Genomic DNA, 72,089 nt, shown 5'->3' with positions numbered 1-72,089 from the left:
GTTGCACAAATACTTCTACCTCTTGGTCACTAAAATCTTCCTCAACCTCTTTTGAATCTTCTTCATCCTCAATCAAGTCAAAAATTGGAGGTCGTGTGAAGTCCACATCAACATCTCCTTCCAAATCTAACAAGAGAGGCTCGTGAAAGTCATCGAAGGAATTACCCAAGTTGGACAAAAAATCTTGAATGATGGAATCCTCTTGAATGAATGTGGTGAATAAATCATGATGAAAAGTGTTGGATGTTAGTATGCTTGTGTTTTCTCTCTGGTTGTAAGGGTGATAGGGCACAAATACCCTCTAATGGTGACAGGGTACAGATACCCTCTAATGGTGACAGAGCACGGATTCCCTCTAATGGTAAGAAGGCACAACAGAGAGACTATACCCAGGTTAGCTATCGGACACGTCGGGTTGGCTTGATAACTGACGGATGAGACTCATCAGCCACTAGGACAGGCATGCATCATATGCATTTATATGTTTATTTCGTGTGATTTGTTTGGAATGCCTAATTGACTGCATAAATACTTGCTACTTGTTTAACTACTGTATCTGCTTCCTATTTGTGATTTCCTTGCTTGATATAATTGTGTTTGCAATATCAAATTACCGGTGGCGGTTGGGAGGTTCGGAGGAGTTGGAAAGGGGAGTTTAAGTTAAACTGAAGATTCTTAGTTAGTTGTCTATTTTCATTTCTCATGGTTTGGTTATGTTTATAAGCTTTAATTATATATATATATATATCAGAAGTTCTAAGATTGCTTACCATGTTGAGAACCTCTGGTTCACACCCCATGCGAATTTTGTTGTTTTCAGATGCAGGACGTGAGGCTCATCGCTGAGGCATGCTGGAAGCTTCTGATTAGTGAAGATCCTTAGCTCTCAGAATTTTATTTTGGTTATATGTATTTGCATAGATACTTATATTCTCCACTGTTTATATATATATATATATATATATATATATATATATATATATATATATATATATATATATATATATATATATACTGTATTAACTCCTCTTAGAGGTTATTTTGGAGAAACAGGTTCTGTAACTTGTCTTTTGGGTTTCTTTTGTTTTATATATGTATGTATACTTATGTGCTCAGACCTGTTATCTTCACGAATCGAGTCTTGAGTATTGTTTTCTGTATTTTGGCACTCTTCTGTATCTATATTTGTGTCAGCTTATCTTTATCTTTTTTTTTTTGCTTTCGTTGTCGCGTCTGGGAGTGTTGCGTTTTTCAATTTAACGATGTGTTTAACCCCTTTTTCTTCAAAGGCTCCTAGTTAAAACTCTTTTTTATTCTTATTATATAAATAATTTTACTTTTAGAGGTTGTAATACCTCACCACCCATGTCTTATGACTTAAGCATAAGTCTCTGTGTGGTAGTGTATTACAGGAACTGTATGGGTTTCCACCAAGGCAGAAGGCTTAAGCAATGAGCTCTACATGCAGGTACTTCCAACTCTAGAGATTGGTGAAGGTTTGAAAACCTTGAATACCAAATAGTCCTCATGTATCCTCAGAACTAACTCACCTCTCTCAACATCTATCAGAGCACTCCCCGTGGCTAGGAATGGTCTTCCTAAGATGAGGGAGTCATTTGCATCTTCTCCCATATCAAGTATCACAAAATCTACAGGGAGGTAGAGCTCTCCAACCTTGACCAAGATATTTTTCACTAGCCCGTGTGCTTGCTTCAGAGATTTTTCAACCCTCTCCAATGCTATCTTTGTAGGCTGTGCTTCTTCAATTTGCAGTTTTTTCATCATAGACAAGAGCATCAGATTAATACTTGAGCCAAGATCACAAAGGGCTTTTTCAAAAGTAATATTCCAAATAGTACAAGAAATCTGAAAGCTCCCTGAATCTAACATCTTCTTAGGCAGCTTGCTATGAATGCGTGCACTGGACTTCTTAGTCAGCACCACTATTTCATCTCCCTTCAAGGCCTTCTTTTCAAAGAGTAAGTCTTTCTGGTTGAAGCATAGGGAGGCATTTTCTCAAGAGTCTCAACAAAAGGAATATTGACTTGTAGCTTTTTAAAAACTTCCAAGAACTGAGAGAACTTCTCATCATTGGTCTCCTTTTGGAGTTCCTGAGGGTGTGATACATCAGGCTCTAGGATAGGTGCCCTAGGTGGGGCCTGTAACAATAACCTCATCATGTCTTAAAGCTTCTTTCTCCTCTGACCCCTTAGCAACTTGCACCTCCTTCTTTAGTATGGATTCAATGTCCATTGTGAGCGCCTTACACTCTTCTATTGGGTTTACCTCTGTCTCACCAGGAAGAGTTTTAGGAGGTCTCTCAGGTATCCTCTTACTCAACTGACCCATATGTACTTCCATGTTCTAAATGGAAGCTCTAGTCTCCTGCATAAAGCTCTGAGTGCTCTTGGAAAGTTCTTCAACTAAAGAGGCCAAGTTAGGAGTATTCTGAGGCTGAGTGGATGCCTGCTGTGGCTGAAAGGCTTGAAATTTGTTGCTGTTGTAATTATTGAACTTATTCTGATTAAAACCTCCCTGAGAGATGTTGTTAAAGTTCTGTTGAGGCTTCTGGGGTTTCTCTCTCCACCGAAAATTAGGGTGATTCCTCCATCCCTTATTGAATGTGTTCCAATAAGGATCATTATTAGGATTTTTAGAGGAATTTCCCATATAATTAACTTGCTCAGGAGTGTGTCGAGCATAACTATAATTCTCCTCTTGGTTGAAGCCTTCACTCATTTCATAAGGTGCCTCTTGAGTACTAATAGCTGAGACTTGCATCCTACTCAAGTGCTGAGAAATCATGTTGATTTATTGTGACATGATCTTGTTTTGAGCTAATATGGCATCCAGGGTGTCTACCTCTATAACTCCTTTCTTTACAAGATTTATAGGATTCCTCTTAGAAGAGCATAGATACTAGTTATTAGCAACCATCTCAATAAGCTCATTAGCCTCTTCATGCATATTCTTCATGTGCAAAGAACCACCTGCAAAATTATTTAGAGACATTTTTGCCATTTCAGAGAGGCCATCATAGAAATCTGTAACTTGGTCTAGTCTAAAAACATATCTGGGGGACACTTCCTGATCATCTACTTGTATCTTTTCTAGGTTTTATAGAGAGACTCACCATCTCAATGCCCAAAAGTCTGGGTATCTACCCTCAGCTTAGTCAACCTCTGAGGTGGAAAGAATTTGGTCAGAAATCCATTAATTACCTTGTCCAAGAAGTCCAAGCTCTCCTTGGGTTGAGTATCCAGCCACTGCTTTGCTCTGTCTCTCACAGCAAATGGGAAGAGTATGAGCTTGTAGACATAAGGATTTACTCCATTAGTCTTTAGAGTGATCTGCAGGAAATCATAAATAACGAATTCGGGTCTTCCTGTGGGAATCTATGAAACTGGCAATTTTGTTGCACCAGAGTGATCAATTGTGGCTTTAGCTCAAAATTGTTGGCACCTATGGGAGGTACTGAGATACTGCGCCTATAAAAGTCAGGAGTAGGAGCAGTTCAGGAGCTCAGAGTCCTCCTTGCTTGCTCATTACCATTAAAATTTCCCCCATTATTGAGATTGTTGGGATCAATGGCTTCCTTCTCAAATGTGTCCCTCAGATTCTCACCGGCTCTGTAAGCTCTAGCTTGTTGTAAATGTCGCTTCAGTGTCCTTTCAGGTTCAGGATCAAAATCAAGAAGTCGTTCTTTATCCTTGTTCCTGCTCATAAACAAACAGAAAATAAAGAAAAGTGGGAAACTCTATTTCAGAGTATAGAGAATTCTCAGTGAGATATCCTATATAAAAAGAAATAAAATAAAGCAAGCAATTAAGCTAAGGATTTCAAAAATTAGTAAGAAAAGGTAAACCAAAATTTTTGAAAATTAAACAATGAAAATTACTAGAGTTTTCAAAAATAGTGAACAAGAAAAATCACTAAAGGGACACCAAACTTAAAATTAGAAAGTAAGAGAAACAAATAAAACCTAATTCGAAAGTTGAAAGAGAAATAGAATAAAAATAAACAAACAAATTAAGAAAAATACCTAATCTAAGTAATCAGACAACTGGTATTTGTCAATCACCATCAGTCCCTGTCAACGGCGCCGAAAATATGGTGTGGATTTTTAGAATATCGACAACTAATCCGGCAAGTACACCAGGTCGTCGAAGTAATACCTTAGGTAAGTGAGGGTCGATCCCACGAGGACTGACGAACTGAACAACAATGGTCAACTGATTGGCTTAGTCAGGTGAACAGAAAAAGTTGATTTTTTGGATTTTAAAAAGCATTAAACAATAAAGCAAGACTAAAGAAAGAAAATAATGAGTTTGGTGTAGAAATCAATGAGAGAAATAGTTAAGGTATCGGAGATGTTTACTTTTTCGGATCAAATTTTCTTACCTACTATTTTAATCATGCAAGATTCATTTCATGACAAACTGTAATTAACTAAACCCTAATCTCTTAGTGATTTAGTATCCTCTAATCTTCATCAATCGCCAATCTCTTGGTCACTTGATTTCGATTAGAGGGTTAAGTTCAAATCTAGTTTATGGCCACGAAAACCCTAATTACCAAAAGCTAAATAGATTATATGTCACATATCCAGATTAGTTCAAGTAATTAGCAATTTAGGAGGAATTTAATTTCAAGCTGTGTACGGGTGAGAGACCTCTCCCAAGGGTCACAAGAACGCATCTAGAATAAGGGTCATACTCTCGTTCCACTCAAATTTATAAAATTAAGAACGAAAGTAATCCAAGAAATTAAAATCAGTACATTAATTAAAATAGAAGACTAATGATCTTAATCCATAGAAATAAACAGAACTCCTAACATTAATCAAGGCGATTTAGTGGCTCATGACTTACAAAGAAAATAAGCATTCTGAAAAGTATGAAAGTGCGGAAGTGAGAAGATCCCTTCAAAGGTGAATCTTTTTCCTTCTATATCTAACCTAATTTGATTTGAAAATAAAATAAAATAAGAACTCCTATAACTAAAAGGTACTGTTTGCAAATAAAAATTACAAAAATAAAAGATAAGATAACTAATAAAAGCTAAATCTACTAGAGAAGTCCAAAAGTGTGGGTTTCAATTCGGACCGCCTGGAACTAAACGCTAGTTGGTCGTTTAGCACCCATAGAAGGCAGAGGCATTGCTGTTTTGTGGGGCTTGCTGGCACTAAATGCCAGTTGGGCGTTTAGCATCCAGAATGACAGATCCCAATCTTCTCCTTTTTGCACAAAACTATGCCAACTTGTTCCGAATTTACCTGAAATAATAGAAACATCAGAAAAACTCAAAGTAGCATCCAAAGAGAATTTTAAAAGTAAAATATAATAAAACTTACTAAATTTTAACTAAAAACAACTAAAATACAAAGAAAAAAGGGTACAAGATGCTCACGCATCATGCACTGTTTTGATGATGGCTTTTCAAACACTTAAAACGGCTTTGTTTTATAGCTGACGTGCATTCCTAACGTGCCACGTTAGTTTTCGTTAACGGCGTTAGCAAGAGAGATGATGGAAAGACTAACGTGATTAGCTGAAAATCTTTCAGGAATACATTATTTGATTAAAAAAAATCTTTCAAAAACTAAATTGGAGATTGCGTTAACTTTTAGGGACCATTTTGATTATTTACTCATAAAAAAATATTTAAAAATAGGTCTGAAAATATATAAAATTTTTACACATTAATAATATTTCATTAAAATTAAATTAACATTTATTTTTTTTGTTATGCACGTGACATATACAATATTCACGTTTAATTTATAAATGAAAATTCAAAATTATCATGATAAGTCAATATAACTCAACCCAGCCTCTTTTGAATGTATTTGAAAACGCCTGTAAAATAACTTTTTGCTTTTTGTGTTCCTTTTCTAGCAAAAGTTGTTTTTCTTTCATTAAAATAAAATATTTTGTTTGAAAAAATTATGAAAATTGATTTAATAAAATTTTAAAAGCGAAAATATAAGTATAATAAATATTTTGATAGTGTTTATTAAAATATCTCTTTTTAAAATACTTTATTTAACATTTTAAATTTTAAATTTACTTACCATATAGAGACTTAATTTAATTTTTATCTCTCAATTTTTGTTTCGTAGTTTTAGTCTTTTAATTTTAGCCTCCCTTCTAAATTGAAGTTAATTTACAATTATAATCAGAAGTTAATAATTATTTGTGAATTACTATATATGATTTTATCAGATTATTACTTTCCATGACGATCAAATAATAAATTATATATATAAATAATTATTGCATAACTTTATCTTAATCTACTTATAAAAGTGTGGGAAAAATCATGCATATATATTCCTAATAAAAAAATTTATTTTAAGAAATCACATTCTTAGCTATATCCTTCATGGAAAATGAATTCTCACAAAATTTATTACTTTATAAACACAGAGCTTTAGTTTTCCTCTTGTATGTACCTTATATAAATAAATAAATATATGCTTGGGGTAGATAGCAGCATAATTTGTCATGTTTGATAGGACAGTTGTGTATATAATTTATTATGGTTCAAGACTTCAACCCAAGAATTCGAACAACGATTATTGGTATAGTAGCTTCTACAAAGATCAGAGAGAGAAAATAGATAGAGAATAGATAGGAAGAAAAGTATATATTTGAAAGGAATAATTCCACCCTTTTTTGTATATATGCATTAACAAAAATACACATATCTTAAGTCTCAAATGGTGACTTTAAAATAACAATATATAATACCATATATAGAACAAGTCCACCATCAGCAAAAATCATCACATATGGCCACAACAAGTCAAACCTCATGACTTGACCTTATAAGCTTCAATTCATCAAAAATCATACCAAAATAAATAATAATAAAATAATAATAACAATCTTCATCCATTCCACGACTCTCGATAATAATATAAAAGAAGCTAAGGTTCCTCTCGACTTCGTTGAAAAATTGTGCCACAAACCTTATTAACCGTTTTTGTCTTCTAATAATATCCCTTACTAGCTTCATCATCTTCCTTAGAGAGAAAGAAAAAACACACACACACAAAACACAAAAAGAATAAATAAGAGAACATTATTATTGTTATAATTATTGTTATTATAATTTTTATATATGGGGGTTAATGAAGATTTGATGATGAAGGATGATTCATATGCATCATCAGCGATGGAGGAAGAGGATGATGTTCCACTTCCGGGGTTTAGATTCCACCCAACAGATGAAGAACTTGTGAGTTTCTATCTAAAGAGGAAGCTTGACAAGAAACCAATCAGCATCGAACTCATCAAACAGATTGATATCTACAAGTATGATCCTTGGGATCTTCCAAGTATGTATTTATTCTTTTCTTTTTTAATTAGCTAGTATTCCTCTTTAAATTCAAGAATATCATTTTCTCCCCTTAAGATCTAATTATTATTACGAGTAACTAATAGCAGGGTTTCATCTAAACACAATTACTGAATCCGCAATATTAATAAAACAATAATGTAAAATTATTTTATTTAAACTGATTTTTATTACTCAGTTAATTATAATATAATATATTATTTCTTAGCCTACCTTGGCTTAATTAACTAATTAGTAGCTAGTGATCAAAAGTCTATATTAGGAAGTGAAAATTATTAAATGATAGCACTAAATGCATAAACCCAGTTTGATTATTAAGATATAATTAGTAGAATTATGAGGTATAGCCACAATATTTTACAGGAAATGAACTGTAAATAGAGTATGATTTATCAACCTTTTGATTTAGGAATAAAGAGAATCGCACTTAGCATGCATGGTGAATATATCATATAGAATTTCTTTCCCTCTCTAATGATTATTAATCCATTATTATATATAAACTAATAGACATAGAATAAATATAGAAAAAAACAAACATTTTCCTTTCCATTGTTAGTAACTACTTTACATATGTATGTTGCTAACACTATTGAATTTGGTTAATTAGAAGCGAGTGGAAGTGGAGGAGAGAAGGAAGGTTACTTCTTTTGCAAGAGAGGGAGGAAGTATAGGAACAGCATAAGGCCTAACAGAGTCACCAGTTCCGGCTTCTGGAAAGCAACCGGGATAGACAAGCCGGTGTACTCCCATGGCGGCGAAGGAAGCGACTGCATTGGACTCAAGAAGACGCTTGTCTACTACCGCGGCAGCGCCGGTAAAGGTACCAAGACTGATTGGATGATGCACGAGTTTCGCCTCCCTTCTGCCACCACCGAAAACAAAACAAGCCTACTTGCCAACAACAAGAATAATAATAATATCAACAATGCCGATGTTGCCCAAGAAGCTGTAAGTAACTTAATTAGATAAATGGCTTTAAATTATTATAGTTGTGATTCAATCTGTGATTGCAATTCGCAGGCTCAATTATTGTTATGATCATTATGATTATTACATTAAACTCCATGTGAATATTTCCGTCGCAATTATATGATTAGGTATTCAGTAATGGATAGTCATGTACACTTAATGTTGATATATAAATACTATATGTAATTTAGATTAAGAAAAACATTTTCCGTTTTTTGATACGAAAAAAAAAAAAACATTTTCCTTCCATCATAGGTTTAATTTTATATATACCATTATTCTTTTATACGCATGCTCTCACTTAACCTTATTAGCAATATACTCGTAGTCTTCTATGTATATATATAACTTCTTTCATGAAAAGAAAACCTTCGTAATATATTTCCCTCTTACCATGTAATATAGCAAACCCAAAGAATACAATAATAATAATAATATTTCAATTCTTGACAACTTACTTTCATAGTTAATAGTAGTATTTGATTTCTGAGTTAACTAATAATAAGCTTGTGATGGATGCAGGAAATCTGGACATTGTGTAGAATATTCAAGCGAAATGTGTCACAAAGGAAGCACACAGCAGACTTGAGATCACATTTAGTAACAGCTAATAGTAACAAGCACAAAACCACTAGAACCCATGTTGTTCAATCCAATAATAACAATATTAATCAACATCAAGAATCTTACATCAACTTTGGTGCAACAATCATTGGCCATCACCATTACCATCATCAAAATGAACAGAAGCCAGTGACTAACTACACAGCATGCAATAACAACACTGATCAAATCCAAAGGAACAATAGCAATCATCATCATCATCATCAGTTGAACTATCACCCTTCTTCAGCGGTGGCTACTACTGTGCCACAGCAACAACAACAACAATATCATCATCATCATCAGCTAATGACGGCTCCAGCTTCTAACACGTGGATTAATCCTTCTGCGATGAACGATTTGTTTGCATTTGATGATAACTGGGATGAGCTTGGATCCGTTCTCAAATTTGCTGTTGATACCCCTAGCTTGTAAATTCATATATATATATTAGTGTGTTTGTGTAAGAGAATATATGTTAATTAATATCGAAAACGGAGCTTTTAGCTTGTTAGCGGACTTTTATATATGGGAGATTCTACGGTGTTTTTTAAATTTTTGTCTAACTTGTCTAGATAAGACTCATTTGTAGTGATGAAAGAAAAATTAAAAATAGAGCTCACTCGTTTTTAGGACTGTCCGTTCGGGCTTTCTATTATTAAGCCGTTTATATGCGTTCCTGAGCCGTCGTGACTTAGGATGTTTGATGCGTGAACATCTTTTTTATCTTTTTTTTTAGTGAATTTGCATTTAAATTATTGAGTTTAATCAAGAATTAATTATCTTTTACTCACTATAAATGCTACTTTGATTAAATTATTATATGTTTCCAAAAGAACTTTCGGTATTGGGTTGTCGTGATGGATGCCAAGGGCTCGGCCTCGATCCATTAGGTGTAATAGTCTATGCCGACTATAAAATACCGGAGTTGTCCGGATTGCCGTGGGAAATGGACCTACGAGGTCGACGCCCCATGTTCCGAATGGCTGATCCGCCGTTATAGCATTAAGCTGGTGTGGGGCGGCTTGGTGGAAGTCGGCATGTATTTGGCATTTGTTGCATTTCTTTACCAGCTGCATTGAGTCCTTCATAACCGAGGGCTAGAAGTATCCAGCTACGATAACCTTTTGGGCTAAGGTTTTGCCTCCGACATAATGACCGCAACAGCCTTCATGGATTTCGTGGAGTATGTACACTGTGTCCCCGGGCTCGACACATTTGAATAGGGGTTACGAGAATCCTCGTTTGTATAGTTGTCCTGTTACAACGGTGTAGTTGGCGACTGACCTTTTTATCCGATTTGCTTCCCTATGGTCCTCGGGTAGTACTCCGTTAAGGAGGTATTGCAAGATAGGGGAGGTCCATGATTCTTGGTTGGAGGCCGGTAGGACGGTGTCGATTGTGGTTGATATAGATGGCGTTCTGACAACTTCTTGAATTAGCGACCAGTTACCTTGTCTTGGTTTGGTGCTAGCCAGTTTCGATAGAAGGTCTACCCTTGCATTTTGTTCCTGGGGACGTGTTATATAGTGACTCGATCGAATTCATCCTTTAGCTTGTTTACTTTGGTGAGGTACTATAGGAGCAAGGGGTCTCGTTTTTGGTAGTCTCCGTTGACTTGGGAGCAAACCACGTGTAAGTCGCTGCATACTTCTAAGATTTTTGCCACCAACCTCCTTGGGTAGAGTCAGGCCGGCCAGGAGAGTTTCATACTCTGCTTGGTTGTAAGTGATTGAGAACTCGTACCAGACGGACTGTTCGATTACGATTCCATTTTGGCTTTCGAGTATCACTCCGGCTCCTCCAATGGTGGTGTTGGATGAGCCGTCTATGTGTAGCCTCCATGTTTCGAAGGTGGGACTTTCCGGAGTCATCTCAGCGATGAAGTCTGCCATGGCCTACTAATGAGAGGCCTAGAGCGGGTTCGGAATTTATCTCAAAATAAGATTGGATTGCCGTTATAAGTATAGTTCCAAACCCAACAATTGACCAATATCAAATTAAAATCTAAAGATGTCACAATTCAAAGGAAATATAAACCGAGAGTATTTAGTCTCCCGGGTTGTTCTCCCTATGAACTAGTGCCAATGAGCACACACAATTTTGGTTGTGAGAAGCAAAGGAGTGTTTTCAATGAAGAAGTAAGCAATAAAGGAATTAAAGAACATAACAAAATTGCAATTAATAAACTAATAAAAGAACTAAAGAACTACGTATGTAATATGAACAAGTAAAGCTTTAAAGTGATGGAAAGGTGATTCAAAACATAAAAGAAACCTTGTCTTGGGATGAGTTATGGAATCCCTTCCTTGCCATAACCACAACTATGATAATTATGATGGATTAATCTCACTAAGTTAACCCTTAACATCGAATGATAAGTCAAGTGAGCTGATAAACCCCATTTGTAGGGTTTATCTTGTATTGATTTTTGGGGATTTTATCACCTTTTACCCATATTTATTCAATGAAATAGCATGGTTTTGTATATTCTCCTTTAATTGTGCTTAAGAGTGAAAACATGCTTTTTAGGTCTTAAAATAGCTAAATGTAATTTACCTTGATTCTATTAGATGCCTTGATATGTTCGTTAAGTGATTTCAGATTTAGGAGGCAAAGATTGGATTAAGGGAATGAAGAAAAAGCATGTAAAGTTGGAGAACTCATGAAGAAATGATGGAACAAAAAAGCTGTCAAGCCTGACCTCTTCGCACTTAATTGACCATAATTTGAGCTATAGAGATCCAAATGATGCGGTTCCAGTTGGGTTGGAAAGCTAACATTTGGGGCTTCAAAATGATATAAGATTTGCCATAGTTGCATCGCACATAGGGGCGCGCACAAGCACAGTACGCGGACGCGCTGATGGTGGCACATGACCCACTTAATGCAACACGTGGCCAGCGATTTTAGAAGTCTTGTGGGCCCAATCCAACTCATTTCTGATGCTATTTAAGCCAAGAATTGAAGAGGAATCAACATACTTTTGATCATTAGTCATAGTTTAGTTTTAGAAGTAGTTAGAACTAGTTTTTAGAGAGAGAAGCTCTCACTTCTCTCTAGAATTAGGATTAGGAATTAGGGTTAGATTAGGATCTTAAAGTTCTAGGTTTAATTCAAGTCTCCTTTTACTTCTACCTCCAATTGGTGATTGCTACACTTTGGTTCTTCTCTCTATCCCTATTCTTTTGTTGTAATTTCTCTTATTTTGTTTCTAGGTTTTGTAATTGAGATACTCTTGTTCTCTTTATTTTCTTTCAATAATGCAATTTGAGGTAATTCATGATAATTGTGATTTCCTTGATTGTTGTTGTTAATTCTTTACATTCAATTGTAGTTAGAATTCATTCTTGTTGTGATTGACTATACTTTTCTTTTGTGCCTTCCAAGTGTTTGATTAAATGCTTGGAAGAATGTTAGACTAGAATTTTATGTTCTTGGCTTGAGAAGGGTAACTTAGGATTTCTTGAGTCACTAGTGTCCAATTGATTGATAGTTGATAGCCATTAACTCTAGCCTTCATTAATCCAATTAGTGGAAAGCTAGGACTTATGGACTAGGATTGATATAACTCACTTGACTTTCCTTTGTTAATTGATTTAAGGATGACTATGTGGGATTAATCCTTGCAACTACCATACTTGTGGCTAGTGATAATGATGAAGTCCCTTGACAACCAAACCTTGCCAAGACTATTTTGTTAATAAAGTTTTCCTACCATTTACTATTCACATTTCTCATCCAAAACCCTAAAATAAACAAGTCCATAACCAATAACAAGAACACTACCCTGCAAGTCCTTTGAGAGACGACCCGAGGTTTAAATACTTCGGTTTATAGATTTTAGGGGTTTGTACTTGTGACAAACAAATTTTTGTATGAAAGGATTATTGTTGGTTTAGAGACTATACTTCGACGAGATTTCATTTGTAAAATTCTAAACCGTCAAAAACCCAATCATCAAAATGGCGCCGTTGCTGGGGATTTGCAATGGTGTTGTGTTATTGGTTAGTGTATATATGTGAATAGTGTGAATATGTTTGCTTTTGTTAGTTCTTGCTAGTTTTAGGATTGAATTTTCTTATTTCTTATTTGATTTTATTTTCCTTTTCTCTTGCTATTATGAATTCTCCCTTTGGCTATGAGTTTGGTTTTAATTGTGTTGTAGGAAATGTAGACTTTAATGGCAACATGTATCATGGATGGAACCAACAAAGATGGGAGGAGCCTAAAGGAATTGATCACTCCTATTGGCAACAACCTCTGGATACTTATAGGTATAATTCACATCCTAATGCATGTCAACTCAATGGCTATGGTGACTCTTTTTGTAACAATCAACCACCACCGCATGCCTATGAACCACCCCTCAACATGATTTTGAACTACCTTACTCACAAGCCCCATATCACCAAAACCCTCCATATGACCCCAATCCTTATCCACCATACCAACCACCTTATGAGCCATATGAACCATACATAGAACCACCATCATTCCAACACAATTACTCTCAAGAACCACCTCAATGCATACCATCTCCATACCCTTACCAAGAAGAACCACCTTCCTACTATAAACCCTCTCTCCAAAATAATGAACCCTCTTATCCACCCCAAGCCCCAATAGATGACTCTTTCACATTGCTACTTCAAGAACAAGCGGATATGCAAAGGAACACCCTAGAGTTTGTGACTAACTTGACCAAGGTAGTGTCTACCTTAGCCTACCAATGCTTGAACACTCAAGGTGCTTCCATAGCCACATATGGAGAATCAATTGAAGATCATAGCATGAAGGAGAGATTGGAAACTCCGGTGGGGGATGAAGGATGCCATTTTGTATTGGAGCAACTAGAGGAAGCCATGATTGTTGAAGAAAAGGAAGAAGTGGTTGAAGATTTAGGAGATGTTGAAAGTCCAAGGGAATGTAGCATCATGGAGCACTCTTCCAAGAAGCTTGATATTGATGTTGAGGAGGGTGCGCAACCTCCAAGGCATATCATCGTTGGAGACTTGGAAGAGGCTTATCAAGAGATGGATTCAATCATGGATGAATTTCTCTCTACAATAGAATCCTCTCCCATTGGACATGGAGTTGAAATTATAGAAGAGTGTGCACAACCTCCCATACCCTTGGTAAATAACAAAGAAGAGAGTGAATCAAAAGAGAGCTACCAAGAGAAAAAAGTTGGCATGGTGTATATCGAAATTGAAGAATATGAAGAGGTTGACCAAGAAATGGATTTATTCATCAATGAATTTCTATCCAAAATTGAATCACCTCCCATTAGGCAAGAAATCAAAGTTCTTGAAGACAACACCAAGCCATGTGATAAAAGGGGAAAGGTTGAAATCGAGGAAGCTCGCAAAGAGGTGGAATTACACCAAGAAGAGCACAAGGAAGTAGACCTTGCATTGTCTAAGTGTGGGGAGGTCCCCCTTCCCGAGTCACCATCCAACACAACATTCAAGTGGGTAAAATTCTTATCCATAAGCTTTACTTTCTCGCTTGAATATGGTTTGATTGAAACAGATGGACAACTTAGAGCTCTTTGTGGAATTAAAAGCAAGAATGAGTTGTATAGTGGTTGCAAGTTAGGAATTAGGCTCATTAAGGTCAAAGCTTCAAGGTATAGGAACGATGATTGGAAGAATGCCACTTTACAAGGGTCTCGACGGAAGGCTTGGTATGTTAAAGAGAATTCTATATGTCAACCACCCGGAAAGAAAGAGTATGAAGACCAAATCGAAGACGGGTGCTGGTGGGCGAAATTGTGATCATCAATGGCGCCATCAACATGGTACGCTCATTGCAATCTCAACTCTGTATCACAACTTCGCACAACTAACCAGCAAGTGTACTGGGTCGTCCAAGTAATAAACCTTACGCGAGTAAGGGTCGATCCCACAGAGATTGTTGGTATGAAGCAAGCTATGGTCACCTTGTAAATCTTAGTCAGGCAGACTCGAATGGGTATAGATGATGAATAAAACATAAAGATAAAGATAGAGATACTTATGCAATTCATTGGTGAGAACTTCAGATAAGCGAATGGAGATGCTTTGTCCCTTCCGTCTCTTTGCTTTCCTACTGTCTTCATCCAATCCTTCTTACTCCTTTCCATGGCAAGCTTATGCAAGGGTTTCACCGTTGTCAGTAGCTACCTCCCATCCTCTCAGTGGAAATGTTCAACGCACCCTGTCACGGCACGGCTATCCAGCTGTCGGTTCTCGATCATGTCGGAATAGAATCCAGTGATTCTTTTGCGTCTGTCACTAATGCCCCACAATCGCGAGTTTGAAGCACGTCACAGTCATTCAATCATTGAATCCTACTCAGAATACCACAGACAAGGTTAGACCTTCCGGATTCTCTTGAATGCCGCCATCAGTTCTAGCCTATACCACGAAGACTCTGATCTCACGGAATGGCTGGCTCGGTTGTCAGACGAGCGCTCGGTTGTCAGGCGATCAACCATGCATCGTGTATCAGGAATCCAAGAGATATTCACCCAATCTAAGGTAGAACGGAGGTGGTTGTCAGTCACACGTTCATAGGTGAGAATGATGATGAGTGTCACGGATCATCACATTCATCAAGTTGAAGAACAAGTGATATCTTGGAACAAGAACAAGCGGAATTGAATAGAAGAACAATAGTAATTGCATTAATACTCGAGGTACAGCAGAGCTCCACACCTTAATCTATGGTGTGTAGAAACTCCACCGTTGAAAATACATAAGAACAAGGTCTAGGCATGGCCGTGAGGCCAGCCGCATGATCTAAGATCTAAAGTGATCAAAAGATGTAAAATACAATAGTAAAAGGTCCTATTTATAGGGAACTAGTAGCTTAAGAATTACAAAGATGAGTAAAAGACATAAAAATTCACTTCCGGGCCCACTTGGTGTGTGCTTGGGCTGAGCAATGAAGCATTTTTGTGTAGAGACTCTTCTTGGAGTTAAACGCCAGCTTTTGTGCCAGTTTGGGCGTTTAACTCCCACTTTGGTGCCAGTTCCGGCGTTTAACGCTGGGAATTTTGAAGATGACTTTGAACGCCGGTTTGGGCCATCAAATCTTGGGCAAAGTATAGACTATCATATATTGCTGGAAAGCCCAGGATGTCTACTTTCCAACGCCGTTGAGAGCGCGCCAATTGGGCTTCTGTAGCTCCAGAAAAGCCACTTCGAGTGCAGGGAGGTCAGAGTCCAACAGCATCTGCAGTCCTTTTCAGTCTCTGAATCAGATTTTTGCTCAGGTCCCTCAATTTCAGCCAGAAAATACCTGAAATCACAGAAAAACACACAAACTCATAGTAAAGTCTAGAAAAGTGAATTTTAACTAAAAACTAATAAAAATATACTAAAAACTAACTGAATCCTACTAGAAACATACTAAAAACAATGCCAAAAAGCGTATAAATTATTCGCTCATCACAACACCAAACTTAAATTGTTGCTTGTCCCCAAGCAACTGAAAATCAAATAAGATAAAAAGAAGAGTATATACTATAGACTCCAAATTATCAATGAAACTTAGCTCCAATTAGATGAGCGGAACTAGTAGCTTTTTGCCTCTGAACAGTTTTGGCATCTCACTTTATCCTTTGAAATTCAGAATGATTGGCTTCTCTAGGAACTCAGAGTCCAGATAGTGTTATTGATTCTCCTAGTTAAGTATGATGATTTCTTGAACACAGGTACTTTATGAGTCTTGGCCGTGGCCCAAAGCACTCTGTCTTCCAGTATTACCACCGGATACATACATGCCACAGACACATAATTGGGTGAACCTTTTCAGATTGTGACTCAGCTTTGCTAGAGTCCCCAATTAGAGGTGTCCAGTGTTCTTAAGCACACTCTTTTTGCCTTGGATCACAACTTTATTTTTTTCTTTCTCTCTCTTTTTTTTGTTTCTTTTCTTTCTTTCTCTTTCTCTCTTTTTTTTCAATTTTTTTTTGTATTCACTGCTTTTTCTTGCTTCAAGAATCATTTTTATGATTTTTCAGATCCTCAGTAACATGTCTCCTTTTTCATCATTCTTTCAAGAGCCAACAATTTTAACATTCATGAACAATAAATTCAAAAGACATATGCACTGTTCAAGCATACATTCAGAAAACAAAAAGTATTGTCACCACATCAAAATAATTAAGCTAGTTTTAAAGATGAATTCGAAATCCTGTACTTCTTGTTCTTTTGTTATAAAAACATTTTTCTTTTAAGAGAGGTGGTGGATTCATAGGACATTCATAACTTTAAGGCATAGACACTAAGACACTAATGATCATAAGACACAAACATGGACAAACATAAGCATAAATTTTCGAAAAACAGGAAAATAAAGAACAAGGAGATTAAAGAACGGGTCCACCTTAGTGATGGCGGCTTGTTCTTCCTCTTGAAGGTCTTATGGAGTGCTTGAGCTCCTCAATGTCCCTTCCTTGCCTTTGTTGCTCCTCTCTCATGATTCTTTGATCTTCTCTAATTTCATGGAGGAGGATGGAATGTTCTTGGTGCTCCACCCTTAGTTGTCCCATGTTGGAACTCAATTCTCCTAGGGAGGTATTTAGTTGCTTCCAATAGTTTTGTGGAGGAAAGTGCATCCCTTGAGGCACTTCAGGGATTTCATGATGAGTGGGGTCTCTTGTTTGCTCCATCCTTTTCTTAGTGATGGGCTTGTCCTCATCAATGAGGATGTCTCCTTCTATGTCAACTCCTACTGAATAACAGAGGTGACAAATGAGATGAGGAAAGGCTAACCTTGCTAAGGTAGAGGACTTGTCCGCCACCTTATAGAGTTCTTAGGCTATAACCTCATGAACTTCTACTTCTTCTCCAATCATGATGCTATGGATCATGATGGCCCGGTCTAGAGTAACTTCAGACCGGTTGCTAGTGGGAATGATTGAGCGTTGGATAAACTCCAACCATCCCCTAGCCACGGGCTTGAGGTCATGCCTTCTCAATTGAACCGGCTTCCCTCTTGAATCTCTCTTCCATTGGGCGCCCTCTTCACAAATGTCAGTGAGGACTTGGTCCAACCTTTGATCAAAGTTGACCCTTCTTGTGTAAGGATGTTCATCTCCTTGCATCATGGGCAAGTTGAATGCCAACCTCACATTTTCCGGACTAAAATCTAAGTATTTCCCCCGAACCATTGTAAGCCAATTCTTTGGGTCCGGGTTCACACTTTGATTATGGTTCTTGGTGATCCATGCATTGGCATAGAACTCTTGAACCATTAAGATTCTGACTTGTTGAATGGGGTTGGTGAGAACTTCCCAACCTCTTCTTCGAATCTCATGTCGGATCTCCGGATATTCACTCCTTTTGAGTTTGAAAGGGACCTCGGGGATCACCATCTTCAAGGCCACAACTTCATAGAAGTGGTCTTGATGCACCCTTGAGATGAATCTCTCCATCTCCCATGACTCGGAGGTGAAAGCTTTTGCCTTGCCTTTCCTCTTTCTAGAGGTTTCTCCGGCCTTGGATGCCATAAATGGTTATGGAAAAACAAAAAGCAATGCTTTTACCACACCAAACTTAAAAGGTTTGCTCGTCCTCGAGCAAAAGAAGAAAGAAGAGAGTAGAAGAAGAAGAAATAGAGGAGAGGGAGGTGGCTTTGTGGTTCAGCCAAAGGGGGAAGAAGTAGTGTTTAGGGTGTGTGAAAATGAAGGAGTGAAGAAAGGTTTATATAGGGGTGAGGGGAGGGGTAGGGTTCGGCCATTATGGGTGGGTTTGGGAGGGAAAGTGGTTTGAATTTGAATGGTGAGGTAGGTGGGGTTTTATGAAGGATGGATGTGAGTGGTGAAGAGAAAGATGTGATTTGATAGGTGAAGGGTTTTTGGGGAAGAGGTATTGAGGTGATTGGTGAATGGGTGAAGAAGAAAGAGGGTTGTGGGGTTGGTGGGGATCCTGTGGGGTCCACAGATCCTGAGGTGTCAAGAAAAAATCATCCCTGCACCAAATGGCATGCAAAAATGCATTTCATGCCAATTCTGGCATTAAACGCCGGGCTGGTGCCCATTTCTGGCGTTTAACGCCAAGTGCTTGCCCTTTTCTGGCGTTTAACGCCAGTCTGGTGCCCCTTTCTGGCGTTAAACGCCCAGAATAGTGCCAGACTGGGCGTTAAACGCCCATCTGCTAACCTTACTGGCGTTTAAACGCCAGTAGGTTCTTCCTCCAGGGTGTGCTATTTTTCTTCCTGTTTTTCATTCTGTTTTTGCTTTTTCAATTGATTTTGTGACTTCTCATGATCATCAACCTACAGAAAACATAAAATAACAAAGGAAAATAGATAAAATATAACATTGGGTTGCCTCCCAACAAGCACTTCTTTAATGTCAGTAGCTTGACAGAGGGCTCTCATGGAGCCTCACAGATACTCAGAGCAATGTTGGAACCTCCCAACACCAAACTTAGAGTTTGAATGTGGGGGTTCAACACCAAACTTAGAGTTTGGTTGTGGCCTCCCAACACCAAACTTAGAGTTTGACTGTGGGGGCTCTGTTTGACTCTGTTTTGAGAGAAGCTCTTCATGCTTCCTCTCCATGGTGACAGAGGGATATCCTTGAGCCTTAAACACAAAGGGTTCTTCATTCACTTGAATGATCAATTCACCTCTATCAACATCAATCACAGCCTTTGCTGTGGCTAGGAAGGGTCTGCCAAGGATGATGGATTCATCCATGCACTTCCCAGTCTCTAGGACTATGAAATCAGCAGGGATGTAATGGTCTTCAATCTTTACCAGAACATCCTCTACAAGTCCATAAGCTTGTTTCTTTGAATTATCTGCCATCTCTAGTGAGATTCTTGTAGCTTGTACCTCAAAGATCTCTAGCTTCTCCATTACAGAGAGAGGCATGAGGTTTACACTTGACCCTAAGTCACACAGAGCCTTCTTGAAGGTCATGGTGCCTATGGTACAAGGTATTGAAAACTTCCCAGGATCTTGTCTCTTTTGAGGTAATCTCTGCCTAGACAAGTCTTCCAGTTCTTTGGTGAGCAAAGGAGGTTTGTTCTCCCAAGTCTCATTTCCAAATAACTTGTCATTTAGCTTCATGATTGCTCCAAGGTATTTAGCAACTTGCTCTTCAGTGACATACTCATCCTCTTCAGAGGAAGGATACTCATCAGAGCTCATGAAAGGCAGAAGTAAGTCCAATGGAATCTCTATGGTCTCATTTTGAGCCTCAGATTCCCATGGTTCCTCATTGGGGAACTCAGTAGAGGCCAGTGGACGTCCATTGAGGTCTTCCTCAGTGGCGTTCACTGCCTCTTCCTCCTCTCCATATTCGGCCATGTTGATGGCCTTGCACTCTCCTTTTGGATTTTCTTCTGTATTGCTTGGAAGAGTACTAGGAGGGAGTTCAGTAATTTTCTTGCTCAGCTGTCCCACTTGTGCCTCCAAGTTTCTAATGGAGGACCTTGTTTCATTCATGAAACTTTGAGTGGTTTTGATTAGATCAGAGACCATGGTTGCTAAGTCAGAGTGGTTCTGCTTAGAATTCTCTGTCTGTTGCTGAGAAGATGATGGAAAAGGCTTGCCATTGCTAAACCTGTTTCTTCCACCATTATTGTTGTTGAAACCTTGTTGAGGTCTCTGTTGATCCTTCCATGAGAAATTTGGATGATTTCTCCATGAAGAATTATAGGTGTTTCCATAGGGTTCTCCCATGTAATTCACCTCTTCCATTGAAGGGTTCTCAGGATCATAAGCTTCTTCTTCAGATGAAGCATCCTTAGTACTGACTGGTGCATTTTGCATTCCAGACAAACTTTGAGAAATCAAATTGACTTGCTGAGTCAATATTTTGTTCTGAGCCAATATGGCATTCAGAGTATCAATCTCAAGAACTCCTTTCTTCTGATTTGTCCCATTGTTCACAGGATTCCTTTCAGAAGTGTACATGAATTGGTTATTTGCAACCATTTCAATTAGTTCCTGAGCTTCTGCAGGCGTCTTCTTCAAATGAAGAGATCCTCCAGCAGAGCTATCCAAAGACATCTTGGAAAGTTCAGATAGACCATCATAGAAAATACCTATGATACTCCATTCAGAAAGCATGTCAGAAGGACATTTTCTGATCAATTGTTTGTATCTTTCCCAAGCTTCATAGATGGATTCTCCTTCCTTCTGTCTGAAGGTTTGGACTTCCACTCTAAGCTTACTCAATTTTTGAGGTGGAAAGAACTTTGCCAAGAAAGCATTGACTAGCTTTTCCCAAGAGTTCAGGCTTTCTTTAGGTTGTGAGTCCAACCATGTCCTAGCTCTGTCTCTTACAGCAAAAGGGAATAGCATAAGTCTGTAGACCTCAGGGTCAACCCCATTAGTCTTGACAGTGTCACAGATTTGCAAGAATTCAGCTAAGAACTGATGAGGATCTTCCAATGGAAGTCCATGGAACTTGCAATTCTGTTGCATTAGAGAAACTAATTGAGGCTTAAGCTCAAAGTTGTTTGCTCCAATGGCAGGGATAGAGATGCTTCTCCCATAGAAGTCGGGAGTAGGTGCAGTAAAGTCACCCAGCACCTTCCTTGCATTGTTGGCATTGTTGTTGTTTTCGGCTGCCATGGGTTCTTCTTCTTTGAAGGTTTCTGTCAGGTCCTCTATAGAGAGTTGTGCCTTAGCTTCTCTTAGCTTTCGCTTCAAGGTCCTTTCAGGTTCAGGGTCAGCTTCAACAAGAATGCCTTTGTCTTTGTTCCTGCTCATATGAAAGAGAAAAGAACAAGAAAATATGAAATCCTCTATGTCACAGTATAGAGATTCCTTGAGGTGTCAGAGAAAAAGAAAAATAGAAGGAAGAGGGAGAAGAATTCGAACTTAGTGAGATAGAGTTCGAATTGTGCATTGAGGAGGAGTGGTACTCCATAAATAGAAGGATGTGAGAAGAGGGGAAGAAATTTCGAAAATTAAATTAAAAAGATTTTAAAAATATTTTGAAAAACTTTAATTGATTTTCGAAAACCAAGAGTGGGAAAGAAATCACGTAATTTTTGAAAAAGATTTTGAAATTAGAATTTAAAAAGATATGATTGAAAACTATTTTGAAAAAGATGTGATTAAAGAGATATGTTTGAAAAGTTATGGTTTTAAAAAGATATGATTGAAAAGATATGATTTGAAAACAATTTTAAAAAGATTTGATTTTAAAAATTAATGACTTGGCTAACAAGAAAAGATATGATTCAAACATTAAACCTTTCTCAACAGAAAAGGCAACATACTTGAAATGTTGAATCAAATCATTAATTGTCAGCAGGTATCTTTGAAAAGGGAAAGAAATTGATTTTGAAAAAGATTTGATTGAAAAGGTTTGATTTGAAAAAGATTTGATTTTGAAAAATTTTGAAAACTTGAAAAAAAAATTGATTTGAAAACAAAATCTTCCCTCTTGTGCCATCCTGGTGTTAAACGCCCAGAATGGTGCACATTCTGGCGTTTAACGCCCAATGCACTACCTTTTTGGGCGTTAAACGCCCAACCAGGCACCCTGGCTGGCGTTTAAACGCCAGTCTGCCTTCTTCACTAGGCGTTTTGAACGCCCAGCTTTTTTCTGTATAATTCTTCTGCTGCATGTACTGAATCTTCAGTTCTCTGTATTATTGGCTTGAAAATAGAACCAAGATCAAATAAACAATGCATGCAAGACACCAAACTTAAAATAAGACACTAGACTCAAACAAGAAACATAAAATATTTTTGGTTTTTTTTGTGTTTTTGTAATTTTTTTTTTGGATTTTTTTTTTCGAAATTTAAGTGGGAAAGAAAATAAAGATATCAAAGTTCTTAATGAGAATTCCAGGAATCATGCAATGTTAGTCTAAAGCTTCAGTCTAAAGGAATTAGACATGAATAGCCAAGCTTCAGCAGGACATTGCATTCAAGAGCTAAATTGATGATAATCAATCAGTTTTGGTGATGATAAGAACATCACCTTGAAACACTAGAATTCATTCTTAAGAACTCTGAAAAATACCTAATCTAAGCAACAAGATGAACCGTCAGTTGTCCATACTCGAAACAATCCCCGGCAACGGCGCCAAAAACTTGGTGGGCGAAATTGTGATCATCAATGGCGCCATCAACATGGTACGCTCATTGCAATCTCAACTCTGTATCACAACTTCGCACAACTAACCAGCAAGTGTACTGGGTCGTCCAAGTAATAAACCTTACGCGAGTAAGGGTCGATCCCACAGAGATTGTTGGTATGAAGCAAGCTATGGTCACCTTGTAAATCTTAGTCAGGCAGACTCGAATGGGTATAGATGATGAATAAAATATAAAGATAAAGATAGAGATACTTATCCAATTCATTGGTGAGAACTTCAGATAAGGGAATGGAGATGCTTTGTCCTTTCCGCCTCTCTGCTTTCCTACTGTCTTCATCCAATCCTTCTTACTCCTTTCCATGGCAAGCTTATGCAAGGGTTTCACCGTTGTCAGTGGCTACCTCCCATCCTCTCAGTGGAAATGTTCAACGCACCCTGTCACGGCACGGCTATCCAGCTGTCGGTTCTCGATCATGTCGGAATAGAATCCAGTGATTCTTTTGCGTCTGTCACTAACGCCCCACAATCGCGAGTTTGAAGCACGTCACAGTCATTCAATCATTGAATCCTACTCAGAATACCACAGACAAGGTTAGACCTTCCGGATTCTCTTGAATGCCGCCATCAGTTCTAGCCTATACCACGAAGACTCTGATCTCACGGAATGGCTGGCTCGGTTGTCAGACGAGCGCTCGGTTGTCAGGCGATCAACCATGCATCGTGTATCAGGAATCCAAGAGATATTCACCCAATCTAAGGTAGAACGGAGGTGGTTGTCAGTCACACGTTCATAGGTGAGAATGATGATGAGTGTCATGGATCATCACATTCATCAAGTTGAAGAACAAGTGATATCTTGGAACAAGAACAAGCGGAATTGAATAGAAGAACAATAGTAATTGCATTAATACTCGAGGTACAGCAGAGCTCCACACCTTAATCTATGGTGTGTAGAAACTCCACCGTTGAAAATACATAAGAACAAGGTCTAGGCATGGCCGTGAGGCCAGCCGCATGATCTAAGATCTAAAGTGATCAAAAGATGTAAAATACAATAGTAAAAGGTCCTATTTATAGGGAACTAGTAGCTTAAGAATTACAAAGATGAGTAAAAGACATAAAAATCCACTTCCGGGCCCACTTGGTGTGTGCTTGGGCTGAGCAATGAAGCATTTTCGTGTAGAGACTCTTCTTGGAGTTAAACGCCAGCTTTTGTGCCAGTTTGGGCGTTTAACTCCCACTTTGGTGCCAGTTCCGGCGTTTAACGCTGGGAATTCTGAAGGTGACTTTGAATGCCGGTTTGGGCCATCAAATCTTGGGCAAACTATGGACTATCATATATTGCTGGAAAGCCCAGGATGTCTACTTTCCAATGCCGTTGAGAGTGCGCCAATTGGGCTTCTGTAGCTCCAGAAAATCTACTTCGAGTGCAGGGAGGTCAGAGTCCAACAGCATCTGCAGTCCTTTTCAGTCTCTGAATCAGATTTTTGCTCAGGTCCCTCAATTTCAGCCAGAAAATACCTGAAATCACAGAAAAACATACAAACTCATAGTAAAGTCCAGAAAAGTGAATTTTAACTAAAAACTAATAAAAATATACTAAAAACTAACTGAATCCTACTAGAAACATACTAAAAACAATGCCAAAAAGCGTATAAATTATCCGCTCATTAGGTGCAAAAACAAGATATGGGATCCCGGTTCGCTATGTGAAGACCAACTATGGGGACTCATATCTTGGGTAGAACTTTGCCCAAGCTTGATGAAGATGGTTGAAAATTCTGTCAACCAATTGAGAGGCAAAGATCCTTGGAGATTCAAGGATGAGTACAAACATAAGCCACCATGACAATAAACTCCTCAAAATGTCCAACTTAAGGACTTAAACTAAAAGTGCTAGGTGGGAGACACCCCACCATGGTAAACTCTTTCCATCCTCTTTTAGTTTTGTTTAGTAAGTGATTTGAGTTGCCATTGTAGGTAGATTTTCATTTCATATTGATTTGTTTGTAAAGATTGGTTGTTAGTATGTTGTATTCATTAGTAGTAGATGAATAAATCCTAAAATCAAATTGTATTTTTGTGAATTGTTTGATATTTGATTGAATAAAGAAGAGTTTTGGACATTATAGGAAGCTCTTGGGCATTTTTTCTGCTTTTTGGGCAAAAGAAAAAATAAAAAAAAAACGGACATCGGTGCGCTAGCACGCTGTGCGCGCGCGCGCGGATTGCACTTCTGCAACTTCTAGTACAAGAACTAGAGAGTTGTGCGCGCTTTGTGCTAGCATTGTGCTGGGAGCACAACCTCATCCACGCGTAAGCGCGCTGTGCACGCGCGCGCGGATTGTCCCTGCTGCATCCACGCGTAAGCGCTCTGTGCGCGCGCGCGGATTTGCACCCTGCTTTTCTCCTTCCTCCTTTCTCCTTCTTTCCTCTTCTCTTCTTCTTTCTTTCTAATTTTTTTTCTTCTTCCTCTCTTAGAAAATTTTTTTTTCTCTTTTAATATAAATAAAATTTTTTTAATAAAATAATAATAATAATAATAATATAATAATAAATAAATAAATAAATAAATAAATAAATAAAATACTAAAAAAAAACAAAATTTTTTTTTCTTTTCCTCCATTTTCTTTTATTGTATTTGCTTATTTTCATTCATTTCATTTTAATTTTGTTTTTTTTCTACCTTGTTCTCATTTTATTTTCTAAGTTTTCCATTTTAATAATGGTGTTGAACTTTCCTACTCAATTGTTGAGACTTTCTTACATTATTTTGGTGCTTCTTGACTTGTTTGATATTGTTGGGTGATGAGACTTTTAAATCAATGCTTCATCTTGTATGACTCTTGTGTCTTGGTGCATTGATATGACCTCATATTGTCTTTCATGACCCACTTCTTCTCATTTGAACTTGATGCTCAATACACTCTTCATGCTTTAACTTTACTCTTGCATCGAGCTTAATGATATGCCTTAGCTTACATTGTTTTCTCACTCACATGCTTAGCTAACATGTAGTAGGGAATCATACTCTTATTTGGCATTAGCCCCCGCCTATGTTCTAATTGCCTTGATATCTTTGTTATAGGCTTAATTTTCTTTCCTTTTCTTTCCTTTTAGGTTGGCCACCAGAAAGAGAAAGGGAAAAAGGAAAAGTTTCTAAATGGGGCAACAAACAAGTCATCCGCACAACCTTTTGAAGGAGCTCATCAATTATAGCAACCCATCCACCTTGCTCTTCTTTGCATGCACTGAGGACGGTGCAATCTTCAAATGTGGGAAGGTCGTCCAACCGATCTCCATGGGTAACAATTTCCTTTTCAACACCAAATTTTTATTTTCTTTGTTAGATTAGCTATTGCATTGCATGATAGGTTGCGTGTTAGTTAGAATTTGTACATATTTTTATCACTTCTTTCTTATTAGGACTACTTGGTTAGGGTGATGATTTCCTTTCCAAAAAACTATTTTAGGGCACCCTACCAATTTGAAAAAGAAAATTTGTGGAACTTGCTTGAAAGAATTTATTTTGGAACATGGTTTTTGAGCTAAGAACACAAGCTTTTGAGATTTGAGCCTAATTGTGTGGTTACATCTTATAACCACTTATTTTTCCTTCTTGTGTGCATAATTCTCTTTCTATGGTTGTAATCTTTGATTTGTTTGATTCTTTATGTCCATTATTTTATGTATTCATGCATTTATATGATTGAGGCCATTGTTTCATTAGCTCACTTACCCAAATAGCCTACCTTTTATCAACCTTTATTAGCCAACTTTGAGCCTACGCTTAACCCACTTGTTCTTTAATTTAGCACATTACAAGCCTTAAAGCGAAAAACAATAATTGTCCTCTATTTGGATCTTTAATTAGCTTAGGCTAGTGTGTGTGAGTATCATTCAAGTGTGGGAACCTTGGGACATTGGGGGAGTAAAAGGGTGGTTTTGTATTTTTATTGGAAATATTGGGAATTGGGTACATACTCATGTATTAATTAAAATATATAGACCTTATGCATTGATGCTCTTGTATGTATCTTGAAAGAAAGAAAAAAATGAGAAAAAAAATAAAAGAAAAAAATAAAAGAAAAAAAAAGAGAAAAAAAGGGAAAAATGTAGATATCAAAAAGAAAAGAAGAAAGAAAATAGAAAAGAAAGAAAAAGAAAAAAAAGAAAGAAATAAAAAGTGGACAAAATGCCCCAAAGTAAAGTCCAATAAAGATCAATGCATAAGTGTTGTGAAATAAAAAGGGATACATGAGTATGTGAAAAAGTGAGAAATGGGTAGTTAGGTTAGAACTTAATTGTATAGGATGTCATAGGTTAGGTGGAAAGTTTAAACTTATCAAAGATTCAAATTTCAAGCTCACTTGACCAAACATGCATCCTTACCTTGACCCTAACCCTATTATAACCTAAAGAAAAGACCTCATGATACATGTATACATGCATCGAATAATTGATGATTGTTAGAGGAAAAACAAATCTTGGAAAGCATGATTACGAGAGAATTGAGAGAATCGACCCTACACACTTGAGCGACTAGAGTGCAAACACTTTCGGTGAGGGTTCGATGCTCAATTCCTTGATTCCCGACTTTCATGAGCATTCTTCTCGCAAGTCTACTTGAACTTCATTTTGATATTCGAATTGGTAGGATTCATGAATCGTTATATGATCTTGGCCCTACTTGTGCATGTACGACTTGGAGGATTGATTTATTTTTAACCAAGTAGGTAAAACTATTTTGCATTTAGTTGCATCCATTTAGATAGTTGCATATAGTTTATTTACAGGGAATAAATGTTGATACCCTTTGATTCTCTATTGGCTTAAGCATGAGGACATGCTTAGTTTAAGTGTGGGGAGGTTGATAAACCCCATTTGTAGGGTTTATCTTGTATTGATTTTTGGAGATTTTATCACCTTTCACCCATATTTATTCAATGAAATAGCATGGTTTTGTATATTCTCCTTTAATTGTGCTTAAGAGTGAAAACATGCTTTTTAGGTCTTAAAATAGCTAAATGTAATTTACCTTGATTCCATTAGATGCCTTGATATGTTTGTTAAGTGATTTCATATTTAGGAGGCAAAGATTGGATTAAGGGAATGAAGAAAAAGCATATAAAGTTGGAGAACTCATGAAGAAATGATGGAACCAAAAAGCTGTCAAGCCTGACCTCTTCGCACTTAATTGACCATAACTTGAGCTACAGAGGTCCAAATGATGCGGTTCCAGTTGAGTTGGAAAGCTAACATCCGGGGCTTCGAAACGATATAAGATTTGCCATAGTTGCATCGCACATAGGGGCGCGCACGCGCACAGTACGCGGACGCGCCGATGGTGGCACATGACCCACTTAATGCAACACGTGGCCAGCGATTTTAGAAGCCTTGTGGGCCCAATCCAACTCATTTCTGATGCTATTTAAGCCAAGGATTGAAGAGAAATCAACATACTTTTGATCATTAGTCATAGTTTAGTTTTAGAAGTAGTTAGAACTAGTTTTTAGAGAGAGAAGCTCTCACTTCTCTCTAGAATTAGGATTAGGAATTAGGGTTAGATTAGGATCTTAAAGTTCTAGGTTTAATTCAAGCCTCCTTCTACTTCTACCTCCAATTGGTGATTGCTACACTTTGGTTCTTCTCTCTATCCCTATTCTCTTGTTGTAATTTCTCTTATTTTGTTTCTAGGTTTTGTAATTGAGATACTCTTGTTCTCTTTATTTTCTTTCAATAATGCAATTTGAGGTAATTCATGATAATTGTGATTCCTTGATTGTTGTTGTTAATTCTTTACATTCAATTAGTTAGAATTCATTCTTGTTGTGATTGACTATACTTTTCTTTTGTGCCTTCCAAGTGTTTGATTAAATGCTTGGAAGAATGTTAGACTAGAATTTTATGTTCTTGGCTTGAGAAGGTAACTTAGGATTTCTTGAGTCACTAGTGTCCAATTGATTGATAGTTGATAGCCATTAACTCTAGCCTTCATTAATCCAATTAGTGGAAAGCTAGGACTTATGAACTAGGATTGATATAACTCACTTGACTTTCCTTGTTAATTGATTTAAGGATGACTAAGTGGGATTAATCCTTGCAACTACCATACTTGTGGCTAGTGATAATGATGAAGACCCTTGACAACCAAACCTTGCCAAGACCATTTTGTTAATAAAGTTTTCCTACCATTTACTATTCACATTTCTCATCCAAAACCCCAAAATAAATAAGTCCATAACCAATAACAAGAACACTACCATGCAAGTCCTTTGAGAGACGACCCGAGGTTTAAATACTTCGGTTTATAGATTTTAGGGGTTTGTACTTGTGACAAACAAATTTTTGTATGAAAGGATTATTGTTGGTTTAGAGACTATACTTCAACGAGATTTCATTTGTAAAATTCTAAACCGTCAAAAATCCAATCATCATGAGCATAATTGTTATTAATCCACAAATCCTAGCTAACTTTCTAATTGCCTTAGTAAAAAGCTAGCGTTTGTGGAAATAATAACAACTAACAACCCAAGAATTATCACTAAATATTGGACATTGTGGCTCTAGTAATCCATAAACTCATTTTCCCAAGCCAAGGGGTGGAAATTACCCTATAACTAAGATTGGCATTTCATCAAACACATAGAGGGCATAAACATAAAACATGGCAAAATTGGAAAAATGGTAAAAGCTATGAACCATAAATGATCAAAATCAATAAAAGCAACTCAACAAACATATAAAAACCATCAAACATCAAATTAAACAAATATGAATCCAAAATTGCAAGACTATGTAAATATTGACAAGAGAAATGGAAATATAAGAAAGTGTAGAACAAGTAATGTAGTTGAAAGAGACAATTAAAGAAATACTTACAATGTAAATTGCAAAATCCAAAAGCAAGAGTTGAAGTATAAAATGCTACAAACCCTAATTAAACCTAAGACAGAATTTTCTATAATACCCTACAACTACTCCTAAAATGTGTTTTCCTATTCTAAGATGGCTCCCTTGATAAGTGTTGAATTTCCCTTGATATAGCACTCTAATTCAGCCTTCAAGCCTTCCAAAATTGGGCCAAAGGCCCCCAAAATTGTGCAGTACATGTTTCATTAACAAAATCATGTGTAGGGACCTGTGCAAATGCACAGATATGTGCGTCTGCACACTTGGCTGAAAATTCTCTTGTGCGTACGCACAGGCACTCGTGCGCACGCACACGTCGCTGTGTGTGCTTTTCCTTGTTTTCTTCTTGTGTTCTACCTTGTACATGCTTCCTTTCACTTTTGGCCATTCATTCTTGCCTCTAAGGCCTGAAATCACTAAACAAACATGTCATGACATCAAATGGAATAAAAGTGGAATTAAATTGCTCAATTTAAGCACAAAAATGCATGTTTTCACATTTGGGTTCTATTTAGGGATCAAACACAAAATTATGCTATTTTGGTGCTTAAGTGTAGGTTGATGTGATGAAATCCACTCAAATCAAGCCAAAATATCTCATCAAATATGGACTCATCAATTCCCCCACACTTAAAAAATAGCATGTCCTCATGCTAAACCAACAAGGAGAATGATCAAAAAGGAAATAACTTATTGAATGCAACTATCTATAGGCATGCAAGTATGTGTATTCGATATATAACTATATTTACTATAGTATCCTATTGAATTGGTAAGGTTTTGCTTTTCATCTAACAATCAACGAGTATTTGATGCTTGAGTGCAAGTATCATGAGGTCTTTAGAGGGTTGTAATGGGGTTAGGGTTAAGGTAGGATAAATATGGCTAAGTGGACTAAGGAATTGGATCTTTGATTAGCTCAAGTGCTCCACTCAACCTATAACAAAATATGCAACCTAACTTCCCATAATCACAATTTTTATACATATTCATGCATCTTTTTCATCCAAATCCACATATGCATTTCTTATTCATAATTTTTTTCTTTTTCTTTGGGATGATTTTTGTCCCATCTTATTATTATTATTATTATTATTATTATTATTATTATTATTATTATTATTATTATTATTATTCAATTCATTTTTTTCATTTTTTTCTTTTTCTAGGACAAATGCATATGGTTAAAGCAAATTGATACATGAATGTGGACCCATTTTCCAAAATTTTTCTTTTTCAATGCATACCCAATACAAATTTTTTCATTCACTACCAATATTTCCCAAAATTTCCCCCACACTTAAATGAAACACACTCTTCAACCTAAGCTAATCAAATATGGAATTCAAGGTAATTCATGGTTTTCCGCTTAGGGTGTGATGTGATAACAATTAGAAAAAATGGGATTAAGAGGCTCAAAAGGGGTTAACAAAGGTAAATGCAAGGGTAGGACCATATGGGTGAGTGAGTTTAATACAAAAATAGCCTCAATCATGCTAAATGCATTCAAAACATCAAACACTAGAAATAAAGAATCAAGCAAAACCAAGATTACAATCATAGAAGGAGCATAGCACACAATAAACAAAAATAGTGGTCAAAATATGTAACCACTCATTAAGGCTCAACAACTCACAAGGTTGCTTTGTTCTAGCTCTCTTCTATGTTCCATAAAAAAATCATTCAAGCAAGTTTTAAAACAATTTTCCAAATCAATTCCATAGAACGCCCTAAAAAAAAATTCTTGGAAATCTTTGTTGTTTTTCACCAAAATTATTTTCTATTTGTATGTATGATGTGATGGATGCAATTTTCAAAATTTTTCTAGTTCTTTTCCTAATTTTCAACAATGCAAAAACTAACATGAATAATTAGGACAAAAATGGAACTAGGCACTATGATATTCACATCATCCAATCACAACTTCTATGTAGCGAAGGCTGTGAGGAGTGCAAAGGCTACTTTCTCAAGGTGTGAGTAGTGTGATTCTGTGTCTTGTAGAAATTTGCTTACGAAGTAGATGGGCTGCTTGGTCTTGTTTTCGTCTTCTCGGATAAGTGCTGCTGTGAGTGCTTCTTCTGTTATGGATAGGTATAAGTAGAAGTTCTCTCCTGTTTGGGGTTTGGCAAGTTCTGGAGGTTCTGCTAGGACTTTCTTGAAATGCTGGAATGCCTCCTCGCATTCTGCTTCCCATCAAAAGGGGGTTCCTTTTTTCATGAATTTGAAGAAAGGGATTGCCACTTGGGCTGACGCGCCGAGAAAACGCGATAATGCGGTTAGTCGGCCAGTAAATTTCTGAATGTCCTTGAGGTTCTTCGGACTTGACATTTCGAGGACGGCTCTACACTTCTCGGGGTTTGCCTCTACCCCACGTTGTGTGATCATGAACCCAAGGAACTTCCTGCCTCTATCCCGAAGGCACTTTTTGTCGGGTTGAGGTGCATTCGGTGCCTCCTCAACGTGTTCATTACGAGCTCGAGGTCACTAATGAGTTGCTCAGTATATTCGATTTTGGCGAGTATGTCATCTATGTAGACTTCGAGCTTGGTCCCGAACAGGCCTTGGAATATCTTGTTGACGAGTCTTTGGTAAGTGGCTCCGGCATTTTTTAGACCGAAAGGCATGACTGTGTAACAGTACGTGCTGTCCGTGGTGATAAAGGTCTTTTTCTCCTCATTGGGTTGGTGCATGGGTATTTGGTTGTACCCGGAGTATGCGTCCATGAAGCTAAGATATCGGTGATCGGATGCGGCGTCAACCAGTCTGTCAATATTTGAAAGTGAGAAGGCATCTTTAGGACAAGCTTTGTTTAAGTCCGTGTAGTCGACGCACATCTGCCACTTTTCTTGGCTTTTTTTACTAGTACGATGTTAGCTAGCCAGGTCGTGTAGGGTAGTTCCTTGATGAAGCCTGCCTCGAGGAGGGCTTTGACCTGCTTTTTGACCTCGGCTGCTCGGTCGGCGGACATTTTTCTTCTTCTTTATGTCACGGGCTTGGCCTTGGGGCTACGGCTAGTCGATGGGACATTAGGTCGGGATCTATTCTTGGCATGTCGGCCGATGTGAATGCGAACAGGTCTCTGCTCCGCTTAGGAGGTGTGAGAGGTCTTCCTTAAGATCGTATAGAAGGTTCCTGTTGATGAAGGTGTATTCCTCTTTGGTTTGTCCTATCTGTAGTTTCTCCACGTATCCTTCTGGCTCTGGTCTAGGTTGTCCGTCTTGTCGGACGTCCAGTTTGGCCAGGAATATGCCAGCGGCATTGCGGGATTTTTTTTGTAGGGCTAAGCTGGTGTTGTCACATTTTACTGTGATTTCCCGGTCTCTGTGGATTGTTTCGATGAAGCCGTTGTCTACTGTGAACTTCATGAGGAGGTACTTTGTGAAGATGACGGCAGAGATGTCGTTGATCGTTTTTCTTCCGAGGATGATATTGTAAGCAGTGGAATCTTTGAGGACCACAAACACTGATAGTATTGTCTTTCTTTGGCTTCCCGTCCCTGTGGTGAGGAGGGACGATGGAGCCGTCTGGTTTGAGGAAGTTGTCCCCAAATCCAGTGATCCCGTTGCGGTGTGTCCGGAGGATGTTATTACAGAGTCCGACTTTGTCGAAGGCTCCTCTGAAATGGGTGTTTGAGTTTGCTCCTGTGTCCACCAGTATTCTCCTTACTAGCCCGGTTCCGATGCTCACGGAGATGACGAAGGGGGCGTCTTCTGCCGAGGTGCCGTGTTGGCAATCCTCGAGGGAGAATTTTATCGCCTTCCCGGTGGTGAGGGTTGGGGTCTGGTCTCTGACTACCAGGATCTTGAGGTCTTTCTTGAATGCTGATTTAGACTTTTCCGGGGTATCTTTGCCTATGATGACGTTTACAATTATGGTCGGGTCTGTCTTCGGGCTTTCCCTGGGTGCTTGTCTCTGTGTCCTCGGGTTGTGTTCTTCCCTTTCTGGTAAATTTTCTCTTTCGGCACGTTTTGGTTCTTTGATAATTTTGGCAAACTCGGGGAGGTTGCCGTCTCGTATAGCTTGCTCGAGTGCGTCATGTAGGTCGAAACAGTCTTGTGTCCTGTGTCCGTATCCTCGGTAGTAGTCGCAGTATAGGGTTTTGTTGCCGCTCGTTCTGTCCTTGAGTTGTCGGGCCTTCGGGAGGATGCCTTGGTCTGCTATCCGGTGATAAATCTCGCCCGTTCTGTTCTTATGGTTTTCTCTTGGTGGGGGTTGGTGACGAGGTACCGTGCTACCGTTTGTTGGCGGCTACAACCTGGCTTACTTTCTCGTCGTTTATGTACTCCTTTATGATACTTTGGATCTCGTGCATGGTCCATACCGGTTTGGTGGTGAGGTGTTTCCAGAAATCTTCATTCATGGTCCATTAGTGAGGCAGAGGCTTGCGACCGAGTCTGTGAGTCCGTCGCCCATTAGACACTCGTCGTTGAATCGGTCAAGGTATTTTCTCGTGGATATGTCCTGTCTTTGGGTAACTCCCAACAAGCTTATGGGATGTTTAGTTTCGGTGATTCTGGTGGTAAATTGGGCCATGAATTTCTGTGAGATGTCATGGAAGCCCGTTATGGATTCGTTGGGAAGGGCGTTGAACCATTTAATCGCGGGTCCGGCTAGGGTTACCGGAAAGGCCCTGCATCAAACCGCGTCATGGGCCCCTTCCAGGTTCATTCTGGCTTCGAAGGTCGTTAGCTGTTCCTAGGGATCCTTGGTTCCGTCGTACTTCATATATCTGGGTTTGTCGAAGCCTTTAGGGAGTTTTGCTTTCAGGATTTTTTTCGTAAAGGGAGTAGCTCCCATTATCACATGGTTGCTTCTTGTGCGTTTGGCCTCTCGGTGTCGTTGGTCATCATCCGTGTCGTGTTGATGATCCGGGTCGCGTGAGATGCTGCTGTCGTACCTCTTGCTATGTCGCCGTTCTGGTGACCTGTGGTCTCCGTGGTCATGGGAGACGCTGCAATTTTACCTCTTGCCGTGTCGCTATTTTGGCGACCTGCCGCGCCTGGTTTCATGACGAAATCTTGATCTAGAAGTTGCGTGACTTCCATTTTCGGCGTTGTTCATTTCCTTGGTTGCCACTCGGCCCTCGAGTTCTTGTACTTTGAGGCAGAGGTCTTGAATAACTGGGTGAAGAGTTGATAAAAACACTCAATTTAAGCACAAGATGAATCATAAAATAGTGGTTTTTCATCCTTTCAGAAGTGTACATAAACTGATTGTTAGCAACCACCTCAATGAGTTCTCTTGCTTCTGCAGGCGTTTTCTTCAAGTGGAGTGATCCACCTGCAGAGCTATCCAATGAAATTTTGGACATCTCAGACAAGCCATCATAGAACACACCTATGATGGACCATTCAAAGAGCATGTCGGGAGGACATCTCCTGACCAGTTGCTTGTATCTTTCCCAAACTTCAAAGAGGGATTCACCTTCTCTTTGTCTGAAGGTTTGAACTTTCACTCTAATTTTGCTCATCCTTTGAGGGGGAAAGAATTTAGCCAGAAAAGCATTAACCAAATTTTCCCAAGAGTCAAGGCTCTCTCTTGGTTGGGCATCCAACCATAGCTTAGCTCTATCTCTTACAGCAAAGGGAAAGAGTATAAGCTTGTAGACTTCAGGATTAACTCCATTAGTCTTTACAGTATCACAGATCTGTAAGAACTCAGCTAAAAACTGATATGGATCTTCCATTGAAAGTTTATGGAATTTGCAGTTTTGCTGCAAAAGAGAGACTAACTAAGGCTTAAGGTCAAAATTGTTAGCTCCAATGGAAGGTATAGAGATACTTCTGCCATAAAAGTCAGAGGTCGGCATGGTGAAGTCGCTAAGGACCTTTCTTGGCTCCTCTTGAGGTTCGGTCATGTCCTCTGTTTCTTGTTCAAAACTTTCTGAAGGTTCTCTTCCGGAGTGTTCTGCTTTAGCTTGTTGTAAACGCCTCCTCAGAGTCTTCTCAAGTTCAGGATCAGGAGTTAAGAGGGGTTCTTTATCCTTGTTCCTGGTCATAAATAAGAAGAAAAGCAAAAGAAAGAAAAGAAGAATATTTTTTGTGCCAATAGACAAGAAGCTCCTCCTTAAAGCGAGATGTGAAGAAAGAAGAAGAAGAGAGAAAAGAAGTAAAAGAAGTAGAAGAAGAATACTTTGAAACTAGGGATAAGAGTAAATAAAAGAAGATAGAATAAGAGAGAAAGGTGAAGATGGAAGAAGAGAGAGATAGAATTCGAATAAATAGAAGTGAGAAAAAGACAAGTATAAATAGAAAAAGTAAATAGGAATTAAAATATTTTTGTTTTTAATTATTAATTAATCTACTTAATATGTTAAAACTGGATTTTTCCCCAACTACTAAAGGTGACATGTCGATCTCTCATGCCTCCGTTTTCCCTCCAAAACGAATAATTTTTTTTCTATTCTAAATTATTTTATTGTAATTATATTATAATTAATACTAAATGAATAATATATAATTATACTAATTTAGCAACATATCTTCATTATAATTATATCAAATCAATATTTAATGCACTATTAAACTACTTACCAATTATCAATTAAAAATACTTTTAATAATTTTAATGATAATAATAACATCAATAATAGTAATAATAATAATAAAAAATCTTTGTTACCCGATTCACGTATATTAAATAATTTTTCTAAATTATTTTATAAAAAATATCTTTAATATAATTATTTTATATTTAATATTTAATGAATAATATATAATTATACTAATTTAGAAACATATCTTCATTATAATTGTATCAAATTAAAATTTAATGCACTATTAAACTACTTATCAATTATCAATTAAAAATACTTTTATTCATTTTAATGATAATAATAATATTAATAATAGTAATACTAATAATAAAAAATCTTTGTTACCCATAATTTGATGAAATTAATATATAATTATACTAATTTAGGAACATATATTCATTATAATTGTATCAAATCAATATTTAATGCATTATTAAAAAATTACCTTAATAATAGATAATTTACATATTTATTTTTGTTTTACTAAAGTCTATATATAGTGTTTTTCTGTAGCACATAAATCTAAATTTGAGAGTCAATTCATAATTTTATATTTAGTATTTTTTTTACTACTTTATAGAATAAAAATGTATTCTTCATTTTTTTATTGAAGTTGATCCTTTTAAGGTACAATTTATAATTTTTTATAATATTTTTCATATACTCATTTTATTATATTATTCTTTTGATAATTTTTTATTTGTTGTTACTCTAAGTTATTCTTATCGTCTAATGTTCCAGTGCGATTGTCTTTTGCCACAATCATTTACAATGCATCACATCCATGAAATATCTCATCGAGTTGTCTTCACTGATTCGGGTTCCAACTACATGGATGTAAGCGTTCAAAGAAGAGGCAATAGTCTCTACTTTACCGAAGAATGGTTGGATCTACTCACCTATTATGACCAACCCAATTTTTCGGTGTGGCAATTCTATACCTTGCCGCATTGCATGGATAGCGGATGATGAAGCTTATCTAACAAGAGGATGGTCTGATTTTGCTCGAATTCTAAATATTAAAAATTACGATGTTATTTCAGTTAGTTGTCGTTACAAGAATGATTCTATACTATACGTGACTAAGGACTAGAATAGATTCAATATTGTTTAGGTAATTTGGTTTTACTATTAGTATTTGATTAAATTATAATTATAGAATTTTAAATTATTGCCTTAATTTATATATTACGATGATTTTTTTGTGGATGCGCTATTTTTAAATAATTTAATAAAATGAAGTAGTGTGAGACATTATTAAGTTTATTTTTATCCTTTATTTCTTTATTTGTATTTTTATTATATTTGACAAAAAATGAACCTACACATATATTAAATCGTTGACATAAAGACAATTTATTTGCCAATAAAAACAGATTTTATTTATAATTGGAATAAAATTTATTTGCTAATAATTGGTGGATAAAATTAAAATTACATCCGTGTCATATAATTACAATTGATTAATTGGTATAAAATGAAATTATACCCGTGCCATGAGTAATAATCTAAATAATTATATCTTAACAAAATATAATTTGAAATAATTTATAAACAATTATCTTAACAAAAATAATTATTTAATAATTGATTTAAAAATCAATGCAAAAAATAATTATTAATAATAGTATTATTAACTGGGTAAATAATATAATTTCAAATTATTACTTGATATATAAATAATATATGGAAATCTATTGAGTAAATCAATGATTTTGCACCTTAATAACTTGACAATTATTACTCAATTAACCAGTTAATTGAATTAGTAATAACAATTTCCAATTTCAAATTTTGTATATTAAGTAGTTATTAAAAACTGGGTAATAACGATTTACACGGTAAATCATTGATAAATTCAATTAACCATATAGAAGATAATATACTAACAGTTTTAATATATTATTTATGGCAAGCGAAATTATTTCCTCAGATTTTCTATTAAAATTGAAATTAGTAATAGTTTAAAAAAAGGTTTATTAATAAAATTACTAATAGTCACATTTTTATACACAGGATATATGTTTTCTATATATTATTTAAAAAATATAATGAAACATGAATAATGAATAAGTATGTTATTTCTTCGACTAGCTAATTAATGCAAAGTTGAGTACCCTTTTTTATTCGATTGAGGTCATATTCTGTTTGGTGAAAGTTTCAATCACCTTAATTAAATCCTGTCTTTATGCCTTAACTTATACAAGTAGTAATATGTTACATATTATTTGGTATATCTAAGTAGTTATTTCCCATAGCAGAGATGTAAAAAATCATATTTAGGTTTATTGCCAAATAATTAGTGGATGAATAATAGTAGATTATATCATTTTGGGAAAGTATTTTCATTATAATTATATCAAATCAATATTTAATTATGATAAAATATCTTAATTATAATTATATCATAGAATTATAATAATTACAATATTTATGTTATATATTTTAATCATTTATGTACATAAATAAAATAGAAATCAATCAAATCAAATTATCACGGTAAATAATATGTTGTATATTATTACGGAAAATAATCTGTAGATAAAATTGAAATTACACCCGTGTCATATAATTATAATTGATTAATTGGTATAAAATGAAATTATACCCGTGTCATGAGTAATAATCTAAATAATTATATCTTAACAAAATATAATTTGAAACATTTTATAAACAATTACCTTAACAAAAATAATTACTTAATAATTGATTTAAAAATCAATGCAAAAAATAATTTTTAATAATAGTATTATTACCTAGGTAAATAATATAATTTCAAATTATTACTTGAAATATAAATAATATATGAAAATCTATTGAGTAAATCAATGATTTTGTACCTTAATAATTTGACAATTATTACTCAATTAACCAGTTAATTGAATTAGTAATAACAATTTCCAATTTCAAATTTTGTATATTAAGTCATTATTAAAAACTGGGTAATAACGATTTACACGGGAAAATCATTGATAAATTCAATTAACCATAAAGAAGATAATATACTAACAGCTTTAGTATATTATTTATGGCAATGGAAATTATTTTTTCAAATTAAATTTTATATAATTATAGTAAGTCTTTATAATTAAAGCAATATAAAATTATTTCATATATAGCAATAATATTATACATATTTATATATCTATTCTTTTATCTTTTTTTTTTCAAAATATTGGCATATAATTATTGTAGAAAATATATAATATTATACTATTTTGTTATGCATATATATGAATTTATATAATAACCCGTATAATTTATACGTATGGCATAATACATATGACAAAAAAAGATTTCATAATTTTTGAAAACTACTGTTTTGTTATATGAAGTTGAAATTGAAATTAAATAATTTCTATTTATATAATTTTTTTCTATTAGTATCCAGTATCTCCATTAAAAATTCATATCGTTTGTAATTAGTGTGTATATATATATACAAGTCGTATAATTTTATTCTCTTGACAAACAATTTTATAATTACGGTAATCATATAATTTTATATATAAACATTGGTACAGTGTTGTTTCATATATATATTTTGCAAGAATCAAAGGATAGCATTGAATTGTTATTCAGTAGGTTTAAATGATTTATTGTTTATTACAAAACTTTCTACATTAAGATTCTCTATTAATTTGTTCTTTATTTTGAGCTGATTTTAATTCACAGTAAACCAACATATAAAATTTTGTTGGTAGATTTAAGTATTATTAGATTATTTATGGTCATATTGAGTATATATACCTGATTTATTAAAAAAAGTAGATTAAATAACTATTTTATAGTTAATACAATTAATACTATATTAAGAAAAGAAAAACAACGCATACAAGTTATTTTTTTATTAATTAAATTATTATAATTAAAATAAAATTTAACATAACAACTTAAAATTATAATTTCAATCTTATCACGTGCATAGCACGGGTGATTAAACTTGTTGTTTTCAAAAAGTGAGCTAATTAATTTAAAAAGATTTAAAATTTAAATATTAAATTTTTGAAAATGGAAGAGAGAGAAGAGGAAGAAGTTTTCGAAAATTAAGAGAGATGAGAGTTAGTTAAGTAATTTTGAAAAAGAAGAGAGAGAAGATGAGATATTGTTTTTGAAAATTAAGAGAAGAGTTACTTAGGAAGTTTCGAAAAAGAAGAGAGAGAAGAAGGAGAAATAATTTTCGAAAATTTAGGAAGAGAAAAGTTAGTTAGAGAGTTTTGAAAAAGAAGAGAGAGAAGATAAGATATTAATTAAGAAAAGGTTTGAATTTAAAATAAGACATAAGATAAGAAAAGATTTGAATTTTAAAAAATAAGATAAGAGATAAGAAAAGATAAGATAGGAAATTAAAATGATTTGAAAAATATTTTAAAAAGATAAGATTTTGAAATTTGATTTTGAAAAAGATTTAATTTTAAAGTTTGAAATTTGAAAAAGATAAGATTTTTAATTTTGAAATTTGAAATTTGAATTCTTAAATTTTGAATTTTGAAAAAGACATGATTTTTAATTTAAAAAAATTGATTTTTGAAAACTTGACAACTAAGATATGATAAGATAAAATTTTGAAATTCAAATCTGAATTTTATTTTAAAAATTTCGAAAATTAAGTGAAAGATAAGATAGAAAAGATATTTTTGATTTTTTGAATTTTATGATGAAAAATAAAAACACACAAAAAACACAAAACTTAAAATTTTTTGATCTAGTGCATCTAATTTTCGAAAATTTGGAAGGAAACACAAGGGAACACCAAACCTAAAAATTTTAAGATCAAAACACAAAAAAGACTCAAGAACACTTTGAAGACTAATAAGAACACAAAGAACAAAATTTAAAGACTCAAAGAACTCAAGAACATAAAAAGAACACCAAACTTAAAATTTTTAGAAAACCAAAACACAATTTTCGAAAATTAAAAGAAAAGCACTAAGAAAACACCAAACCTAAAGACTTGACACAAGATTTAAACAAAGAAAGGTATTTTTGAAAAACTTTTTAGAAAGAAAGACTCAAAGGAACAATAATTACCAAGAACATAAACAAAAAGACTCAAACTAAGAACACAGAATAAACAAAGAAAGGACAAATATTTCTTGTAAAAGGTTTAAGAAGTTTTGGAATTGAAAAACAGGAACATGTAAGACTCTATCCAAGAAGAAAAATTAAACAAAGAAAATAAAATATTTTTAAAAAACTTTTTTAAAATTTTAAAAAAAAATAAAGAAGAAAAAAATAAATGACTCAACAAAAACACAAACAAAGACTCAAATCAAGAATAACAATTGAACAAAGAAAATAAAAATATTTTTGAAAAGGTTTTTTATTTTTTTGAAAATTTGAAGAAGAAGAAAATAAAATAAAAGATTCAATTAAAAATGATAAAGTTACCTGATCTAGGGAGCAAGACAATCCGTTAGTTTGTCCAAACTCAACAATCCCTGGCAACGGCACCAAAAACTTGGTTGCACGAATCTCCACACTTTCGTATTGTTGTACCAACAAGTGCACTGGGTCGTCTAAGTAATACCTGAGCGAGTCAAGGTCAATTCCACGAGGATTGTGGTTTGAAGCAAGCTTTGGTTATCTTGTAGGTCTTAGTCAGGCCGATCAGAAGGTTGTTGGATATGGAATTGTATTAAGACTTTTCGAATCAGCAATAGGGATATGTTGAAAGATTGGAGTTGCTTTGTCTTTCTGAATTAACTCTGGTATCACTGTCTTCTCTACTTGTGAGTGATATTCTTCTATGGCAGGCTGTACGTGATCAACGCCATGGGCCGTGGTCATTGATCTCCTCTGCTATAGATTGAATGCCATTGGCCATGGTCATCTAATCTGACGAAGGGTGAAGCGCTAGCAAGTCATTCTCCTGGCGATCCTACTCAAAGTGTCACGGACAAGGTCGGATCTTCTGGATCAGACAACACTACCTTTTTGGATTCTAGCCTATACCACGGAGACCCTAATCTCCTCGAAAATCGGCTGAACTGGTGTCTTGAGAAGTTCCCAACGAAGTCGTGGATTAATCGTCTGAGAGATGTATAAACATAGCTATTGGCTCGTGCTTTCCAGTCACATATTCACACGAACCCAAGTAGACGCGGGTTTTTGTCAGGCACGTTCATCTTAATTTGATGAACAGAGCTTATTGTTTGATCATCCTATTCACCACGTTGAAGAGCGGATATACATCTTAGAAGTAGATCAAACACGGATAAGAGAAGAAATAGTAATACTTTTATTAATTCATAGGACTTGACAGGACTCTTCCCCTCAACCTATGAGGTTTATAAACTCATACTGAAGTAAAACTCGAAAATAATGTGAAGATAATCCAAAAAGCTCTAAATTACATAAATTAAATCACTTAAATACTAAACAGATGACTAGTAAGGGAAAAGTAGTCTTTTTAGTGCTAAAATCCACTTTTGGGGCCCACTTGGTGAGTGTTTAGGCTGAGCTTTGATGAGATTCACATGATATGAGGTCTCTTGGGCGTGGAATGCCAGCTAAGGGGTCCTCATTGGGCGCTTGATGCCAGGAATGTGGCAGGAAGCTGGCGTTGGATGCCAGTTTTGGGCCTTCTAATCCGAAGCAAAGTATAAACTATTATATATTGTTAGAAAGCTCTAGAAGTTAGCTTTTTATAGCCATTGAGAGCGTTCTATTTGGACTTCTGTAGCTCTAGAAAAGCTCTTCTGAGTGCAAGGAGATCAGATTCAGACAGAATCTGTAGTGCTTTCTCTATCTCTGAATCAAACTTCTGCTCCAACTGCTCAATTTCAGCCAGAAAATACCTGAAATTGTACAAAAAAACAAAAAGTCATAGTAGAATCCAAAAATGTTAATTTAACACTAAAACCTATAAAAACTTAATAAAAACTAAACAAAACATACTAAAAACTATGTGAAAATGATGCCAAAAAGCATATAAAATATCCGCTCATCACCTATCAGAGCAAATCAGCAAAGCAAACAGCCACCATCTTCCCCAACCACTCTCAGCACCAGCGGTGAAACCTAGTGGTTTCCATCCTCTCCCATTCAAAGGTCACCTCATATCCTCGCGTCGAAGGTCATTTTGGAGCTGTTGTTGGCGTCGCTATCCCTTGTCGTCAATCCTAGACCTAAATTTGTCCTCATCGTTGATTCAAAGCTGCTGCTCGCCCGTCTTCTCTTCTCCGATAAACAGCCATCTACTACTTCAGTTGTGTTATACATTTACATTTAATTTATATGATTGATGTTGTATATGTTCTTATTTCTGAGTTAATTGTATGGATTTTGAGTTGATTCTAATGGATATTGGGTTCAAAATGGGATTCTCCTTTTTGCTGGGATAATTCTGAGTTCATTCTAATCCATTGTACCACTTTCTTTTTAGATCTCTCTAAGATTATTATGATTTTTTTTAGTTGTTAATTATGGTTGTTGATTTTTTTATTTTACATAGATGGTGCTATGGTGCAGTAATTCATTGCATTGTTTATACTGTTGTTATTTTAGTATAACAGCGTTAACTTGAAACACTTTATTCTTTTATTAATGTTGTTTGAATCTATTGCCATTCATATTGTTGTTGTTAGAAAGAAAGTGATGTTGTAGCAGGATTAACAGGATCACTGCGAGTTATTACTTGATACAACTCAATGTATTTGTCGGTAGTTTATGGACTGTAAAATCTATATCACGTGAATGAGATTTGGACATGAAGAGCGAGAGATTTTAATTTTATCAACAGAAAATTTTGATTATTTCCTATAAATGTGAATATTAGATTAGAAATAGGTAATCTTTTCTAAAAAATTAAATATATTTGATAATATTTTAGCCTAAATATTATTTAATATATAATTTTATTGTAAATTTGTAACTACTAATATTTTAATAAATATTAAAAAATAATATTACTAAATGCCTAAAATGTAGTAGTGATAGCTTAAAGATCAAGTTATACAATAAAAAAAAATTAAGCAGAGTACACAAAAAATATTAAAAGAATAAGAATGCTACTTGTTGCCGTAGACACTGTTTACCCATCTTAATCCCTTGTAAAGAGAGGTAAAATTAATATAATTTACTATAGTAAAAAAATACAAAAAGTCCAAGGGATGTATAATCATATCCCACATCAAATTTTCATGCGGTTAAGATTTCAATATATTGATAAATCAACGTCTATTATGCTATCTTCTATAATAGACTTAGTTAACATTCTAATCAGTCACTATCATGGGTAATTAAGTATAATTAGGGCCCCACATGTCCACTACTTATTAATGTTTATGTCTAATTTGTATGTGTAAGCAATATCTATGTTGATCTTGATTCGGTGCATGTGCACATCCCTTATTCTTTTCCCTTGTTTTATTTTCTTCTATCCCAGTCCGTTCAGTATCCATCATGCATATACTTTAGTTGTTTTAAATTTTAATTAATTTGGACTAAAAGCTTATTATCAACCATAATTAAAAATTTGACCACTACTTCAATAATAAGCTGGAATTTATTGAACTTATATACAGAATTCAGAGAATGCTAGAATTTTAGTTAATTTTCATGTAGCAGCACTTTTATTAAAATTATTTTGTATATTGCTTTAGTTTTGATGTTGTCCAGGTTAATGATATGTACAGATGTTGATTCAGTCTATGGTGTCAAGAGTTTCTTGGACATAATAAGAATGACACCAACTTCACGTAAATGACGAGAAAGCTGGATTGAGTTACGCATGCGTCCTTGGGCCTGCCTTCTCGCGCAGAGCGACAACCATAGAAGCCTACAACACTTGCAAAAAGAATCACGCGTAGTGCGAGAAGGTGAGGCTGCGACACCGGTCCTCCACGCAGGCTATGCGGCTGTTTCCCACCCACCAAATCTCTATATAATCAACTTCTTCCTTCTCGTATTAGCCGAGTAGAAAATAACAGAGCATGAGCTTCTTTTTTTTTACAGTAAAGAATAGTAGTGAGAGGAGAGGTAACAGTAATGGTAATAAATAAGAAAAGAGTGGGTTTTGTTTCTGGAAAAAGAAAGATTAACAAAAAATGTTAATATATTTTTTTAATAATATTAAAAGTGTGTGATTAGTGTTTTAAGTGAGTTTTAAATACAAAATTGTACGAAATTTAACTTTACCAGAAAAATATATTGTTGCGTATCTACACAATTTTCAATATATAAGTTATTATTTTGTTAAATTATTTTATTAATGTATTTTAAATTATTTTTTAGTATATACTAATTATATATTAGTTATTAAGATTCAACAATAATTTAAGTTCTATAATATAAATATTTTATATTAAAATATTAAGATTCAACAAGTGATTCGATAAATCGATTTTTTAATTGTTGAGAGTTCTACAAAATAAATTAAACAATAATACAAATTATAATTTAAAAAATTAAAAGATTTAAATTTTAAAATAACTACTACATTATTTAGTGATATTTAAAATATTAAATTTTTAAAATATATAATTAACAATAATATGATAAATTCGTTTAAATAAAAAAATTACAATTTGAAAAGGTAAAATTTTAAATTACAAATAACAAAATAACTTTATAATAATTTAATTATTTTTATTATTTTATATAAAAAAAATTTTGTTTATTAAGGTCTAAAAATAATATTAAAATTAGTACTATTAAAAAATATTTTAAATTTAATATTATGAAGAAAAAATAAAAAATCATATACGGACTAATTTGATTAATTTTTAAAATTTTAGGGATAAAAATGACTTACGTCTGAGTTTTCAAGGACTATTTTTATTATGAGCAATGCTAGGGGGCTAGCAACATTTGTGATTGGTAGCCATCAATTAGCCATCAATGATGATTTGATGGTGTGAGATTGGTTTGAGATTTCATCCAATGGCTCACCTTTCTCTACTGGTTACATGCTGGCCATAATGTAATAAAATTGCTGCCCCCTAGACTTTTCCTTTTATTATAAATAACTTTTTTACATGTCAAGTGACACGTGGCGTGCTAAGTACATCAACCAATCATCTAGTGAGACGTGGCACTTAATGTGATACATCATCATCTAACTAACGGAAAAACCAATTTGACTTACGTTTTATTTTTCAAGGGCTGATATGACTAAAAAATCATTTGAGGACTACTTTAAAAAATAGGTGATCTTTCAGGAACGAATTTGACTATTAACCTTATTTCATATATTAATGTTAAATATATTAAAATATCTTTATTTTAATATTTTGACACTAATGATACATAAGTATATTATTAATATTTATAGTGTTAACTTAAGATTAATGCTAATATATATATATATCTAATTAATATTAATGTTATTGAAATATATATTTTACTGAAGGTACATAGAGTGTAAATAATATATATTTATGTTATTTAAAAAAAATATGTATAACGTATTTTTAATGATAAACATAATTTTGATATTTTTTATTGTATGTTAGCTGAAATTTGTTTATGTTGATTCATATTCAGCCGGCAAAAATTTTAAAACTAAGAAAATTGGTTTCACTAGAACGGTATATTCTTTAGTGACTGATGCTTTACCGAAAATAGGTTTCTATCACACATTTCAAATAGAAAGGCTAAAATGTAAGAAAGATCTCATGACGACATTAATAGACAAATGACGATCTGAGACACATATATTTTGTCTTTCAGTAGGTAAATGCACAATCATCCTTGAACACTATAAGATTTTTATTTATATATGATAATTTTTTTTTATTATTTATGAAGGTTTAGAATTCTCACCAAATAGTTTGTGGAGGTTTCTAAAATCTCTAAAATTTGAGATGTCACGAGGTCTTTTGTGGAGGTTTTTAAAAACCTCCACAATCTATTCAGTGGAGATTTTGTGTGTGTGTTTAGTGGGAGTTTTATATTGGACTTTTGTGACAGTTTTAAATCACTTTTGTGGCAATTTAAAACCCCCACTAATTAATTTTTTAATTTAAAAAAAATTAACTATTTTGTGAGATTTTCAAACCTCTACAAAATCTGAAATTATTTATTTATTTTTAATTTCAAATCATTCATTAATCTCATCTCATTTACATATTCTTAAATTAAAAAAAAAAAGTAGCAGCAGCAAGCTTGAAGTCCTAACTCTGGCTATTGTCAATTGTTTTCAAATATGAGACTAACTGCTACTAGTTATTTCCCATATTTAGTTTTTCACTGATCATTTCATCTATGAAACATGCTCTCCATTGTCCAAAAACTAGAAATAACTCTAATTACAAGCTTAGTAGAAATAAAAAGCATACACAAACTAACAGTTTCAGCGACTTATCTTGAAGCATTTTTTATTGTATGAAAAATAAACTACATGCCAATATATATTCCTTATTCCATAATCAATACTGCTAAACATGTAAGAACTGTCATAGAACAACCATTGCATTTAGAATAATAAAAACAACAAAAATACACACCTCATCCTTATGTCCCTTGTCATGAATCTGAGATCCTGTACTAAAACTCTTCCCCTCATTGTAACCAGATTCTTCTCTCACTTTTCAAAAAATTAAGAGTAGAGTACACATTGAAATAAGAGGTCATATGTGCATAATGGTAAACATCAATAACAGAAACAAAAGAATTAATTACCTTTAGAGAGAAGTAAAGTAGACAGCCGATTTCGAGAGACCACAACATCCTGGTTTATGCACAACAAAATTAGAACCTTGATCAAAAGTAAAATTAAGAGTTAATGCTTTCTTTGGTCTGGTGTTAATGAGTTCAAATAGTTCCTATGAATAAAAAACATTAGTCAACTTGATCCCTTGATCATTTTGACTCATTTAGAAAATTTGTGCAGAAAGTGAATAATTAAGGACAAGCTAACCGGCATAGCATGATGGTAGAATAGATAGTACTATATAAAAGAGTGATAGAGAGTAATCATGATATACATCTATAGCAATGTGTACTATATATTCTCTTTCAGAAACAAATAACAATCATATCATGTATGCATGCCACACATGCTAATAATCTTCATTGTATTGTTATCTTATATATGCTATTTTTTTTCCTGTAAATTAGTCTTGGTGTTTTGACCTTCATATTATGACCACATGCTGTTATATGTAAAATGCACTAATACCTCTTCTTCATGATAAAATAAAGGAACACAACCACACAATGGGCAAGTGGAGCTAGCTGTAAATACTATCTCTGCATTTATGTACCTTTTTCAACATTAATTTTCTTTTCCTCTTCTTGAGTACAAAAAAAAAAACAAATATAAATACTAACAAAAAATAAATATGGTGCATTAACAAAACAAATATATCTAACAACTATTCAAGAATTGGGGGATTCCTAAGTATGTTAATCTAGGAAGTCCTCAACCTTTGATTCTCTTAATTATCCTTTTATATGCATAGCAAAATCAACTTGTTCATTGGTAAACTACCAATGCAAGGGAGGAAAAAAGATAACCTTGGGATGTATATACAATCAAAATTTTATTCCGGGCCAGAGGGAGCAGGAATTGATTCTTGAACACATACAATCCTCTTCCACAGGAAGTCAGCACTACAAAATTAAACAATAATCCATAAGAGCAGATGCCCAAGGCATATCACCATCGTTCGGCAAGACCTTGCTCAAACCACTTTAAATTAAACCTTCTGACAGAGGTAACCCTTGCTTCCAAGCAAGCGACAGGCTATTTGTCTGGCTGAATAAAACTGGAACTTCTTTTCAGAATCACCTAATGCCTGATAGGTCGCTCGATGTTTCTTATCTTCTTATACCCTAAAATCCCCTTGAATCATCACATAGCATCCAAAATCTGCAGTGAATAGATTGTAAATCATAATATATCATGTGAAAATTTGGTATATAAGTTTATGAAAATTTTGTAACTAGCAAGACTATAGGCGGATTTATAACTAACAGTCCTACATCTTAATTACTCTAAATTGAAAATTTCAGGAAGGACTCCATGGCATAGTTTGAATCTTGAATTCATGTAGCTGGTCCTCATTTTGAGAAAGATCCATTTTTTAAAAAAACTAGGAATTGAACTCGAGCATCTTGTGGTAATGGTATAGTATTTTCTACACACTACTTACAGGTATATGATTAATCATTAGCCATAGAATAGAACTAAGACATTCTTTCTAGTAATAACATAAAGAAGACACACCTAAGATAAGAGAAATCCAAAGAGATTCAAATAAAAAATAAAAAAAAACCTGCAACTTTCCACTATTGACACCAAAGCTCATGCGAGCATCAACGTGTTTCTCCAAAAGCTTCAAATCATTAACAATTTGAGAAACCATGGATGGAACGGGGGAGGTTGTGCCCTAGGCCCGCCACTCCTCCAAGGAGATAGCAACACCTTCTTCTTCTTCTTCTTTAATAGCTTCCCCCATGTGAGAGAACTCTAGCTGGTAAAAGCAATGGAAATGGCGTGTTGATGCTCCATTAGCGTGGGTTCGGTTCCAAGATTGAAACTTCGGCATTAAAAGAGGACATTGGCATAGAAAGGCCCTAATAGCAGCAGCAGCAGCAGCAGTAGTAGTAGTAGTAGTAGTAAACTACCAGCAACATAAAACATTGTGTCGTGGCATGTAATTCTTCATTCATATTTACTACCTATGTAGCAGTAGTTATGCCAGAAAGGAAAATGAGAAATTCAAAATTGAAAGAAAAAAAAATCATAGAGCTAAGAAGGAAAAATTCTAAACTTTGAAGTGTAAAGAGAAAATGTAAAGAAGAAATTGAACCTATTGTTCAACAGCTCTGTCAAATGGAAGTGCAGCTAAGGAGTCTTCTTCCATTGTCATGTTTGCAGTTAGTTTCATTAAAGAAGAAGAATGAATGGCAGATTCTCATGTCCTTTAGCTCATAAACTATGTACACATCATTGAACTTTTCCCTCTCCGCTGGCCTTATTATATCCTTTATCTTAATCACCTGCCACACATAATTCACACCAAAAACTTCAAAACCAAAACACAATCAAAAACTGATTAGAGAAAAATGAAATTGATTACATGATCATGGTCCATGTGACAGAGGAGCTTGATTTCCCAGAGAGTCCTCTTGGTATCATCCTGTTGTCAAAGGCATTCCCGATCTTCTTGATGGCAACACCTTCTTTGGACTCTGAATTTGTCGTGCAGCTGAAATAGAAAGATGAGGGAAAATTGAATGAAATTGAAAAGAGAGAGAGTGAAGAGTTGAAGATACTAAACAACGCCGTAAGCGCCACGACCAACAGGTTGAATGGGAGGAAACTAATAACTACGCTCACCTGGCTCGTCACCCCACTCCCCAAAGAAATTGAAAGAAAATACCTGCAAAATAGAGTTGATAAAGTAGATCTGATTAACCATAGTTTAGTTTTTTTTTTTTGTAAATACTATACAGTTATAATACAAATATGTTACCTTTATTGGAATCATTGAAGTAATTTATTACTTGTTCAAGAACTTCATATGACATATTTAGTAATAGTCACCTGCCAAAACAGAACATTAAATTAAATATGTATACTTTGAATGAGAAACATGAACATTGCTATGTTTGTTTTAAACATCTATTATGCTATATAATGAAAATTTTCTACCAACCTTGATCAGCAAAAAATGATACATCTTGAAGGCATACAAAGATAACTATTTTGCATTTTGAAATTTGAATCAACAAAGTACTACTTAGTTTATAGATATATCTCAACAAATCTGCATCAATAAAAGAGAATAACCTCTAATGGAAACAATTGAACTTAATGATCACCTAAACTATGAACCCTAACATCCTTTTTACTTTAAGAAAAATCAAAATTTTCAATGTGTCTTCACCTTTATAATATATCAAATCAACTTAACAAAATCTATATCAAATCCTCTGCCTTGACCTAAAAAATTAACAGAAGAAAATAGTATATTAGAACATAAAAAGCAGGATTTGTGTATAATTTTGCGAAACTATATCATCAAATTATCACAAAATCTAATATCTTTGAAAAAATTTGAAGAATTGAAGAAAACAAAGAACGAGAAAAAATTAGGAACAAATCCTCACTGTAATGAATCCACACGACATGAAATCAGTTTTACGAGATCTGATAATTTTGAACGTAGCTTCAATCGAAGCTTATAGAGACTCGCTAGCTCGCCTTCTTGATCTCCTCAGCTAGCAGCACCGAATCTGCACCAAAACGCACTCTGAGTGCTTCAAGCCGACGGAGGAAAAGCAGATTCAGCGGCATAACCCGCGACGGAAGACGACGGAGAAGCAGAAGAAAATATATTGTGGAAGTTTACAATAACTCTCACTAAAAAACTTCCACAATCAAGCAAGAATTTTGTAGTGGAAGATGTGGCAGACATTTATGGTCTCTCGACCGACGGTCATGCTGTAAGCAGAAGAACGGACAACAGTTTTGCCCACCTAGTCGAGAATGCGTGGCCAACTTCGGGATACTACCAGGCGAAAATGATCATGTATCTAGTGCGTTAAAACTATCTTGGATCAGACATATCCGTGATGCCGAGGCGTTAGACACTATAGAATCTGTACAACGTTATATCCGATGTTATATTTTTTTTGATTGGGACAACTTTGTTTTTTGACAAGTCAACATCAATGGTGAGTTGCAAATACTTTCCCCTTGTTGTGAAATTTTTCAAAAATCAGGTCTTATAGTTAGGGATCGGCATGTTTGGCATATCTATATAAGTCCTTGTGTTGGGTCTCGCGTTATGATACGAAGGCTATTGACGGTCCAATAGTGTTTTTTCAGGTCTGGGCTTGGGAACGAATGCCTTGGCTAGCTTCGATTCTTACACTTGTTCTTGTAGGTGGCATCTTTTCATTTGCATGGAGGTAGATTTTGTTTTTCGCGTGGAAAATAGCATGTGTTACATCGTGAACTGTATGTTATGATATTAAGTGTTTATTTTTATGTTTCTGAATAAAAAGCTTAAAATTATAAGGTGGAATAATTGGAGGCAATGCCGAAATCATAGAGGAGTAAACATGGCAACGAATTCTAGGGGCAGTTGCCCTAACGTTGACTTCGGCTATACGCATAAGAGGGCTGATACACGTTTGAGGGAAAAAGCTTGGCAAATGCGCAAAAAAGATACATGTAATGACTCGGACGATGAAGATGAGTAGAGGTCTGAGGATGTCAGCATGGACGACAGCGATGATAGTGATGATGATGATGACGATCCCCACGTGGTAGTGTAGGCGGCAACCTCGGTTGCGACAATGGTCATGAGAGGATATATTTTCTTCGGACTCATGTAGCACCGCCGGATAAACTCAACCCATCCCCTTCCATGAAAATGCTTACGAAGGGAAAGAAGTTTGTTACTAGGGGTCCAAGTTGGCTAGGGAAAAGGAAAAAAAATAAACTCCACATATGTAGAAATTTGGATGTTAATGTTGTGATTTTAATGTTTTGTGTGTGTAAGTCATAATTTTACTGTTCTACGTATTCTGAAACCTTTTCTACTGACTTTGAGTTGGATTTTGTGATGTAGTCTTTTATAATTAACTCTTCAAATTCTGCTCTCTCAAATGCAATGTTGCTACTATAAAGGTGGCGCAATTAATTCCAGTTTGTTTTGCTATGCTACATTTTTATATATATTACCATGAATACACTCTAAACTTATCATCTAAATTCTTCATCTAAAGTTACAAGAACAGCACTCTAACAATAACCACAACATCACACAAAACAAAAAAACTAACATCCGAATTTGTGGTGTAAATTGGACAAAATGAACATTTTGATTTTAAGAAAACCACGAAATAACTAACTACGAAGCAGGACCTGCATTACCTGAGCTCGACCCGGCTCAATGAGGGCATCGACTGAGACTATGTTCCTTGCCTCTACAATGGTTGCATTTCAGTCGACCTTTATCGCCTCGCTTGAGTGCAGGATTCGGGATCAATCGTGGTCCAGCATCAGCTGGCCATGAGCTTGGATCCCCCACTGGTACAAGCTCGGTTCGGTAAACTCCACAAATTTCATTCGTCTTGTAGACATCGTGAACATAAACTTGCTAATTGAGACACTGGTTGGCACAACATACAAAAATATGGCGACATGGAAGTTGAGTCACTTGGAAAATACCACAGCCACAAACCATGTACCTGAGGTCAGCTGTGTACTCCACATCAGTAGGCATCTTACGAACTTCAAAAACTTCATTGCGTCTATCAAATCGATGCACCTGTATGTTCCGTGAAGCTTGTAAGTTTGCCTGTAACTTTGCAGTGGCAAATTCTAAGGTGTGTCTAGCATTTATGTGTTCTTGAGCCTCTGCGCTCTTTCAAATAAATAGCTCATTCAACTAGTAGAAGGTTTCCCTAACCAATGCCGTGACAGGTAGATTACGCGCACCTTTCAACATTGAGTTTATGTACTCAACCAGATTGGTTGTCATATGACTCCGGGATGCCCTTCATCGAAAGTCGTAACCTATTGTCGACGGTCAATCCTGTCACACAGTTGAGTATATACCTCTCCCTATTCCCCCAATCGCTGATACTGCTCGATCTATTATTGTTCTTCTTCGAATGCCCTACTCCAAAATTTGTTTCAAGATAATACAACTCATTACTAATTCGAAAAGTATAACACAAATTAAAAATCCACGGAGACCAACCTTGTATAAAAAAAAAACATGTTTTACCTATATTTACAATGAGTTTCTATAAGTATGGTGCCTTGAATCTTCGTAAGAAGTTTGATGCAATATGCTTCACACATAAAAGATGAAATTCCCTCGGAGGACTCCACGAACCATTACATATTGACATCGCTTCCCTAAAGATTCATGCCGATCAGAAATAATACCTACACGATCCGTCCTGATGGCATTCCTCCATAGATTAGTTAGGAAAAAATGACATGCATCCGCCGTCTCTCCTTCAACGATAGAGAAAGCAAGTGGCACGATACTTTGGTTTCTATCTTGAAACACAACAACCAAAAGATCTCCTTTGTATTTGCCATACAGATATGTGCCATCAACCAGCACGAGTAGTTTACAATGTCGGAATGCTCTAATGCATGGATGAAAGCTCCAAAATACTCGGCACATTATTTTGGCACCTTCCTCCACTTCAGATCTACAATATGCTGGTGTAGTATCTACCTGAACCATGGATCCTGGGTTCTGAGCACACATTTCCATACACCATGCAGGCAAACACACATAGGAAACTTCTTAACCACCAAAGATTTTTGCAATTGAATTTTGCTTTGCCAACCAAGCTTTACGATAGCTTATTGTATAGTTGAACTTCGATTGAACATCTGCAATGATGAGTTGGACCTTCAAGGATGGGTCAACTTCAACTTGAGGCCTGATAGCATCCACAATTGTGTCTGGATCCAGTTTTGAATAGTCTTGAGAAATCATTCTCATAGTACACATATGACTTCCATTGTATTGCCTAATTTCTCGACAACACTTTTGTTCAATAAAATTAGCCCGAAGCAGCCAATCACAACCTCTACCATACTATAGGTACTTTGCATAAAACGTCTAAGGCTCAGACTCGTAGACCATGTAATCGACCCCTTTATAAAGGGTATACCTCCTAATTGCCATGAACACAACCTCCCAGAACCAAATTCCATTCCAACAGTAAGCTAACCATCTTGCACAAAAGGAACTCCTGCAAATAAGGAATAACAATTTCAAAGTTCTATAAAACTATATCTCATAGCGTTTAACATCTTAACTCAAAATAAAATTAAAATATCACTAGTCTATAGGCAGTTTGTTTCATGTAGTTACAATATCAAGCAAAATAATGAAACTTATTTATTTTTTTCGATGCAAAAGAATCTTAATATCAACTACTGTAGCAACATGCGAAATCTTGAAATAATCAATATTCTTTAAAAACAAAATTAAAATTTTACCACCATTCTTTACAAAATGATAAAGTCACATACTTGGGTTTGCAAACTCAGCAAATTCTGGTGCGTGCATAGCGTCAAGGTCCAGAGTACGCATGAAAAATGGCACATTGAATGAATATCAGCTTGTGATCGTGTTTATTAAACCATGAACTTCCCTTTCAGGACGAGTCTTGTTCCCTCCATCACTTCCTCTCAACATGTCATTGTTGGCTAAGAACTCTTCTTCACTATCACTGTTATTTTCTTCCCAGTCTATATTTTCTCCTTCACTTAGCAACGATTCATCTGCTTCGTGGGTATTACCCAATTGCTCGAACTCAACATACAATTCTAGCATCAGCACATGAGCTTGATTCTATCTATAAATCATTAACATTTCTAGCATAGTGGCTTTATCAATCACATTCATCGATTGAAATTGTATCACACCACCGAAAAAGAATACCAGTTACCTTTATAAAATATTACTAATTTTTTAAAAATATTTCCGTGTATGTGTTGGTATAATCTATTTTTCCTCCCTTCAAATGACGACGTGCAAGAAATAGTAAAAGAAATTGAACTTTTACAAATAAATTTTATACCCTCAATTGTATATGGTATAACTTCATCAAAATATACTAGTAAACTCACATTAGCTTCCATTACTCTTACAACGAAAACTAAAAAGAATTGTCACACACTGCAAACATTTTGAACAAAGGAGTAGAAATAAAAAAGGTTTTTAAGAGAAAAGTGAAAGTGAGTATGAATATGAAGAGAAGGGTGAAAATGAACTCATTTGCAAACTGGGTTTACTCTTTTATATATGGGGTAGATATTAATTTTTTAATCGTTAATTCAATAAAATAATTAAATTTTTTCAAAAATTATATTAAAATATTAATATTTCACACGATAAAATAATCTTCTTGTACTCAACGAATTGACGAAAATATCATGTCAAAATGTTTCTCGCTGTGAACGATTTGATTGATTATTTAAAAAAAATAAAAAAATTACATGGTGCGAGATGGGCTGACAAACTCTTTTCCCCATAACTTCCTTACATAGTGCGAGATGTGAAAGAAACAAATTAGTAGCGGAGGCCTAGAACAGATGGCAGATGGCATATCTAGATTATTCGAATAACAGCAGAACCCGTCAATTGATGTGTATTCGAATCATAGAAGCAGGTAATCAACGATATGCTTCTATTGGTGACATTGTTGTTGCTGTAATCAAGGAAGCGGTACCAAATATGTCTTTAGAAAGATCAGAAGTGATTAGAGCTGTAATTGTACGTACTTGTAAGGAACTTAAACGTAGCAATGACATGATAATACAATATGATGATAATGCTGCGGTTGTCATTGATCAAGAGGGAAATCCAAAAGGAACTCGAATTTTTGGTGCAATCGCCCGCGAATATGCCTCATGCAAGCTGCATCCGGGTTCGAATCCCAGCTGAAATTGGATGTGGTTTAAGAACCTATAGTACCCATGGTAGTGTGTGTAAATGTGTTGTGTGAGTATGTAAATCATGGGTGTAATGCTTAGGATTGGGAACTGTCTAATCCGCTTGACTAAAAAAAAAAGAAACAAATTTAAAAAAAATATTAAACCCTTTTTATATAGTGTGAGAAACAGAAAGTTCACCACATCCCAAAAAAATACCCCACAGTCTCATCTTAACGCACATGTGTAATATTATTTCCATATTAAAATTTTTGAGCCGCACTCCTTCATTCGCATGTTTTACCAAACGCAATATGATCAACCATTTTCTTTTACATGTAACAAGATTTCCAGATTAATCAACCAAATTATGAATCAGTAGTACAATTAACAGTGATGCAAACATGCAGGTCCTGATTCATAAAATGTTGGGAAATGCATTATTAGTTACAATTATAATAGTGTATCACTCCTCTTTAACCGTTTCTTATTAAATAAAGAATATTATAATCTTTACACTACAACAAATAAGGGTTTCCGCAACGGTCAAAAACCGTTGCCGTAGATTGAAAAACCGTTTCTAAAACTTTAGGCAACGCTTTGGCAACGATTTTTGACCTGTGGTATATGCGGCCGTTGCCAATGCTCAAAGGCAACATTTTTTTATCTAAGGCAACGGTAACAAAAAAAATCGTTGCCAAAGTTACTAGCATAGACAACGGTTTTGAAAGAAAATTTTAAACAACGATTTCGAACCGTTACTCGATAAGCAATGGTTTTAAACCGTTCTCTTTCATGATCCAATGGTTTAAAATCATAACTGGATAGGCAACGGTTTTTAACTGTTGTAGTTTTATTATTCACAAAGCCAATGGTTTTAAAACGTTGCTGTGGTGTCATTTTTTGGCAACAGTTTTAATATGATTGCCATTTTATAGTCGTCTAAGACAACTGTTTTAAAGCGTTACCGTTAGTATTATTTTTTGGCAACGGTTTTAATACCATTACCATTTTGTAATCGTCTTTGACAACGATTTTAACACCATTGCCTTATGTGACTTTTGACAACGATTTTTTGTAATATATAATTCTTTAATTATAATAATTTTCTCATTAATGAAATTAGTTCCAACTTTTTTTAATTTAGTGTCAATAAATAATCTAAACTATTAGAATCAAATTACTAAGATCCATAATCACATTATATCATCATTGCAAAATAACATACACACTAGTCTAGGTCTTGTACTTATATCATCACCATTTTTCAAAATACAACAAATGTTTTCCTGCTTATACTTTTCAGTTTTCACAACCTAAGCAGGACTAATTAAGTTATGTAGTGTTATCTGTATGCTAATTCTCTAAATAATAACTAACTCTAGCCCTTGAAATTGACATGGTTAATATTCTTGTATCTTAACATATTACAAAATCATTCAAGCCAAAATTGAAGTTAATAAGGGATGAAACTTTCATGGAAAGAACCATCATATCAATTTTCTACCATGTCCTTCAAAGGAACATAAAAGTCAGATACTGCAACAGTCAGATAGAACATTGCACGTGGGCCAATATCCTTCATTGACTTTGAAATTATTTGCAACATCTACAAAATAAAAAACATATTTATTAATGATCAATTTGTGCCAAGATATATAATTATTAAGCACATATAGTTAAGCTAAAAAAATAACAAGTGGCTCTAGCAATCTGATGAACCCATGGAAATGAAAAATAAACAAATAAACAAATTATTGCTGGCAAACACCAAGAGAGGAAGAAACTATATACACCACATAACAGATTGTGCTATATTTTTACATGAAATTAATACAAATAAATTATAGTGGAGTGAAGCTAATCTGAAGATACTCAAATATAGTGCTAAAAAGAAGCTTTAACAGGAGACTACTATCCATACTGCCTGCAATAGAATGATATCGTAGTAAGGCTATACTTATTAACAAAGACAAAATGTAATTAGATGAAAAAAAAGACAATGAAATAACAAAATCTTAGCTACAAATCATATATCATGATGATCCACAATAGTGGTCTTCAATGCTTTAGAATAAGCCTCATGGACTGAAATATATAACAACATTCAGCAAAATGCAAAAAACCCATATGTATGAATAAAACAGCAAAATAAGAAGAAATGAAGTGGGCATGCAAAATAACACCATTACAAAATATCCAATTAAGTATAATTTTGAATGGTCTTCATCTAAAGACAAGATTAAGAAGCAAAGAAAATTGCATTATATGATGGAATTTTGTTAGCCTTTAGTAAATCAAGATAAAAATTAAGAATCTTTTAGAGGAAGAAGAGGGAAAAAAAATCTTACAAGGCACTTAACATCATTGTTTCATACAACTAACGACCTACATGATCAAGTCTTTTATTTCAGTTTATCACAATTTTTAGTGCAAATTCTAATTTGGAGATCACTTATATAACTTTTACAAGCAACAAGTTTTAGAAACCAACAAGCTTAGTATCTTTCAACTTATATAACTTTTACTACAAAACTTCAATTAGGCTAAAGTTTGGTTTGGAGACTCCTAATTTATCAAGCAGCAAGTGTGTCTTGGTTGCAACCCAATTTCTATTCAATGCTAATAATTACAAGCATTGGAAGCTGACGCATAACTTGCTGAAAACTGATTCTTTCCAGCCTTAATCATTAACTTTCAAAAATTCACAACTCCCAATCCTTAACTCCTAAAATTCTGAAGTTTTAGAGCAATTAACCAAGTCAATCAAATTTTAAAATGAAATTGGTTTCACTCCAGAACTCAGTTCATAGGAATCGCAGCAAGACAAACATGTTGCTGCCCTGTTTGAACTCTTCTGCTGCTGGACAGATTTAATGACTTAACTTTAAAAATTTGCCATAAATTTTCTATTTAACGAAAAGTCCTCAAATTTTCCAGTTCCGCTCCACACATTCCCAAGTTTAATCCAGACTTAGTCCCATGCAATTCCGATAATCACAGAATTAGTTATAACTTTTCAAAGTTTCTGACTTCGTTTAAAAGTAATGCAGAAAATCATATTTTGCATTTTAACTTTGAGAAATCATAACCAGTTCTCTAGTTAATTTAAACTTCTCAAAATTGAATCCCAACAACAACTTTTATCATAGTTGCCTTTACTCTCATATCATTTCGATTATTGTTGAATAACTAATTTACTTCCAAAGTTATCTTTTAATTTCAAAAATCAGATTTTCAGCAATTGGTTCAACATTTCAAGATTCAATCTTCTAATTATTCCTTAAACCCAGTTTCAATTAATCACCAACTAAGTCCGTTACAGTAAACCAGCTCAACAGCAACAATTTCAATTTGATCCATCAAAATACATAAATCAAAATAATCTCTCATCAAACAATTCATAATTCAATTTCACAAAATTAACGAATTCAATCAAAGTCCCAATCAAAATCTCAATCATTCCAATCATAATTTTAGCCGCAATTCAACATTCATATAATTAATCAATTACTCACAGCTATTAAACCTATTTGCAGTTATTCAATAAACCTTGTAGGCATTCTTAAATTAAAATAATTTAAGTTAAACCCCCTACCTCGATGAAGCAATCACATAATTTAACACAAAAAGCCCCTTTATCCCCAATTCGTGGCAGCAGCAGCGATAATTCAACGTAACTCGGACAGAGATAGCGGCACCAACTATGATCACACTCGCAGCAACCATTTCAATATTTCTGGCAGAACATAGCAGTGCTAAAACAAAGATATTGGCTACCATAATTAAAATTATAATATAACAGGGAAACAAAATGCTAAATAGAACAAGAGTGGAAGCCATACATGTAACACCCTACCATATAGAGTCTTATGCTTAAGTCATAATTCAGAGATGGCAAGGTATTACGACCTCTAAAATAAAAATTTAGTACGTATAGTAGTATGAATGATTGATTATAACTAGGAGCCTTTGTAGAAAAAGGGGTAAACAAAAACTGCAACTCAAAAGCGCATCACTCCGATCGATAACGTAACGAACAAGGATAAACCAACGCGAGATTGTATATATACAAAGGAGTGTCAAAAACAGGAATATCAAGACTCAAGATCCGGCTGCGAAGATAACCGGTCCGAGCATAGCAATATATACATATGATAAAATAAGGAAAACCCCAAAGGAAACCCAAAGGGACACAAATACATAAAACCTATTCTCCAAAATCTCCCATAAGAGAAGTCATCACAGTTGTATTATTTAATGGAGATAAAAGTATCTAAGCAAAACATATAAACCAAAAACATAGCCCCGAGAACAAAGGATCTTCGCAACTCTAGAAGTCTCCAGCATGCTTCAGCGGGAAACCTCACGTCCTGCATCTGAAAACCACAAAATCCGCATGGGTGAGAACCAGAGGTCCCCAGCATGGTAACAGCTTCCACATATATAATACATAACAATAGAGGAAAGCCAAAGGCAATCCTAGAACTTCCTCCAGATAATATCAAAGCTTATAAACAAGCTAAACCATATAAGGGCATCTGACTAAAGATTCTTCAGTCTAACTAATACTTCCCTTTCCAATTCCTTCAAACCTCCCAACCACCAGCAGGAGTATATTATAGCAAACACAGTTATATTAGACAAAGAATATACAAATAGGAGCAGTTAAGACATTTAGACAATTAGCAAGTAATATGCAGTCAAATAGGCAATCTCGAACAATTCACATAGTATGCATATGATGAATGCCTGTCCCTAGTGGCTGATGATATCATCTTGTCGGTTATAGAGCCAACCCGATAAGTCCTGGTCGCTAACCATTGGACTGTCCCTCTGTCGCGCATCCCCAACTCGAGTTATACTCGTTATAAACTTGATCATAAACATGATCCATATCCATCACCCTCACTGGTGAATATTTTGGGGGCGAGCTCATCCGGGTCTTTCACAGTGCCCGGCCACACTTACGACATAGGGTCACCAGAGTATCAAGTCTCAACCTGGAGCACGTGGTGGCTAGCCACTGCTACTACCCAGGGAAACTCGTATCTCAGATAGTGGAAGTGCAAATCACAATTATCAATAATTCAGCATAAACATGCATGAATCCTCATCCATGGATCAACATCCATATCAGCCATCCGGCTCACGGTTCAGTCCAGAACCAGCCAATATTCATAGCATACACAGCTATTCCGGCTCACGGTTAAATCCATAACCAGCCAATATTCATAGCATACACAGCTATTCCGGCTCACGGTTAAATCCATAACCAGCCATTTCATTAACAATTACAGCCTTTCGGCCCATGGCATAACAAGCACTTCCACCACCATCCTCTGCATCTCACATAATCATCTTGATCCTCATTGATCATTCATTTTTCCCTTGCTTCACTCGCAAGTTACCTCATTCACTAGCCCCTTTTTAATAGCTAGGCATGTCATAATGATTTAAGACATAAATGGTGAGATCGGAGGCTTAGAAGTATGAAATTTGGCTTTTAAAACTCAAAAATCAACTTTGGGATGAAAACAGGGCCACGCGTACGCGCACTCCACGCGCACGCGTGGATGGCCTCAAAAACTCATCGACGCGCAAGCGTCATGCACGCTAACGCGTGGATTACAAATTTGCCAATCGACGCGCACGCGTCAACCACGCGTACGCGCGGGTGTTCTCGTGCCCCAGGCACAACGCTGGCACAGTTCTGGCATAACTCTCTGGAAAATGGCTTGGCATTGGGTGCAGCACAATCGGCACGCCCGCGCACATCACGCGCACGCGTGGATGGCGTTTTCTGGAAAATCGGCGCGTACGCGCCAAGTGCGCCCACGCGCAAGGGGTCATTTTGCTAAAATTTTTCTAAGTAAAAGCTGCAGAATTCACAGATTTAAACCCCGATCTTCCAACGGACATAACTTCCTCATTTTAAATCGTTTTTCACCCGTTCTTCGAACGGCATGGACATCCCGGATCCAATTTCATTTCTAAATAAATTTGGTACAAAACGGAGATCCGTAGTCCAAGTTATGTCCCGTCAAAGTATGCCCAAAAACCATATTTTCATACAAAACCACAATATGCCATTTTCAAAACAAACCATTTTCAACTCTTTCCAAAATCAATCAAAACATGCCAATTTCATCCCTTTTCTTTGAAATCAATTCAAAATGTATCAAATTCAACATCAAGCCTCCTCAACTCACACATTGACACATAACCACAATTTACCAAAATCACTATCTCATCATTTTACCCCACTTCACCCAAGTGGCTCAAACTCAAACACATTGACATATCATATACTATTCCTCATGCCAATTCTCAACAACACCAATTCCAATAAATCATTATTGTACACAATCAACATCATACTCACCATCAACATGGTTCAATCCACAATTCAATCATAACCAATCATCAAGCATACATCACAACATGCATATTTCTTATACATCATACCACCAAGGCATCAATAATCATCATCACATATATGACCACATCATATATCTCAATCATTCAACAACATCAACAATTCAATGCCTATCTTAGGGCCTCTAGCCTAAGTATTTCCTACCACATTACATATTAGATACGGGAAACCGAAACCATACCTTAGCCGACTTTCCCAAGCTCCACCGGAGCACTTCCAAACCACTTATCCACAAGCTCTCAAGGCCTCAAAACCTCCAAGAACAGATTTTTCACCACCAAACCCTTTCCAAGCTTTTCAAAGTCACCAATCAAGCTCCAATATCCACACATACACAACCTAAGCCACAACCATCATACCCATACACAACATCTCAAAACCCAAACATCATAAAATCACAAATCACACTAGGGTTGAGAATCTTACCACACCCAAGGTCCAAGGAGACAAGATTAACCTTCTCCTTCAAGAGAGTTGGGTCCTATAACATCAAAGAACCCAAAATCTCAACATTTCACCCATGAAATTCGAAAATAAGGGCTGGAATTTCGAACAGAAACTTGTGGCTTACCTCAAGATTGATTATATGAGTTTTGTAGAGCTCTCCGCGGTGAACGCGTGACCGCAAACGGAGCGGCAATCGGAGCTCTAGATCAAAAGTTATGGTGGTTTGAAGATCAAGTGAGAGAAAGAACTTGAGAGAGAGTTCTTCCCTCCATGGCCTCCATTTTCAGCATGTGAGTGTGTTTAGTGAGGAGAGAGAATGCTGAAAACTAGGGTTTTGGTCTAGTTATGTTGGGCCAAGGGCCCACTTTGGGTCCAATTGGCCCGGTTTGGCCCGTTCGGTCCAATCTTGGTCCGAATTCTATAAAATTGGTACCGAAATTCTCGTCTCAATCTCCTCTATCACATTTAGCCATAAAAATCACATTTTAGGCTTTCTAGAATAAATTCTCATTTATGGGTTAATTAGCCGTTAATTAACCGGGTTTTACATTAAGCATAAGACTCTATATGGTAGGGTGTTACATTATGGTATCAGAGCAGTTCGTTCCTGTAGAGCCTGAGGGATGGACTGACTATGCTTCTGTGCATTCTCTGTGTGTGTGTTATGTGCTATTAGTATATCTGCTTGATATAGTTGGCATAAACGTTCAGGAGCATGCATTTGGGACTTTGAAGTACTAGACTTCCGATATTGAGACTGATCAACTTAATATCGATTGTTTGGTATGTATAGGAACCAGATGGCGCCTCGTGGACGCGGTAGAGGTAGTGCGAGAGGTCGTACGAATGCTCGTGCACCGGAGAATAACCCTAATGACCCGGTGAACTTTATGGCTGCGTTGGAGAACATGGCTGCTGCTATGCAAGCCACTGCTGAGGCTCTTGGTCAACAGATGAACAACCATGGTAATGATGGAGGTGGAGTTCAAGGCCCGATGACACTGGCAAACTTTTTGAAGGTTAATCCGCCTAAGTTCAAGGGAACTACTAGCCCGACTGAGGCTGATACATGGTTTCAGGCTATAGAGCGAGCACTGCAAGCACAAGTGGTACCTGAAGGACAGTGTGTCGAGTTCGCCACCTATATGCTCACCGGTGAAGCGTCGCATTGGTGGCAAGGCATCCGACGTCTTCTGCAGCAGGGTGATGACTATATCACCTGGAATGTCTTTCAAGAAGAGTTCTATAAGAAGTACTTTCCAACTTCTGCTAGGACAGCTAAGGAACTTGAATTGTTACAGCTAAAGCAGGGTACTATGTCCATATCAGAGTATACTGACAAGTTTGAGGAGCTGTTCAGGTTCTCTCGTATGTGCCAAGGAACTCCGGTGGAATATGAGGAATGGAAGTGTGTTAAGTATGAAGGAGGACTCCGGAGTGATATCTTCAGTTCAGTGGGACCAATGGAGATTAGGACTTTCTCCGAATTAGTGAACAAGAGTAGGGTTGCTGAGGAGTGTGTGAAAAGGGCAACCGCTGAGAAAGGGAGTCACAAAGGTTCATTTCCACATAACCGAGGGAAGAGCTTTGCACCTAGAGGTCCGTCTTTCAAGAGGGGAAGCTCATTTAGGAGGCCCAACAACAACAACTCCCAAGGAAGGAAGTTTGGGAAGCAGCCTCAGAATGATCAAGCTTGTACTAGGTGTGGAAGTCACCATCCGGGAGCACCATGCAAGGCCGGATGGGGTTTGTGCTACAATTATGGAAAAGCGGGGCATAAAGCCGCCAGTTGTCCGGAGAGGCAGAAACAAGGTGCTGGGAAGGCACAACAGACTGGTCGGGTGTTCACCACTTCAGCTGTAGGAGCTGAGGGATCCGAGACACTTATTCGAGGTAACTGTGAAATGGCTGGTCAAACTTTAAATGCTTTATTTGATTCGGGAGCATCACATTCATTCATTGCATTTGAGAAAGCCCATGAGTTAGGCTTGAAGATTGTAACCTTAGGTTATGATCTAAGAGTGTACAATGCAACCCATGAAGCCACGGTAACTAGGCTAGGATGCCCGGAAGTTTCCTTTAGGTTCAAGCAGCGTGACTTTGTTCATAATTTAGTCTGCTTGCCGATGGTCGGTCTTGATCTTATCTTGGGATTGGACTGGTTATCTAAGAACCATGTTCTGCTAGATTGTTCTACAAAGTCGGTGTACTTTATGCCGGAAGATACAGAAGGGCTGGTCGTGGTGAATAATTATTACTTGAACTCGATGATGGTGAACTGTTCTGGAATCGAATGTCAGGGTATCATGTTGTTAACCGCGGGCGTTTCGGGTGATGATCAAAGGTTGGAGCAGATTCCGGTTGTGTGTGAGTTTCCGGAAGTGTTTCCCGATGATATTGATGAGTTTCTACCTAACCGAAAGGTTGAGTTTGCTATTGAGTTGGTGCCCGGGGCGAGACCAATCTCAAGTGCTCCTTATAGGATGTCACCGTTAGAGATGAACGAGCTAAAGTCTCAGTTAGAGGATTTGTTGGGAAAGAATTTCATACGACCAAGTGTCTCTCCATGGGGTGCTCCAGTGTTACTGGTGAAGAAGAAGGATGGGAGTATGCGGCTCTGTGTGGATTACAGGCAGTTGAACAAGATTACAATAAAGAATAAGTACCCATTGCCGAGAATTGATGATCTCATGGATCAGTTACAAGGAGCTGGAGTTTTCTCCAAGATTGATTTGCGATCCGGTTATAACAAAATAAGGGTGAGGGGCGAGGATATCCCTAAGACCGCTTTCAGGACTCGTTATGGTCATTACGAGTACACTGTAATGTCTTTTGGGTTGACGAACGCTCCTGCGGTATTCATGGATTACATGAACAGAGTTTTCCGTCCGTTTCTGGATAAATTCGTTGTTGTCTTCATTGATGACATACTGATTTATTCCAAGACTGAGGAAGAGCATGCGGAACACTTGAGGACCGTGTTGCAGATTCTAAAGGAGAAGAAACTCTATGCAAAACTGTCTAAGTGTGAGTTTTGGAAGAGTGAGGTGAAGTTTTTGGGTCACGTGGTGAGTAAGAAGGGAATAGCCGTAGACCCAACTAAGGTGGAGGCTGTGATGGATTGGAAACAACCAACCACCGTAACAGAGATAAGGAGTTTTCTGGGTTTAGCTGGCTATTACCGAAGGTTTATCAAGGGCTTTTCACAGATAGCTTTGCCAATGACAAAGTTAACCCGAAAAGACACTCCGTTTGTTTGGACTCCTGAATGCGAGGAGAGCTTTCAGACATTGAAGAAAAAGTTGACTACTGCACCTGTGTTAGTGTTACCCGAGCCGAATGAGCCTTTTGAGGTGTATGGTGATGCCTCATTAAAGGGTCTAGGGTGCGTGCTGATGCAGCACCATAATGTGGTGGCGTATGCCTCACGACAGTTGAGACCTCATGAAGTTAATTACCCTACGCACGATTTGGAACTCGCTGCGGTTGTGTTTGCCTTGAAGGTGTGGAGACATTATCTCTATGGGGTTAAGTTCCAAGTTTTCTCTGATCATAAGAGCTTGAAGTACCTCTTTGATCAGAAAGAGCTTAATATGAGGCAGAGAAGGTGGATGGAATTGTTGAAAGACTACGACTTTGAGTTGCATTACCATCCGGGAAAGGCGAACGTAGTGGCGGATGCGTTAAGTCGGAAGTCATTATATGCGGCTTGGATGATGCTTCAAGAGGAGAAGTTGCTCAAGGGATTCGAGAGTCTTAAAATTGGTGCTCAAGAAGTATCCGGAACCTTCTGTTTGAGCAGATTAGAAATCTCAAGTGACTTTAAGTCCGAACTCCTAAAGGCTCATCAGAATGATGAAGCCTTATGGAAGGTGTTACCGGCTATTGAGCAAGGAAAACAGTGGCGAGTGTCGGAAGAAAAAGATGGGTTATGGAGATTCAAGGGTAGAATCATTGTGCCGGATGTTGGCACTTTGAGGCAAGATATCTTAAAGGAGGCACACAAAAGCGGATTCTCCATTCACCCGGGAAGTACTAAGATGTACCATGATTTGAAGGCGATGTTTTGGTGGCCGGGTATGAAGAACGATGTGGCGGAATATGTTTCAAAGTGCTTAACTTGTCAAAAGGTAAAGATTGAACATCAAAGACCTTCCGGGATGTTGCAACCTTTAGAGATTCCACAATGGAAGTGGGAAAGTATTGCAATGGACTTTGTGTCGGGATTGCCAAGGACTAGGACTGGTTTTGATGCTGTTTGGGTGATTGTGGACCGACTGACGAAGTCAGCTCACTTTTTGCCCATTCGTATGAATTACACCCTTGAGGAGCTAGCACGGTTATACATAAAGGAGATTGTGAGACTTCATGGTGTACCTGCTACTATAATCTATGATAGAGATCCTCGTTTCACTTCAAGGTTTTGGGGTGCATTTCAGAAGGCTTTTGGAACCCGATTAAGCTTGAGCACGGCTTACCATCCTCAAACAGATGGTCAATCTGAGAGGACGATCCAAACACTAGAGGATATGTTGAGAGCTTGTGTTTTGGACCAACCGGCGAGTTGGGATCGGTATATGCCATTGGTGGAGTTTGCATACAATAATAGTTATCATGCGAGCATCGGAATGGCTCCGTATGAGGCCTTGTATGGGAGGAAATGTCAATCTCCGCTATGTTGGTATGAAGCTGGAGAGAAAGGCTTGTTGGGGCCGGAAATGATAGCTGAGACCACTGAACAAGTCAAGAAAATCCGAGATAGGATGCTCACGGCGCAGAGTCGTCAAAAGAGTTACGCCGATCAGAGGCGAAAGCCCTTAGAATTTGAGGAAGGAGACCATGTTTTCCTTAAGGTTACTCCAACCACGGGAGTAGGTAGGGCGATTAAAGCAAAGAAGTTGAATCCTCGATACATTGGTCCATTTCAAGTCCTAGAGAGGATTGGACCGGTGGCGTATCGAATGGCTCTACCACCTCATCTTTCGAACCTGCACGACGTGTTTCACGTGTCGCAGCTTCGGAAGTACACTCCTGATGCTAGCCATGTGTTGGAACCTGAATCGGTTCAGTTAAGGGAAGACTTGACGCTTCCCGTGGCTCCAGTCAGAATTGATGATACTAGTATTAAACGGTTGCGTGGAAAAGATGTTTCATTAGTCAAAGTGGCATGGAGTCGAGGCGGTGTTGAGGAACACACTTGGGAACTTGAGTCGGAGATGCGAACGGATTATCCGCATTTATTCTCAGGTAATTGCATTTGAATTTTGTGGGCAAAATTCCCAATTAGGTGGGTAGAATGTAAAACCCGGTTAATTAACGGCTAATTAACCCATAAATGAGAATTTATTCTAGAAAGCCTAAAATGTGATTTTTATGGCTAAATGTGATAGAGGAGATTGAGACGAGAATTTCGGTACCAATTTTATAGAATTCGGACCAAGATTGGACCGAACGGGCCAAACCGGGCCAATTGGACCCAAAGTGGGCCCTTGGCCCAACATAACTAGACCAAAACCCTAGTTTTCAGCATTCTCTCTCCTCACTAAACACACTCACATGCTGAAAATGGAGGCCATGGAGGGAAGAACTCTCTCTCAAGTTCTTTCTCTCACTTGATCTTCAAACCACCATAACTTTTGATCTAGAGCTCCGATTGTCGCTCCGTTTACGGCCACGCGTTCACCGCGGAGAGCTCTACAAAACCCATATAATCAATCTTGAGGTAAGCCACAAGTTTCTGTTCGAAATTCCAGCCCTTATTTTCGAATTTCATGGGTGAAATGTTGAGATTTTGGGTTCTTTGATGTTATAGGACCCAACTCTCTTGAAGGAGAAGGTTAATCTTGTCTCCTTGGACCTTGGGTGTGGTAAGATTCTCAACCCTAGTGTGATTTGTGATTTTATGATGTTTGGGTTTTGAGATGTTGTGTATGGGTATGATGGTTGTGGCTTAGGTTGTGTATGTGTGGATATTGGAGCTTGATTGGTGACTTTGAAAAGCTTGGAAAGGGTTTGGTGGTGAAAAATCTGTTCTTGGAGGTTTTGAGGCCTTGAGAGCTTGTGGATAAGTGGTTTGGAAGTGCTCCGGTGGAGCTTGGGAAAGTCGGCTAAGGTATGGTTTCGGTTTCCCGTATCTAATATGTAATGTGGTAGGAAATACTTAGGCTAGAGGCCCTAAGATAGGCATTGAATTGTTGATGTTGTTGAATGATTGAGATATATGATGTGGTCATATATGTGATGATGATTATTGATGCCTTGGTGGTATGATGTATAAGAAATATGCATGTTGTGATGTATGCTTGATGATTGGTTATGATTGAATTGTGGATTGAACCATGTTGATGGTGAGTATGATGTTGATTGTGTACAATAATGATTTATTGGAATTGGTGTTGTTGAGAATTGGCATGAGGAATAGTATATGATATGTCAATGTGTTTGAGTTTGAGCCACTTGGGTGAAGTGGGGTAAAATGATGAGATAGTGATTTTGGTAAATTGTGGTTATGTGTCAATGTGTGAGTTGAGGAGGCTTGATGTTGAATTTGATACATTTTGAATTGATTTCAAAGAAAAGGGATGAAATTGGCATGTTTTGATTGATTTTGGAAAGAGTTGAAAATGGTTTGTTTTGAAAATGGCATATTGTGGTTTTGTATGAAAATATGGTTTTTGGGCATACTTTGACGGGACATAACTTGGACTACGGATCTCCGTTTTGTACCAAATCTGTTTAGAAATGAAATTGGATCCGGGATGTCCATGCCGTTCGAAGAACGGGTGAAAAACGATTTAAAATGAGGAAGTTATGTCCGTTGGAAGATCGGGGTTTAAATCTGTGAATTCTGCAGCTTTTACTTAGAAAATTTTTAGCAGAATGACCCCTTGCGCGTGGGCGCACTTGGCGCGTACGCGCCGATTTTCCAGAAAACGCCATCCACGCGTGCGCGTGATGTGCGCGGGCGCGCCGATTGTGCTGCACCCAATGCCAAGCCATTTTCCAGAGAGTTATGCCAGAACTGTGCCAGTGTTGTGCCTGGGGCACGAGAACACCCGCGCGTACGCGTGGTTGACGCGTGCGCATCGATTGGCAAATTTGTAATCCACGCGTTAGCGTGCATGACGCTTGCGCGTCGATGAGTTTTTGAGGCCATCCACGCGTGCGCGTGGAGTGCGCGTACGCGTGGCCCTGTTTTCATCCCAAAGTTGATTTTTGAGTTTTAAAAGCCAAATCTCATACTTCTAAGCTTCCGATCTCACCCTTTATGTCTTAAATCATTATGACATGCCTAGCTATTAAAAAGGGGCTAGTGAATGAGGTAACTTGCGAGTGAAGCAAGGGAAAAATGAATGATCAATGAGGATCAAGATGATTATGTGAGATGCGGAGGATGGTGGTGGAAGTGCTTGTTATGCCATGGGCCGAAAGGCTGTAATTGTTAATGAAATGGCTGGTTATGGATTTAACCGTGAGCCGGAATAGCTGTGTATGCTATGAATATTGGCTGGTTATGGATTTAACCGTGAGCCGGAATAGCTGTGTATGCTATGAATATTGGCTGGTTCTGGACTGAACCGTGAGCCGGATGGCTGATATGGATGTTGATCCATGGATGAGGATTCATGCATGTTTATGCTGAATTATTGATAATTGTGATTTGCACTTCCACTATCTGAGATACGAGTTTCCCTGGGTAGTAGCAGTGGCTAGCCACCACGTGCTCCAGGTTGAGACTTGATACTCTGGTGACCCTATGTCGTAAGTGTGGCCGGGCACTGTGAAAGACCCGGATGAGCTCGCCCCCAAAATATTCACCAGTGAGGGTGATGGATATGGATCATGTTTATGATCAAGTTTATAACGAGTATAACTCGAGTTGGGGATGCGCGACAGAGGGACAGTCCAATGGTTAGCGACCAGGACTTGTCGGGTTGGCTCTATAACCGACAAGATGATATCATCAGCCACTAGGGACAGGCATTCATCATATGCATACTATGTGAATTGTTCGAGATTGCCTATTTGACTGCATATTACTTGCTAATTGTCTAAATGTCTTAACTGCTCCTATTTGTATATTCTTTGTCTAATATAACTGTGTTTGCTATAATATACTCCTGCTGGTGGTTGGGAGGTTTGAAGGAATTGGAAAGGAAAGTATTAGTTAGACTGAAGAATCTTTAGTCAGATGCCCTTATATGATTTAGCTTGTTTATAAGCTTTGATATTATCTGGAGGAAGTTCTAGGATTGCCTTTGGCTTTCCTCTATTGTTATGTATTATATATGTGGAAGCTGTTACCATGCTGGGGACCTCTGGTTCTCACCCATGCGGATTTTGTGGTTTTCAGATGCAGGACGTGAGGTTTCCCGCTGAAGC

General features: G+C 36.4%; 2 protein-coding genes, 1 long non-coding RNA gene and 1 other non-coding gene across 6 annotated transcripts; 3 read left to right on the top strand and 1 right to left on the bottom strand.

The window, feature by feature from the left end:
• The first annotated feature begins 6,972 nt into the window (after nt 1-6,972).
• Nucleotides 6,973-9,572, top strand: LOC130941612 (putative NAC domain-containing protein 94). 2 transcript variants are annotated; one of them, XM_057870172.1, is made up of 3 exons: nt 6,973-7,342; nt 7,976-8,313; nt 8,857-9,572. In XM_057870172.1, exons 1-3 carry the CDS (start codon nt 7,126-7,128, stop codon nt 9,370-9,372), a joined length of 1,071 nt encoding a protein of 356 aa, XP_057726155.1. In that variant the 5' UTR covers nt 6,973-7,125; the 3' UTR covers nt 9,373-9,572. The 2 variants fall into 2 exon arrangements, with proteins under 2 accessions (XP_057726155.1, XP_057726154.1); XM_057870171.1 differs by having other exon boundaries at nt 7,973-8,313; nt 8,857-9,567.
• An 11,434-nt stretch (nt 9,573-21,006) lies between these two features.
• On the top strand, nt 21,007-21,114 carry LOC130943131 (small nucleolar RNA R71). Its single transcript, XR_009071664.1, has one exon. It is a non-coding gene; the product is annotated as a small nucleolar RNA R71 (small nucleolar RNA).
• Nucleotides 21,115-47,812: 26,698 nt separating this feature from the next.
• Nucleotides 47,813-50,598, bottom strand: LOC130942066 (uncharacterized). Of its 2 annotated transcripts, XR_009070803.1 has the most exons (7): nt 50,478-50,598; nt 50,208-50,397; nt 49,671-50,076; nt 49,098-49,264; nt 48,910-49,005; nt 48,073-48,121; nt 47,813-47,977 (listed from the first exon to the last, which is right to left on the bottom strand). It is a non-coding gene; the product is annotated as an uncharacterized LOC130942066 (long non-coding RNA). The 2 variants fall into 2 exon arrangements; XR_009070802.1 differs by having other exon boundaries at nt 48,910-49,264.
• Nucleotides 50,599-56,489: 5,891 nt separating this feature from the next.
• Nucleotides 56,490-56,834, top strand: LOC130939974 (50S ribosomal protein L14, chloroplastic-like). Its single transcript, XM_057868035.1, has one exon. The coding sequence runs from the start codon at nt 56,490-56,492 to the stop codon at nt 56,832-56,834; it is 345 nt and encodes a 114-aa protein (XP_057724018.1).
• Nucleotides 56,835-72,089: the final 15,255 nt, after the last annotated feature.

The sequence above is a fragment of the Arachis stenosperma genome, chromosome 7 (genome assembly GCF_014773155.1).
Source record: "Arachis stenosperma cultivar V10309 chromosome 7, arast.V10309.gnm1.PFL2, whole genome shotgun sequence".
Classification (NCBI taxonomy): Eukaryota; Viridiplantae; Streptophyta; class Magnoliopsida; order Fabales; family Fabaceae; genus Arachis; species Arachis stenosperma.
The sequence above is the reverse complement of the archived record's forward strand: the minus strand, read 5'-3'. Positions and strand labels throughout refer to the sequence as shown.

Coding starts and splice junctions, on each gene's coding strand:
- LOC130939974 (XM_057868035.1), top strand. CDS start 56,490: ATGGCATATCTAGATTATTCGAATAACAGCAGAACCCGTCAATTGATG.
- LOC130941612 (XM_057870171.1), top strand. CDS start 7,126: ATGGGGGTTAATGAAGATTTGATGATGAAGGATGATTCATATGCATCA. Junction 7,343..7,972: donor TGATCCTTGGGATCTTCCAA/GTATGTATTTAT, acceptor TTGGTTAATTAG/AAGCGAGTGGAAGTGGAGGA. Junction 8,314..8,856: donor CCGATGTTGCCCAAGAAGCT/GTAAGTAACTTA, acceptor TGATGGATGCAG/GAAATCTGGACATTGTGTAG.